Source organism: Lissotriton vulgaris, chromosome 5, assembly GCF_964263255.1.
Source record: "Lissotriton vulgaris chromosome 5, aLisVul1.2, whole genome shotgun sequence".
Lineage (NCBI taxonomy): Eukaryota > Metazoa > Chordata > Amphibia > Caudata > Salamandridae > Lissotriton > Lissotriton vulgaris.
In genome coordinates this window covers 348602991-348675079 of record NC_141693.1, presented here as the reverse complement: position 1 = coordinate 348675079, position 72089 = coordinate 348602991, and the positions used below count along the sequence as shown (strand labels likewise).

Below are 72089 nucleotides of genomic sequence, written 5' to 3'. Positions count from 1 at the left end.
TAATGGCTACACGGAAGACTGACAAATTTGATCTCAAACTTCTCAGCACGTTAAACCGACACTGATGGCAGTGTGGGATTTAATGTAAAATGCACTACTGAGGGCATTTTAGAGATGCCCCCTGAAACCTAACCGACAATCCACGTCTTGTCTGAGAGGCTGCCTCGGCTGCCACACAGCAGATATGTTGCTGGATCCCTGGGTGGATAGCCTTCCTACACAATTGAGTCTTAAATATAATCTGGCACTGTCCCCACTACAGGTACAAGCATAGTGCGAGATTTCACACTCAAAAGAGAATGTAATACTGTTAAATTAACTTGCAGGCAGACAGATTGCCTTCCTTAAATTGCACAATCTGCTTACTACTGGGTTGGTCATCATGTTAATTTAAACTGGCTCTGTGGAACAAGGGGAGAGGATGTGGCCTAACCACTAGGGCGGTCGACCACAAATCTGGGGAACTGGGTTCGAGTCTCACAACGACGCTTAACATCCTGTGATCCTGGGCAAATCACTTAAATTACTGGTGCTCACGTAAAGGCTCTGATACCCAATACCTTAAGGTCAAGTTTCCGCTATATAAAACTCGGAAGAAGAAAAAAAAAGCTTGTAGCTGTGTGCCCAAATGCTGTTAGGTAGTCCCAGCTGTCAATTGTCCTTCTCAGCATCTTGAAGGTGCCTTTTGTCTGGCTCTAAATTGTAGAACGGACAATTAACACTCATTAACACCCTCTGAAGAGCGTTTTAATCACTGCCAATGCTAGGAGCAGAGGGCAATAAGGCTTAAATAAGGCTTAAATATTCATGCACAAAAAGATATTTCTTGTTGTGGCGTGCTCTTTGTAAATGGACATTGTTATAATTTTTAGTTTCATTCTTATTCTAATTGTTTTTATTCTTTTACCGCCTTTTCAGACTTTTTCGGCATAGTTCTTTTTTAGTGCAATTGTACTACTTATTTCATTTCACATTGCCATTACGTATATACTCCTTTCTTCCGGTTCTGGGTCTTTACAAATGTACACGTTCTCACAGAAGACTGAAGCTGAATCAATATTGCATAGTTTCCATTTGGATATTTTTATACAGGAACTCCTGTTATTCATCATTGTTTTCATTGTCTTTGGCTTAAATATATGTGATTTATGTTGACGTCTGTTTTTGTACATGCTCCAAATGCTATTTGAAAAAAACAATGACCCAGTGGGCGAATGTGCGTTCAGGAAGGATGCATGTTGTTTTTAAACTGAGCTATATTTGGGTCGTTTCCTGTCGTGGCGACTTCCATCTCACACGACCAACCGACACTTGACACTGGTGCAAAGTATGGATGGCCTGCCAATCCCAGTGCAGACGCAGTGTCACCCTGTGACCAGTAGGTGGCGCATTCATCAGTAGGTCGTGGCAGGGTTTGAGGCCTTGCTTGTGGGAGCTTCATCTATCGGTACATTTGAGGAGGTCCTCTCGGGCTTCACCAGAATGGTCTCTGGGTACCTTTTTGGTTGGCGAGGGCGTGAAAGTTTCCGTTTATCAGCGGTATTATCGATGAGCATACATTCATGAATAGTTATTGTTATATGAGCCATTAGAAGGGTGTTTCCGATGAAGGGGCGACTGGATATTCAATATGGCGGCGTTGACAGACTCAAAGCATCAACATCCATACTCTGCAAGGCACATGCTTCCCCCATCTTGCCAGTGGTTGCAGGTGGTTGGCACCGACATCCATTTGTTTTGGAATTGGACTTATTTTTCATAATCAGATGTTGACCTGAGCATGATCTGAGAAAGGCAGAAAAGGGAGATTGGAGGAGGAGGAGAAAGATAAGAAAACAGAGGCAAAGTGAGAAGGCAGATAGTGAAACAAAACTGCCTGGGTAGGAAAAACAAACAGGAAGTGTAGGGTTGTGGAAAAAAGAAGTTTGCGGTGGCCTCAAGAGGAGGGAGCTTCGGTTTTCACAACCCCAGCATTCAGTAATGCGGGTAGTGGGCTCTTAATTTTAGGCATGTGCACTTTTTGTTTAACAATTTTCTTTTTCCATAAAACACCACATTGGTAGATCTGGAAGCACAGCACATATGGCCAAGGGTGGCAGGGCGGCGCCCATCTCGCCCATGAGCACCAGCCGCCCCTGAATGGACTGCAAACTTACCTGCAAAGCAGACTTCAAAGTTACTAATTGAAGCAAGCGAAAGTAATATCTGCCGAGCTGCACAAGAAAACATTGAAGGGGGCTGCATGGTACCTGGGCAACCAATCTCTACGAGGCTGGGACAATGACAATCCCAAATTATTTGCCGCAACCCTTGTTTAAGGGTCTAAAACCTCAGTTAATGGAAATCAGATTTGGCCTGAGCCCCCTCAAAGCCTACCGGTTCAGTAGAAGGAGGGGTGATAAGGACACAGTGCAGACTGTGTGCAACAGGAGTGGAATCCCTGATACACATAATCTGAATTTGCAAACCATTAATGCCCTACCCAAAATATTGGTTGTAGCCCATATAAAGAGGCTTGAACATGCAAAGCTGCTTAAAAGGGGAAAACCCAGCTATCAGCCCGCTTTCTGAAATTCTTAGAAATGGCATGCTCAGCTTTGCAGGTCCTGGCAGAGTATTTTAGTCTTGTGAGCCTGAGATTCGATGATGCCCAAGGCAACCCTGCCCCCCCCCTACTGTGGCCCACATTATGATACAAACTAATGCCACACATGATCAGTTGGACATTTCTACAGTGGAGATAGAACCATCAGGAGAACAAGACCGAGCCAGTGGTGGTTCCGACAAAAGGATATCAACTGGTCCGGTGTAGCATGTTCCAAAGGTCACACAAGACATCCTATGACAAACATTGAGAAGCACTTACTTTTTTTAATCTTTGCTCCGGGCTGCATCCAATTTTTGGCAGGAAGGCATCAGGTTGGTTAGCATATTTCTCGAAACTGCTACATGAGAAACCTGAAGTTAAATACTGAAGAGAGGTGTGGTGCAGCGGCCAGGGCAGCTGACTTCAGAGCACAGGGCTCATGGTTCGATCTCCGGCTCCGGCGGCAGATCAGCTTAACACCATTTGACTCTGGGCAATAGCTCACTTAATTTCCAGGATGGCCCCCAGCTCCTTGAGACCAGTAAAGATGAATAGTTGGCGCTTCACAAATACCGGATTTAAGAGTACTCCATCCACCATGATGCCCAGAGGTATTAGCTAGGCTTGCACTGCACTTTAAAACATCATATGAAGCACTCTATACTGAGGGACACCTAGAACTCCACAAAAAGAGCAGGGTCAATGAAGAATAAAACAATAAACATTAGTGCAGGGAGGAGTGTGGTCCATAGGCACTACTCAGCTCAACTGACGTTGTAAAAGCTGTTTCTCAAGGCAGTCCTCTACCGATTTCAGATGAGGGCTAAATAAGGGTTTTAGGTGCTGTATCAATATCTCTGAATTAATTGAGCTGGCAGAGGGGTCTACAGAGGCAAGGTCAGCAGCAGCAACAAGAGCAGAAATCAGATGTCTAGAAGGGATGTTCCAAGCAAGATGAAACAGGCACCACTCATTGTCAAGCACCAACCGCAGCAGTATCCGCAGAGGTCTGTGTCCAAAGATGTGCTAGATAAGCTAGAGGTAAGCCCCAGCTATAGTTCCTATTGCTGCAGCTGGACAGCAGCCCACTGCCAAAATATATCAGTCTTTAAAATGTTTAAATCCAACCAATCAGGATGGAGGAAAGTTTCCCTCCTCTTGGGGTTTCTGAGTAAGACACTTCTTGCACTCTTCCCATAATGCATCTTGCTGGCCACGGTTTAAATGCAAGTGGACAGGTGCTACCCCCAGAGGCCTGCTCAAACTGTCAGGTCGGGTACCTTCAAGATAGAAACTCAAGCAACTCCAGACTGGTTTCAACCTGATTAGCGCTCTGTAGTGAGGTATAGTTTGCATCCGATGGCTCAGTAAGCAAGGGACATCTTGGCATAGCTGTTGTACTTAGGGCATCTACTGCAAAAAGCCAATAAAGTGACAGAAGGATAAGATGTCTACTGCAAAACCCATGTTTTCTGACTACTGTGCCTTTCTTGTCAAAGTCCCACCTTATTCAAATCAGCCTTGGCCCGGTTCCAATAGGAGCTGCCTAGCCTGAACTTCAAGGCCAGGTCCCCCCCATATGTGAACAAGCACCCACAGACTGGTTTCTACCTTTATTAGGGCCCATCATTAGGATATAGCTTGAGTGAGCACGAACTCACGTATGGGCATACTTGTCGCAGTTCAGAAAGGACTGGCTTGTGTTCCAACTAAAGCCGGACCAGGGCTGATTTGCATATTGCTCGGTCTAATTTGAGGTGGCATACGGGGCAAAAAAAGATGAACTGGGATGAAGGCCCAAGTAATTATCAGTTACTGAGATTAATCCAGGCATTCCATCCATCACTTGTTTATATTCTTCATCAAACAAAGCAACATTCTAAAACGCTTGATGTTGCTGCTTTTTAGTGATGCCGGATAAAGAGAACTGATTGTTTTCTCCAATGGAAGGCCCCTTTAGCACCAGGACACCCGGTCCGTGGGTAGAACATGTTGAATTCATTCGTTTACTTGGTCAATGGGAATATCCTCAAAAATCATCCTGTCACCTTTAAGAGTCGGCATCTAATCCTTCCTGAACTCCCAGACATGGATTCATATTTCCTCATCACATAAGCCTATGGCTATGATACACTGCTCTGCATGTGAATAACCAAAAAATAAGTGTTAACAATTCCAGTACATCTCGCTTTAAAGTGCTGCATTCTGTACTCTCTTAGGCACACTGCACTGCTCATGCTGCACTCCTATGGGCAGAGTCTTTTACCGCTGGTCTACAGGGAATAGGAGCGAGAACCAAGAAAGAGCAGCTACCAACCCTGCTTCGATGGAACACGGACAAAACCAAAGATATGTGAGAAGAGGAACAAAGCATGTGAGAAGGCACATATGGCTGAAGCCGAGAGCTGTGATACACTGGACAAGTATCGCGTACATCATGTGAAGTGTCTTAAACAAGATATGTTTACACGTTGGAAATCTGAAGAGGAAGTCCGACTGGAACATTTAATCTTTTGACTGTAAATGACTGTTTGATGTGAATTATTAATTTTTCAACAAAAATAAGTGTGTTTAAAGTCCTTTTTGTGCCTCGAATTGGTCAAAATTGAAGCTTCTGAGTAAGAAAATCTCTGTAAAAATGGCAATTTTGGTCACGAACAGACACTGAGTAAATTAAATAACAGAATGATAATTCAATTATGCAAAATCCGAAGCTAACTGATAGGATATTTAAGTAAGCCTAGAAAGACTGCATTCCTGTAATAAAATAAGGTGAAATAGCTGCTTGGAACCTCAACGGTCTCCTTCCAACCCAGACACAAAGAAGAAGAATCCTTAAACTTTTCAAAAGGGAGTAACAAGCACTAGTGATCTTCTTGAAATACGAGCAGAAGGTAAGATCATTATTGATAGTAACACCAACTCTTTAGGTTATGGTAGGGAATGGGCCAAGATCCATTGACTACCAAATAGAAGTCCTGGTCTAAGGATGATTCCATAGAACTAGCACCTCTGTTTTATCTGCATTCAACTTCAAAAAGTTATTGGTCATCAAATATGGGACTTAAGTAAGACCGTCCCTAAGTTTAAGTGTAAAGCAAAAATACTACCACACAGAGTAATTAAAAAAAGTAAAGTCAAAAGAATGAATTAAGGCTAATAAAGGAGTGAAATAAAAGTTAGAGAGCTACCAATAGTTTGCAATATCCCTTAATAAATCAAGGTGCAGCAAAATATTACAAATGTAAACAATGAAAACAAGACCTCAATAGCACCATTTGAACTAGAGATTGCTGCCATAAGGTGTCTTAGTGTTAAACAGTGTATAGACCATCCTTATGGTTTTTGTCAAGGAGTTCACAAGCTCTTCCTATTGTAGTTGTCACAGAGCTCTCCACATTCAACCCTTTCTTCTTGTATTTGTAAGACAGCTCACAACATAAACCTTCTTTCTAGTACATTTGTTAGAGTTCACAATATAGAACTTGAATCTCTAGGGTTTGGGGTAGAGTAGTTTAAGGCATGCTCATGGAAATGTTGTGAGGTAGTGTAGTGTAGTTTCTATTTTCCCAATAGGCCCTGCGCATTGGAATAACATAAACAGTAGTATCAACGTAGAAGTGCGGATCTTCCAGGTCTCCACTGACTATGCTAAACTTAATTGGGTTTGTTACCAACTAGCTCCGAGGTCACTGGAAACTTTCTTGACTGAATAGGAAGTGATCAGCTTCCCTGGTACAGACAAGAAGGGATTCAGTTTTCCAACAACCGCATAAACATGACAACTTTGCTCCTTAGAATAAGAGTCAATCTCTAGAGTCGTGTGAAACAATAGAAAGTTATTCTACTCAGTCAGTTTTGTGCAAATTACTTTCACCAATATGGAGAGAATAGAGAGACGGGCGTTTTCAATAAAAAGGTATTATTTATTGAACAGTCTTTCTTCTCATGCAAGAGAAATGAATTGCCACAATTGCAAGACTAGTTATTATAAAAAGTGCGTACAGTAAAATGAGGATTGCGAAATAATACTGTAAAAGCATTGATATGGTTTCTTAGCCATACAATGGTTTAAAATGAATAAAACATATATACATTTATATATACATTAGGCTAATGTACTCAACTGGTGCTTCTAACTATGCCTACCCCAGTGTACCTGACCTAAGCCTAATACTTGGGAGGGAGTAAGTAAGTAGCAGTTTTAGTTAAGTTGGTTTTGCCAAGGTTTGCTTCAAGAATTCTCTCTAAGGGTTTAGTCAACACTATACCTCTGCAATAGAATGTTGGAGGTCTTGTATCTCCTTCCAGGACTCGATATCCCAGCCACTCGCAAGAGTAGGCTGGAAACGCCGGAGCTGGATTTTCTCGGCAGGAGAAAAGACAGCGTCTCTCTCAGCGCGTCGAGGAGGAGGAGGGGCAGCGTCCGTGGGTAGCTTGCATTTGCTGGGCTCTGCAGGAGACAGCTGTTCTGCTCCTATGTTCACCACACCATCGTTCGCTGATGCCGTTGAGGCAGCGGTAGCTTCAGTATCAGCGAGGCAGCGATTGTATCGAGGCAGCGTTTGCTTAAGGCAACGTTGGTACTATTTATACCTGAAAGGTGCCTTGTTTGACAAAAGTTTTTGGACATAAGACGTCAATAAAGATGTCACTAGGAAGTGATCATCTCTCAGTGCTCATTAGAGTTCTATTACTAATCAAAACATAGCAAGCGGGGTTTTCCCAGGTGGCTGAGTTTTATCTTGTTGAAGAACTCGGAGTGTAATCTAGGAATCTTAGATAGTGGCTTCTGCTGTGTCATTTGCACTAATGAGCTGCAGAGGAAGCTGCAGAGGAAGAGATTCTGAAATGTGGCTCTGATCGTGTGAGGCCAGAGACGAGTTTCTGAATATTGCATTTGATCGGTTATGCCAATATAGGGGAATAAATGGATTATAGCCATATAGGGGCATAAGGTCACAGTATCGATCGGGGTCCTAGATTAGAACGCGACACCCACTCCACGAATTTTTGTCCATCAAATTACTAAAAACTATAGCAATAAGATGCATGTGTAACATTACCCACCCCAAAATACATATTCAGATTTGAAATGGCGTATTTGAAATACATGAAAATATTGGTACTGTACGTCTTTGAGCATAGAAATCATTCAAAATTATAGCATATGTAATCAATGAACGATTTTGCGAAAAAATGACACATGAAATATCTCTTAATACAGAAAAGAAGGCGAGATAATTTCATCACATATAAATGCATTTGTTGTAAAATGAGCTAGAGGCTGGTGTAAAGTTATTATGTCTCTAGATATACCTAAAAATAGAAGCTTCTGTTCTTTATGAATAGGTCTACTTTAAGCAAAGAATTTCGTGCTGGAAAAAGGTAAATATTTTTTAAAAAGTGTTCAATTCAAAAAAATTCTTGGTGGACGGGGGAATAGAGTTCCAACGCTTTTCAGCAGTTTTTGTTGATCAAAACTGAAGGCCGAATTCAGAGTTCATGGGAACGCTGTGTGTCGGAATGCTTTTCAAAAGTTATTGTTTCTGTTCAGGGGAGAACATCATATCAGACAGGCTCTCAAAAAATTGGTCTACAAAATCAGGTGACAGTTCGACCAAGTTTGATAGTGCTGTAACTTGGCAGGTGTGAGAATGATTGCTATCATCAAAGTCTGGATCAGCAATGCTCACAGAAGGTCGTACCTGGGTGATGTTGCTCTTGTTTCTCGCTCCACTGTCACCACCTAGTCGTAGCACAGGAGTCTCAACGAATGCCATCATCAGGATTGGTAGCCGCTGGGGACAACACAATGCGTGAGCCGTTATCGGACTTAGCAAAGTATCGATATCCATTGGTACTGCTGATGGAAGTGCAAGACAGATGTCCAACACGCACTCATCTCCGCATAGCATACATCGAAGCACAGGTAAGATGCAGGATTGCCATATAGGTCTGAATGAAAGGAACCAGGTCATGTTTAGATCTCTCAGCCTGGCCACTCCAAGGACTCTAGTTATTTTGTCCCGGTAGCGGATTGCTAGGATTGTTTCTTCCATCCTTGTAGGAGTCATGTCTGAGCTTTGGCTTGCCATATCGGAGCAGGAGGGTCAAAAATAAAATGCCTGCTACAAGTCCCAAAATCAGGGGTATGCCGCCAAAGACTGAATGGACAAAATTGGGAACGATTCCCAGAATTGCTTGAAATGGTGTTAGCAGTCCCCTAAAAATCGTCTTAAATATGCCTGGGATGCCTATGGCACTAGACATGTTAAGGATTTGGCTAAGCATTTCTGTGAAATGCACGGGGCAATTTGTTGATAAAAGGTCATGTATCTCCGTAGCCGTCCTTGCAACTAGGAGATCATACGTCTCTTTTGATGACGTGATGGGCACTGTTGTCTGCAAAAGCACAGACTTCATTCTGCTTAAAGTATCAATTCGTATAGAAGAGAAATTCAAACGAGGCCAAATGGGAGTCTCAGTGTCTCCAGGGCCGCTCGTAAACAATGCTTGCATTCAGCATTTGACCATGGAAGTTACGCTTACGAGATAGGCTTTCCCTGGCAAAAGGTCATAACAGCTGTGATCCGTTATTAGAATGTAACTCCCATTTGCGAGTTGCATAAAGAAAGGCTCTATCTGCGTTGCAGGTGTGACATGTTGGTGGCATGAAAGGTTGTTAGAATTACCTTCACAGGCTCCGTGTAAATTAATACTCTGGCACAAAAGTATACCGCTTAGTGAATGTTTACAGTTTTCACCACTAAGAAATACATTTTTGTTGCTGTCACTATAGCATGTGTGTGTGTATGGTAATTTCCATGTTGACTTAATGTACCCTTTACCCAATCGTTCATACTGGCCAGTAGGTATGTATTCAAGGCAATTTTTAAATCGGAAAGTTGTTATCGGAATTGTGATAATCCTGTGTATTATCCATTCAATGACAGGACTTTCTGACATTGTCAATGGTAATCTCTCAAGTTTTTCGATGCTCAGGATTGTATAGTCTGCTCCTTTCTGTGCCAAGCTGATTTGTTTATCAGTATGGTTAAAGATGGAAAACAATGACGTTGTGTTGATTAAACGCCAAGGCACATAGCCTGAACGAAGATTTTGCAGCGTCCAGCCTAACTGTACAATAGAACGCAATTGTGACTGGCCATGCTGTAACATTAGAAAGTCTTTGTCTATTATATCAATGGCAGATGATACAATGCTGTCCAGTGAATATATTCTGGAGGACAGAGTCATTAACCCATTGTCCACTACAGAAAGTGATTTTTCCAAATTAATACGATCAATTTCTCGTATTTTTTCAGCTGTTTCAATTTGTGTGACTTTCCAAGCCTCGTTGTATACCGCATGTATACTGGTCGCTATGAAACGTTTTTGACGCTGTTTGCGTGGTCCCATAATAAAATCGCGCAAATCAGCACCATCTTTAAGTAAAGATAAGTGTTGCTTAATTTCAGCCAGTGTGGATGATTCTAGCCATTCAAGGCACAGCTTCCCTACACTGTATGTTGTTACTATCCCTGGATGTTGTCTCTGGGAGTATCTAGGGTCTTGTCTGGTCATTGTTAACCCCTGTGTTTTATTCAGGAATCTATCTTGACAGTTGTTTGTGTCAGTAGGCCAGATTAACCACTTTTTCCAATCAGGATGTGTTCTATGTAAATGTAAAATTTTAGATACGTCTATTTCAATATCTGTTGTTGCATTATCAGGTATTGGCTTTGGAATAGACGGTTTGTTGAGGTCTTTGATCTTAGCTAGGCCAAGACAGGTTGTTTGTTGAATTGTTTCATTTAAAAACATAATTTGTTCTGGGATCATGCAGGCTCGAAATAGTGCTTCTAGGCCTTGTACCTGCCAATCTTTTGTACCCCAGATGGTTTTTGTTTCAATGTTATTTTTCCAATAATCAAAACCAAATGTCATCATTTTTTCATAAAATGCTTCTGAATATATCAATTTAGTATTTGTCAGCATAGTTTTCAATCCTATTTTATCTAACAGTTTGTAATAAAACGTTTCTGCATCACTGGTGTTAAACCCTGAGAAGTACTTGAATTTCTCATAGAATGTTTTAGAACTGCTTTTCTGTGGTGTAGCACAATGTTCCCATTGGTTATACTTAAAAACATTTCTAGGTTGTGCAGATTTATGCAACTAATGATCACCATAGTGTATGTAGCAGAACATCTGTTCATAACTAGACGAACCTTGTAAATAATCATGATCTGTGAATCTAGCTGACATTACTAAATCAGACATCATATTATTAATACTTTCAAAGTCCCAATCATCAGAGAATGTACTAGGTTTTACAAAGTCACTTAAGGAAACCTTGAATTGATGAGGATACTTTAGGATCTCGACCGGACCATATATTTCATAGTCAGTTTTCTCCCATACTACCCCGCCGGGTATTGGAATGGCTGTGACATTTACTGTTGACAGTTCTCTTTTCTTCACGTGGGAGGATCTGTGTGGTTTGAGGACTAAGTTGATGTTCTGACTTGCTGTGTCCATTGTATTATATTTTCCCTCAATGAATTTTCCCAAACAAAGTACCATGATGAGCCAAAGCAGGAGGAAAAATACACCTAGACCAAACCAGAACTCTAACCATGGAGAAACAAGGTAAATTTCCTTGAGCTGATGAAAGAGTTCTGTTGCTTTTTCTTTAAAAGTCTTTTTTGTTTCTGGCATCACTTCGGGGTCGTTTTGATCTTCAGAAAAGTTATCGAAATTGATGAAGTAGCCAGAGGCAGTTCTGTCAATTGTTGGGATTGTTCTTTCAATTTGTCTTTCGGTAGCACATTCTGATGCCACATCATTGTAGACTGGTGTTTCTTGACGAACTGTTTCAATCTGTGTCTCAAGAGGCACGAGTTCCATGGCATTATTGCATAGTCCTTGTCTGTGCACTGCAGGCTGATCGAATGTGATTAGTCTTTCAGTTTGAACCTCTTGGATTGTTGCAAGTTTGGGTATTCTGTTGTTTCTCGGGAGTCCACTGGGCCTACTGTAGATTGTAGGCCACATGCTTGTGGTTTTACCAGGTCGATTGATACAACTCTGTTCTCCTTTTTACCAGCAAGGGGCGGTAGTACTACTGATCTTGTTCCGTTGATTACTAAGACAGGTACTGCTTTTCTGTAAGAAGGCCCAAATTCCTTCTTCACTGCTATTTTTTCTCTGACTAGATCCCCAATCTTTGGAATCCAGACAGGCCTTGCTGGGGCTGGTGGTGCCTCGTCAGTGGTAGCTGGCTGTTGCTTTAACTTTATGTTGCTTAAGGATTTTCTTGTTTCATTCAGTCCTGTAAAACAGCCAAACGATCTTTGATGTCAAAGTCTGTTTTCTTATCTTCTACCACTGATACCTGACTATCTAAGTCCTGAATTCGCATTCTAGTTCCGAACAATAGTTCGTATGGGCTGAAACCTTTTAGAGAATTTCTTGGCAAGTTGTTTAGACTTAACTGGACACTTATTAAATGTTTGAACCACCCAGCACCCGAACCTAATACCTTCGCTGTTATAGATTGCTTTATGTCCCATTTTTTTCTTTCTACCACACTGTTCCCTTCGGGGTGTGATGGACAAGAATACCGCAACCCAACTCCCATGTTGGTCATGGCCTCCTTATAAGCTCGAGAGCTAAAATCAGGACCTTGGTCAGAATGGAACATGGCAATTGCGTATGTGCCGATAAAGACTCGCAGATCTTTTATAACCGTTCTGGCGTCAGCCGAGCGCTGGGGCCACATTTTTAAGTGAGTTTAGCCTTAATGATATACAATGGGACGCGTTTCTCTTGTTTGATTGCGCGAATAGATCGCCTTATGCTTTCTATTAGGGTTCCTGACACCACACTGGCCGGTTCTCCACTGCGATCTCTGTTGCAGTCTCACAATTTTTTGCAAAATCATGAATTCCTTCACTCATTTCCGGCCACCAGTACTCTGATTGCAATTCTCTCAGAGAGTCCCTGATTGTTTGGTGTCTCAGACCCAACCCCATATGTGCTTCCTGTAATAGGAAACCCCTCCGGTTCGTGTTTGGAATTACCCTATCCCCCACTCCAGGGATTCGAGCAAAAGGAACGGAGTTTGTATCGATTACATATGCATAATTGAGTGGATAGTTCACGGGTAGTGCTGCACAGTCGCCTTTTACGGACGTTTTCACTGCCAGCATGGTTTCCCCGTCTATGTATTTTTCTGAACGCTTTTTTGTGGCTACGGAAGCCGGTTTAGTTGCTTCCGCTGTGGCTGTAACAGCCAATGAATTCCCTGCAACGTGAATGCCATCACGTTGATGACTCAGAGTGTGTATCACGTGAGTCTTTTGTAGTTCTTTCTGTAAAAGAGCTACCTGTTTCCAAAGCATCTTATGCTTGATTGTGGCACCTGTGTCATCTTTGTAATCATTTTGAATCCAGCTCTGTAACTTATTATTGTAAGAGTTGACGCAAAAATGCGACTCGCACACGATTAGTGTCGGGAATTCACGTTTTGCATTTTCGAGCACCATCTTTAAAGATCTGATTTCAGCTCTCTGAGCCGAACAGTTTCTTACTGATTCAGTTTTTGTTATTTTCGGTCTGAATTTACCGCACAGCCAGCGACCTTTAACAATCGCACAGGCTGCATCGTAGGACTTGTTCTCTACGTTGAAATGCTGTACAAATCTATCTGTATAGATTATACAGGCGTACTGTGGGAGAGGCAGAAGTTCGATTGGCAGAGGATATTCTTCTTCATAAGTCAAATCATTCAGTTTTTCGAATTGCGGGGCGAAGTAGTATTTCACATCTTCCGCTCCAAGAGAATTTACACTGTATCCATTTCGGATCCAGTGACACTGTAGGCAGGTTTACTGGGCTGAATAGCGCCTCGAAGGCGGAATCTGCTGTGAGGATATTGATCCTTTTGCCATGTGCTAGTTCTCGTTCATTCGCTAATGCAGTTTCTACTGCTTTCACAGTATTTTCTGTTGGACTGAATGTTTTTTCCGCTTGTGTGTACAAGTGAGATTTAATTGAAATTGGTACCTTTTCTCCCTCATTAGAGGTCAGGTACGTGAATCCGCATCTTCCTGGGATGACTTGGATTACAAGATTGCGTGTGTTATCACATGTATCTAATTTAGTTTTTGCTAACATGTCTGTTTGCAGTGATCTCAAAATTTCTGTGTGTTTTTGAGTCCAGTTGATTGGTTTAAAATCAGGTTTAATTAGTTCGTAGAGAGGTTTAACCCTCTCCGCATAATTTAGAATGTAAGTTCTACCGAAATTCAGGAAGCCTAGAATCGATTGTAAGTTCTTCCGCGTTTTCGGTGCTTGGAGTACAGCGCACTTCTCTAAGAAGTTGTCCGCTAGGCTTTTTCCTTCACTTGATAATTCGTATCCTAAAAATAATACTGTCAGATGGGCAATTCAGGACTTTTTAAAGTTGAATTTGTAACCCTCTGCTGCGAACCCAAGTATAATGGTGTTCACTCTTTTCAAGTGAGTCTCCAAGTCGTCGTCTGTGAGATAGATATCATCTACGTAAGATAATGCCTCATCATCATATATTTGTAGTAACTCTGTTACCCTAGCTGAGAATAGTCCTGGGCTGTTCTTGAATCCCTGTGGGAACCTACAGAAATTTTTCTGAGACCCCATTACTGAGAAAGCGGTCAAGTATCTGCTTTCTGGTGCAATATTTTGACAAAAGAAACGATTAGATATGTCTAATGTCATTTTATATTTTTTCCTAACTATGTTATTCATTAGTGCAGCACTATGCAAATTTTGTACTGCAAATGTTTTGCAACATGCGGTAAGGTGTCTGTAGTCCAAAACTAGACGATATGAATTGTCTGGTTTGGAGACAGGAAACAAAGGATTGTTCATTTAAGAGGTGCATGTTTCAATCACCCCCTGATATTCAAGTTGATCTAAAATCTCCCTGACTTGTTTTTTAGCTTCTTGCTTAATGGGATACTGCCTTTGTGCAGTCGGTTGACTTTTTAAATGGATTTTGTGAGGAGGAGAGTCCTCATCCCATCCTACATGATTTTTATATAATGCTGGTGCCTGGGCTACTGCCCATTTCCTTGCATAAGTATATTTTTTGTGAATCGGAATGTGATTCGAGAAGGCAGGCATAATCATTTCTTCGCCACAAGGGCACTCCGTGACAAACTCTGGGGGCCAATCTTTTTCAGCTAACAGAATGTCATAGCCTTTTGAGAGTTTATCCCAAAATAGACCCCTTATTTTCCTAGTCTTATCACCCTCTATACGCAATGTTATTTCGTATATCTTATGGGGCTCGCTAACTCTGGTGTCGGCAGTTTCTACTTGAATGTATTCATTCGTGTCCACTGTCTCCTGATGACTCATCAGGATCTTGCGGGCTATACTGATTTCTGCTGCACTGTCTAGCATTGTCTGTGCCCACTCCCCGTTTTTCAACTGTGTCCTCAGTATTCTCGGCATGTTCGATTACTCTAATACTGGCTACCTTCTTTTTTGGAAATTGTAACTTTATACTTTGAGCAGGTTCCTTGTCTTTGGACTTGGTGTGCTCTCCTGGGTCTGACCGTCCTCTTCTTTCCGATTTCTGCGAAAAAGATCGAGAGGGACGTGTATCAATACTTTGATATCTATCAGGCTTCTTCAAATTATCCCTATTTCTAAGGTTATATCTTTTTTCAGAGGGCTCCCTCTGGGGAGACTGGTGTTCTCGAGTCGGAGTTCTTTCCCTCCGTCGAGGAGACCTTCCTCTGGATTGGAAAACTTTTTCCTTGGGAGTGGATTGTTTATTTCCATCCCAGCTCTTTTTAGGAGTGTTTGAATTATTTTTGATAAATAATTTTACTAACTCTCTATATGCCTTTGTTAATTCTCTTATTTTAACTAAGAGTTCTTCACTTGACATTTTATCAATGTCCGGATGTGGTGTGTAGCTGGCTAGAACCGGCCACGTTGCTCCTGGTCTACCTAGTGGACCGAGCCTGGTAATATGATCATTATGTTTTAGGGCGCCTTTAAACCAGAGCAGATGCTCTTGGAATTTTAATGGGATTTCAATCTCCTCGAAAGGAGCGTACTCTTCCGGTGGATCCCCTATTTTGTAATAGTGGAACTCGTGTGTTGCGGTGTTTGCCGCTGGAAATTTTATCCATGAATAGAATACCTCTGTCTGCCGATATACGTGAGCCTCTATCACGAAGACGACTGTGCCACCTTGTGTGGTCAGTCCATTTTCTATAAGTTTTGACGTTATAGATTTTCTTAAATGTGCCGGGATGAATGTCGCACCCGGTTCAGTAGTCCCGTCGGGACCCTGCTGAGTCGCATTTACTGTGGCATCAGTTCCGTTCTCTAAGTCTGACATTTTTTTGTCAGGAGAATTTGCAGAGCAGGTCTCCAAGGAGACAAAGATTAGGTGCATAATATTTTGGAACACTGTATCCTTCAACGTTGAATAAACCAGAGCTTTACATAGGAATCTCTTCCTACTAAGGTCGGGCGGATTTTAACCTTTCACCCACTCTAGACGTCTATTGGAGTATTTACGGGAGAAAGGGGTCTGTGTGAAAAATGCACGACTGAGTTACTCTAACGTCTTGCGTTAGTTTATCGCCTTACCAAACGTTGGGCGCCATGTAGTGTAGTTCCTATTTTCCCAATAGGCCCTGCGCATTGGAATAACATAAACAGTAGTATCGACATAGAAGTGCGGATCTTCCAGGTCTCCACTGACTATGCTAAACTTAATTGGGTTTGTTACCAACTAGCTCAGAGGTCACTGGAAACTTTCTTGACTGAATAGGAAGTGATCAGCTTCCCTGGTACAGACAAGAAGGGATTCAGTTTTCCAACAACCGCATAAACATGACAACTTTGCTCCTTAGAATAAGAGTCAATCTCTAGAGTCGTGTGAAACAATAGACAGTTATTTTACTCAGTCAGTTTTGTGCAGATTACTTTCAACAATATGCAGAGAATAGAGAGACAGGCGTTTTCAATAAAAAGGTATTATTTATTGAACAGTCTTTCTTCTCATGCAAGAGAAATGAATTGCCACAATTGCAAGACTAGTTATTATAAAAAGTGCGTACAGTAAAATGAGGATTGCGAAATAATACTGTAAAAGCATTGATATGGTTTCTTAGCCATACAATGATTTAAAATGAATAAAACATATATACATTTATATATACATTAAGCTAACGTACTCAACTGGTGCTTCTAACTATGCCTACCCCAGTGTACCTGACCTAAGCCTAATACTTGGGAGGGAGTAAGTAAGTAGCAGTTTTAGTTAAGTTGGTTTTGCCAAGGTTTGCTTCAAGAATTCTCTCTAAGGGTTTAGTCAACACCATACCTCTGGAATAGAATGTTGAAGGTCTTGTATCTCCTTCCAGGACTCGATATCCCAGTCACTCGCAAGAGTAGGCTGGAAACGCCGGAGCTGGATTTTCTCGGCAGGAGAAAAGACAGTGTCTCTCTCAGCGCGTCGAGGAGGAGGAGGGGCAGCTTGCATTTGCTGGGCTCTGCAGGGGACAGCTGTTCTGCTCCTATGTTCACCACACCATCGTTCGCTGATGCCGTTGAGGCAGCGGTAGCTTCAGTATCAGCGAGGCAGCGATAGTATCGAGGCAGCGTTTGCTTAAGGCAACGTTGGTACTATTTATACCTGAAAGGTGCCTTGTTTGACGTAAGTTTTTGGACATAAGACGTCAATAAAGATGTCACTAGGAAGTGATCGTCTCTCAGTGCTCATTAGAGTTCTATTACTAATCAAAACATAGCAAGCGGGGCTTTCCCAGGTTGCTGAGTTTTATCTTGTTGAAGAACTCGGAGTGTAATCTAGGAATCTTAGATAGTGGCTTCTGCTGTGTCATTTGCACTAATGAGCTGCAGAGGAAGCTGCAGAGGAAGAGATTCTGAAATGTGGCTCTGATCGTGTGAGGGCAGAGACGAGTTTCTGAATATTGCATTTGATCGGTTATGCCAATATAGGGGAATAAATGGATTATAGCCGTATAGGGGCATAAGGTCACAGTATCGATCGGGGTCCTAGATTAGAACGCGACAGAAGAATCTCAGAACTGAGCAACACACAAAAATAACACACACTAAATCAACGTCCTACCAATCTTTAAAAAGGAAAAGTACTTTAATGCACACACAACTAAATACTATGCTTAAACCAACAAATATTTATAATATTTAAGGTGAAATTACAAATTGGACACCTGCTGTATGGGCCTTGTGAATTAGCCAGTGTTTAAATCATGTATCCTAAAGAAATATCACAGTGGGCAACAAAACTTGTAAATGTAGTCTGCACCCATTATCTATGAGGTACAAGGATTCAAAGTGTGACCAGCAGACTCTAATCCATGGGTACTCACAAACTTTCTCTCGGGGGCCAAATTTACAGTGTGGTTTGTGTCCGAGGGCCGCACCGGTGGGGGCGGGGTCAGCGGGGAAGGGGCGGGGCTAGAGCAACAAAAAAACTGTGACCATGAGGTTGATCATAGGTTCCTGCAGCAGATGCCTTCGTCCACTGAGCCACCAGACCCGGCATACACACACATCTCTCTCTCTCTCTCTCTCCCTCTATTTTCCCTCTGACTCTCCCTCTCCCTCTGACTCTCTCACTCCCTCTCACTCTCACACTCCCTCACTCCCTCTCTCTCTCTCTCTCTCTCTCTCACTCCCTCTCACTCTCTCTCACTCTCTCACTCCCTCTGTCTCCCTCTCTCCCTCTGTCTCCATCCCTCTGTCTCCATCTCTCCCTCTGTCTCCATCTCTCCCTCTGTCTCCATCTCTCCCTCTGTCTCCATCTCTCCCTCTGTCTCCATCTCTCCCTCTGTCTCACTCACTCTTACTCTCTCACTCCCTCCCTCTGTCTCCCTCTCTCGCTCTGTCTCCATCTCTCCATCTCTCCCTCTGTCTCCATCTCTCCATCTCTCCCTCTGTCTCCATCTCTCCATCTCTCCCTCTGTCTCCATCTCTCCCTCTGTCTCTGTCTCCATCTCCCCGTCTCTCCCCCTGTCTCACTCACTCTTACTCTCTCGCTCCCTCCCTATGTCTCCCTCCCTCTGTCTCCCTCCCTCCCTCCCCCTCCCTCGCTCTCCCTCGCCCTCCCTTTCCCTCCCTCCCTTTCCCTCCCTCTGTTTGCCTTCCTTTCCCTCCCTCTGTCTGCCTTCCTTTCCCTCCCTCCCTCGCTCTCCTTCCCTCCCTCGCTCTCCTTCCCTCCCTCGCTCTCCGTCCCTCCCTCGCTCTCCCTTTCCCTCCCTCACTTTCCCTCTCCCTCTCTTTCCCTCCCTCTCGCTCTCCCTCCCCCTCCCTTTTCCTCCCTCTGTCTCCCTCCCTCTGTCTGCCTTCCTTTCCCTCCCTCCCTCGCTTTCCCTCTCTCCCTCGCTTTCCCTCCCTACCTCCCTTTCCCTCCCACCCTAGCTCTCCTTCCCTCCCTCGCTCTCCCTCCCTCCCTCTCCTTCGCTCCCTCGCTCTCCTTCCCTCCCTCGCTCTCCCTCCCTTGCTCTCCTTCCCTCCCTCTCCCTCGCTCTCCCTCCCTCGCTCTCCTTCCCTCCCTCGCTCTCCTTCCCTCGCTCTTCCTCTCTCCCTCGCTTTCCCTCTCTATCTCCCTCCCTTTTTTAGGTTTTGCCTGGCGAAAGCTGCGCTCTGCGCAGCTTTTTCGCGCAGGCGAAAACCTAATGAGAACTGTAGTGTGGTTTGGGATCGGCCCTCGTCATTCATTGGCTGGCTCCATAAATGGAGCCTAGCCATTGGACGAGGGGCCTGTCCGTCAATGCCGGACCAGATTTGGGGGCGTTCCCGAGATTCTTTGGCTTTTGCCGATGTCACGCGACGTCAGCCAAAAGCCGGGAACGCCCCCGAATCTGGTCCGGCATTGCCGGGACCTGCCTTTTTTTTTTGCTGACGTGTCGGGTTTCCTTGTCTGTGGCGGAACGAATTGCAGGTAAGCGATGGTGTCTTTTGTAATATATAAATGACTGTCCCTTTTGAATGCCCCAGCCGAAATGTTTGTTGACTTAATTTTTTTTTCCGTTCTTTGCAGGTATTTGCCGGCGGCACGGTGGGGGTAACTATTTCCGGTCGGGATCCTTGGCTCGCTGTCTGTCTCCGTCTCCGTGGTACAAGGGATTTCAGGTACGCGATTTACATTTTTATGTAATTGTAATTTCTTTTATATGTGTTCAGCCTATTTTGTTTTATATATTTAGCGCCTGTTCTCTCTAGTGTTTCCGTGTCGGGTCTCCTCCGTGGGTCTCCTCCGTGGCGTGACGACTTGCAGGTAAGCGATGGTGTGTTTTGTAACAAATAAATGACTGTCCCTTTGGAATGCCCGGGAGTTTTTTAACTTTGAATTAATTTATCTAACTTTCTTTGCAGGTATTTGTCGGCGGCGCGGCGTGGTAACGATTTCCGGTCGCCATTTTGTCTTGGGATTCTTGGCTCGCTCGCTGTCTGTCTCCGTGGTACGAGGGATTTCAGGTACGCGATTTACATTTTTATGTAATTGTAATTTCTTTTATATGTGTTCAGCCTATTTTGTTTATATTCTAATGTATTTATTTTTTTGGCCTGTTCTCTCTAGTGTTTTCGTGTCGGGTACGCGATTTAAATTTTCATGTAATAGTTATTTGTTTTACAAGTGTTTAGCCTATTTGTTTTATATATTTTGCGCCTGTTCTCTCTAGTGTTTCCGTGTCGGGTCTCCTCCGTGGCGTGACGACTTGCAGGTAAGCGATGGTGTGTTTTGTAACAAATAAATGACTGTCCCTTTTGAATGCCCGGGAGTTTTTTAACTTTGAAAAGGAATTTTTGAATTAATTTATCTAACTTTCTTTGCAGGTATTTGTCGGCGGCGCGGCGTGGTAACGATTTCCGGTCGCCATTTTGTCTTGGGATTCTTGGCTCGCTCCCTGTCTGTCTCCGTGGTACGAGGGATTTCAGGTACGCGATTTACATTTTTATGTAATTGTAATTTCTTTTATATGTGTTCAGCCTATTTTGTTTATTTTCTAATGTATTTATTTTTTTGGCCTGTTCTCTCTAGTGTTTTCGTGTCGAGTACGCGATTTAAATTTTCATGTAATAGTTATTTGTTTTACAAGTGTTTAGCCTATTTGTTTTATATATTTTGCGCCTGTTCTCTCTAGTGTTTCCGTGTCGGGTCTCCTCCGTGGCGTGACGACTTGCAGGTAAGCGATGGTGTGTTTTGTAACAAATAAATGACTGTCCCTTTTGAATGCCTGGGAGTTTTTTAACTTTGAAAATGAATTTTTGAATTCATTTATCTAACTTTCTTTGCAGGTATTTGTCGGCGGCGCGGCGTGGTAACGATTTCCGGTCGCCATTTTGTCTTGGGATTCTTGGCTCGCTCGCTGTCTGTCTCCGTGGTACGAGGGATTTCAGGTACGCGATTTACATTTTTATGTAATTGTAATTTCTTTTATATGTGTTCAGCCTATTTTGTTTATATTCTAATGTATTTATTTTTTTGGCCTGTTCTCTCTAGTGTTTTCGTGTCGGGTCTCCTCCGTGGCGGGACAACTTTCAGGTAAGCGATGTTGTGTTTTGTAACAAATAAATGACTGTCCCTTTTGAATGCCCGGGAGTTTTTTAACTTTGAAAAGGAATTTTTGAATTAATTTATCTAACTTTCTTTGCAGGTATTTGTCGGCGGCGCGGCGTGGTAACGATTTCCGGTCGCCATTTTGTCTTGGGATTCTTGGCTCGCTCGCTGTCTGTCTCCGTGGTACGAGGGATTTCAGGTACGCGATTTTAATTTTTATGTAATTGTAATAATTTTACAAGTGTTCAGCCTATTTTGTTTATATTCTAATGTTTCTTTTTTGGGCCTGTTCTCTCTAGTGTTTCCGTGTCGGGTCTCCTCCGTGGCATGACGACTTGCAGGTAAGCGATGGTGTGTTTTGTAACAAATAAATGACTGTCCCTTTTGAATGCCTGGGAGTTTTTTAACTTTGAAAATGAATTTTTGAATTAATTTATCTAACTTTCTTTGCAGGTATTTGTCGGCGGCGCGGCGTGGTAACGATTTCCGGTCGCCATTTTGTCTTGGGATTCTTGGCTCGCTCGCTGTCTGTCTCCGTAGTACGAGGGATTTCAGGTACGCGATTTACATTTTTATGTAATTGTAATTTCTTTTATATGTGTTCAGCCTATTTTGTTTATATTCTAATGTATTTATTTTTTGGGACTGTTCTCTCTAGTGTTTTCGTGTCGGGTCTCCTCCGTGGCGTGACGACTTTCAGGTAAGCGATGTTGTGTTTTGTAACAAATAAATGACTGTCCCTTTTGAATGCCCGGGAGTTTTTTAACTTTGAAAATGAATTTTTGAATTAATTTATCTAACTTTTTTTGCAGGTATTTGTCGGCGGCGCGGCGTGGTAACGATTTCCGGTCGCCATTTTGTCTTGGGATTCTTGGCTCGCTCGCTGTCTGTCTCCGTGGTACGAGGGATTTCAGGTACGCGATTTACATTTTTATGTAATTGTAATTTCTTTTATATGTGTTCAGCCTATTTTGTTTATATTCTAATGTATTTATTTTTTTGGCCTGTTCTCTCTAGTGTTTTTGTGTCGGGTCTCCTTCGTGGCGTGACGACTTGCAGGTAAGTGATGGTGTCTTTTGTAACAAATAAATGACTGTCCCTATTGAATGCCCGGGAGTTTTTTAACTTTGAAAAGGAATTTTTGGATTTATTTATCTAACTTTCTTTGCAGGTATTTGTCGGCGGCGCGGCGTGGTAACGGTTTCCGGTCGCCATTTTGTCTTGGGATTCTTGGCTCGCTCGCTGTCTGTCTCCGTGGTACGAGGGATTTCAGGTACGCGATTTACATTTTTATGTAATTGTAATAATTTTACAAGTGTTCAGCCTATTTTGTTTATATTCTAATGTTTCTTTTTTGAGCCTGTTCTCTCTAGTGTTTCCGTGTCGGGTCTCCTCCGTGGCATGACGACTTGCAGGTAAGCGATGGTGTGTTTTGTAACAAATAAATGACTGTCCCTTTTGAATGCCTGGGAGTTTTTTAACTTTGAAAATGAATTTTTGAATTAATTTATCTAACTTTCTTTGCAGGTATTTGTCGGCGGCGCGGCGTGGTAACGATTTCCGGTCGCCATTTTGTCTTGGGATTCTTGGCTCGCTCGCTGTCTGTCTCCGTGGTACGAGGGATTTCAGGTACGCGATTTACATTTTTATGTAATTGTAATTTCTTTTATATGTGTTCAGCCTATTTTGTTTATATTTTAATGTATTTATTTTTTTGGACTGTTCTCTCTAGTGTTTTCGTGTCGGGTCTCCTCCGTGGCGTGACGACTTTCAGGTAAGCGATGTTGTGTTTTGTAACAAATAAATGACTGTCCCTTTTGAATGCCCGGGAGTTTTTTAACTTTGAAAAGGAATTTTTGAATTAATTTATCTAATTTTCTTTGCAGGTATTTGTCGGCGGCGCGGAGTGGTAACGATTTCCGGTCGCCATTTTGTCTTGGGATTCTTGGCTCGCTCGCTGTCTGTCTCCGTGGTACGAGGGATTTCAGGTACGCAATTTACATTTTTATGTAATTGTAATTTCTTTTATATGTGTTCAGCCTATTTTGTTTATCTTCTAATGTATTTATTTTTTTGGCCTGTTCTCTCTAGTGTTTTTGTGTCGGGTCTCCTTCGTGGCGTGACGACTTGCAGGTAAGCGATGGTGTCTTTTGTAACAAATAAATGACTGTCCCTTTTGAATGCCTGGGAGTTTTTTAACTTTGAAAAGGAATTTTTGAATTAATTTATCTAACTTTCTTTGCAGGTATTTGTCGGCGGCGCGGCGTGGTAACGATTTCCGGTCGCCATTTTGTCTTGGGATTCTTGGCTCGCTCGCTGTCTGTCTCGGTGGTACGAGGGATTTCAGGTACGCGATTTACATTTTTATGTAATTGTAATTTCTTTTACATGTGTTCAGCCTATTTTGTTTATATTCTAATGTATTTATTTTTTTGGCCTGTTCTCTCTAGTGTTTTTGTGTCGGGTCTCCTCCGTGGCGTGACGACTTTCAGGTAAGCGATGTTGTGTTTTGTAACAAATAAATGACTGTCCCTTTTGAATGCCCGGGAGTTTTTTAACTTTGAAAAGGGATTTTTGAGTTTATTTATCTTCCTTTCTTTGCAGGAACTGGGCGGCGGCGGCGTGGTAACGATTTCCGGTCGGCATTTTGTCTTGGGATCCTTGGCTGTCTGTCTCCGTCTCCGTGGTACAAGGGATTTCAGGTACGCGATTTAAATTGTAATGTAATTGGTATTTCTTTTACAGGTGTTCAGGCTTTTTTGTTTATATTCTTTTAATATGTTTCTTTTTTGGGCTGTTCTCTCTAGTGTTTCCGTGTAGCCTGCCGTGACGTGTCGGGTTTCCTTCTCCGTGGCCGAACGACTTTCAGGTAAGCGCTGTGGTCATGTATTAGTGCGACTCGGTGTAGATAGATTGGAATGTAATTTGTATTTTTCTTACAGGTGTTGTAGATTGTAACGTAACAGGTGTTCAGGCTATTTGGTTTATGTTCTTCTAATGTTTATTTTTTTGGGCTGTTCTGTCTAGTGTTTCCGTGTCGGGTCTCCTCCATGGCGTGACGACTTTCAGGTAAGCGATGTTGTGTTTTGTAACTAAAAAATTACTGTCACTTTTGAATGCCTGGAGTTTTTTTTAAGTTTGAAAAGTAATTTCTGACTTCATTTATCTTCCTTTATTTGCAGGAATCTGGCGGCGGCGCGGTGGGGGTAACTATTTCCGGTCGCCATTTTGTTTTGTCATCTTTGACTCGCTGTCTCCGTCTCCGTGGTGCAAGGACTTTCAGGTAGGTGATTTTGTTTTTTTTCCAAAGTAATAAGTGTGGCTCATGTATTTTTGTTCGCCATTTTGTCTGGTGATCTTGGTGTGACTTATTCAGGTAAGTGCGACTCGTCGTAGATACTTTGTAATGTAATTAGTGTTTTGTTACAGGTAACTTCATGCTCCTTTGTTTATAATCTTAGAATATATTTTTGTTTTGCAGCTCTCTCGTGTTTCCTTTATATGTTCGGACGTGGCCTCCGTGCGATTTGCTCGTGGGTAAAGGATTTTTTGACTTCATTTATCTTCCTTTCTTTGCAGGAATTTGGCGGCGGCGGCGTGGTAACTATTTCCGGTCGCCATTTTGTCTTGGGATCCTTGGCTGGCTGTCTCCGTCTCCGTGGGACAAGGGATTTCAGATACGCGATTTATATTGTAATGTAATTGGTATTTCTTTTACAGGTGTTCAGGCTATTTTGTTTATATTCTTCTAATATGTTGCTTTTTTTGTGCTGTTCTCTCTAGTGTTTCCGTCTCGGGCGGGGTGGGGCAACTATTTCCGGTCGCCATTTTGTTTTGGCATCTTTGGCTCGCTGTCTCCGTGGTGCAAGGACTTTCATGTAGGCTATTTTGTGTTTCTTTCAAAGTAATAAGTGTGGCTGATGTATTTTTGTTCGCCATTTTGTCTTGTGATCTTGGCGTGACTTATTCAGGTAAGTGCGACTCGTCGTAGATACTTTGTAATGTAATTAGTGTTTTGTTACAGGTAACTTCATGCTCCTTTGTTTATAATCTTGGAATATATTTTTGTTTTGCAGCTCTCTCGTGTTTCCTTTATATGTTCGGACGTGGCCTCCGTGCGCTTTGTTCGTGGTGCAAGTAAGCTATTTAACCTGTTCGATATTAATCTCTCTTTTCTGCTTCTTTTTTAGGTACTTTCGTTTCGCCTCAGCTGCTTGGTGCCTTTGCTCGTGTCTTTTGTGATCTTTGGCTCGCTGTCTCCATGGTGCAAGGCCTTTCATGTAAGCGATTGTATCGATTTTGTCTTTTGTAAAATAAAACAGTTTTGTTTCTTTGAATGCTCTATATTTTTTAATACATCTATTTTGTTTTCGTTGCAGGTATTTGACGGATGGGTGGCACTCGTATTTCTATTATGCTTCCTTTAATAGCTATTTTATATCGTGTGCTTTCTGTGTAGGGAATTTTTGCAAACAGCTATCGTGTTTTTCTACTTTAACAAAATGATATTCAACAGCACTTTTTTTTATTTGCAGGCGGCGTGGCCCCAACTTGTCTACCACCATGCTTTGATATTCAAGATAGGCAAAAGTCGCACGTAGCCACTAAGTACTCTAACGAGTCACAACATCCACGACCTTTTCATTCGGCCAGACAGCCTCCTATCGGCAATTTACATATGTCGAGACAGCAACATCCTAAACAACATCTCACCTACATGTTCTTAACAACAAAGTTTTCAAGTCTTTTGTTATTTAATGAACTAACTGCGTTTTCTTGTCTTCCACAGTATGTAAAGGACTACAGCCACGGAAAGAAACATTTCTTCGAGCGAGCTCAGAAGGTATACTTCGAGACAGCGGACTGGAGCCTCTCTAGAATGTAAGATGGAGAGAGTGGGCAAAATAAAGAGAAATAAAGAAGGAATACAAGATAGCGACATAAGGAGGAGAGAAAGAAAGGAGAGAGATGGAAAGGGTATGCAAGAAGAAGAGAGGGGCAAAAGGTAAGAGAGCAAGAGGGAGAGAGATAAAGATAGAAGGAATAGGAAAAGAGAGGGCAGGAGAGATAAGAATGATAGAAAAGGAGGGAGAGAGCAAGCAGAAGGGAGAAAGGACGCAGGAAATAGAGAGATAAAGAATGAATTCAAGAGAGATAGCGAGATATAGGAAGTAGAGAAAAAAGGAGAGAGATGGAAGGGGTATGCAAGAATTAGAGAGGGGCAAAAGGTAAAGGGAGCAAGAGGGAGAGAGAGATAAAGATATAAGGAATAGGTAAAGAGAAGGCATGAGAGATAAGCATAATAGATAAGTAGGGAGAGAGCAAGCCGAGACGCAAGATAGAAAGAGCATGAGAGAGAAGGTAAGGAGGAGTAAAAGTGAGAGCACAATAGAGTGAGGGAGTAAAAGAAAGTGCATGATAGAAGGAAAGAGAAGATGGGAATACAGGAGAGAGAGTGTAGAAGAGAAGGGATGCAAAAGAGGGAGAGGAGAAGAAAGAAGGAAAGTAGGAGAAAGTGAGGGAAGAATAGAGCAGGAGTAAATAAAATAGAAAGACTGCTGGCAAAATCATGAAGGAGATGCAGAGTAAATGCAAGAGAGAGGAAAGGCAAGAATGCAAAATTGAAAGGGAAGGCAAGAGAGGGAGATGTATGTATGTTGCATGTGCTGTCTCAGTATCTAAGCATTTGCTGCAGGATGGGGAGGAAGATATAGGGTGTGTGCAGGGACCTGTAAACAAAGTCTTAGTTATAAGTTTTCCTTTAGCTTTGACCTCTCTCCTGATTACGACCTCACCAGTGCAGCTTTCATCTCCAAACTAAATTAAATGTTGTTTATGAGGCAAACTTTGTGTATAACCATCCAGCAAAGAATGCCCAGTACAGACAGGAAGTACTACCCAAAAAAATGTATAAAGTGAAATAAGTTTTAAGTATGAACGTACCGTGTTGAAAGAACGAATTTGAAAGATGTGTCTTCGATGGGGCAGTTGCACCAAATGGCAAAACAAGCAGTGATTTTCTTCATCTACCCTCTCTCACCTTCTTTCTTCCGTCACAATCTGTTTCCTCCCGTTCTCTTTATCGCTCTCCTATATATCTCTCTCCTTTCTGCTCTCTCTTCCCTCTCCCTCCTGCCCCCTATTCCATCTCTCTTTCCTTCTTGCTCCCACTCGATCATGCTTCTCTCTTTATCTCCCTCCTTTCTGCTCTTTTCTCTTTGCCATCAATCTCCCTCTTGCCCCCTCTTCCAACTGCTCCCTTCTTACTTATTTCTTGCTCATGCCCTCCCTCCCACCCTCCCTTTACCTCCTGCCTTTTCTCTCTCTCTCTCCCTTGCTCTCCCTTTTGCCCTCTCTCTTACTTTCACTTTCTATCTCCTTCCCTATCTTGTTCTCCCTTTCCATCTTGCACTCCTTCTCTTTCTTGCCCTCTGACTCCATTCTGCACTCTCTTCTCTCTTCTCTCTCCTTTCTGCTCTCTTCCTTCTCCCTCCTGCCCCCTATTCCATCTGCTCTCTCTCCTTCCTTCTTCCTCCCTCTCTATCATGATTCTTTTTTTATCTCCCTGCTGCTATTTTCCCTTTGCCATCACTCTCCCTCTTGCCCCCTCTTCCAACTGCTCCCTTCTTAATTCTTTCTTGCTCATGCACACCCTCCCTTTAACTCCTGCCTTCTCTCTCTTTCTTGCTCTTCCTTTTGCACTCTGTGAGTTTCACTCTCTATCTCCTTCCCTATCTTGTTCTGCCTTTCCATCTTGCACTCCTTCTATTTTTTGCCCTCTGACTCCATTCTGCAGTCTTTTCCCCCTTTCTACGTTCTCTCTCATGATCTCCATTTATCTTGCATCCTCTCTACTTCCTTATCTATCATACTTCTATCTCCTGCACTCTCTTTCTCTCTCTTTTCACCTCCTCTCTGCGTCCTCCGTTCTTTCTTTTGCACTCTCTCTTCCTTTTTTTAATTACTTCTTTATCGCTCTTTCTTCTCTATATATCTCTCCTTTCTGCTCTCTTCCTTCTTCCTCCTGCCCCCTATTCCATCTGCTCTCTCCTTTCTTCTTGCTCCTTTTCTATCTATCATGCTTCTCTGTCCTGCACTCTCCTTTTTCTTTTATCTTTTCCTCTTTCTAATACTCTCCGTGTTCCTCTTCCTCCCTATCTATCATTCTTCTCTCTATCTCCTTTATGCTTTCTTTTCTCTCTACCGTCCCTCTCTCCTGCACCCTCTTCCATCTGCTCTCTCTCCCTCCCTCCTTCTTGCTCATGCCCTACTTCTTACTCTTCCTTTACCTTCTGCCTTCCTCCTCTTTCTTGTTCTTACTCCTGCGTCTTATCTCCTTCCTGCCTTCACTCTCCATCTCTGTCCTCATCTTGTCTTCTCTTTCTATCTTGCACTCTTTGGCTCACTGTCTCAGTCTCCATGGTGCAAGGACCCCCATAGAGAGAGATGTAGAAGGAGGGCAGTAAGAAGAGAGCAGTTGGAAGAGGGGGCAAGAGGAAGAGTGATGGCAAAGGGAAAAAAAAGCAGAAAGGAGAGGGAGATAAAGAATAATGATAGATAAGGCAAGAGAGAGAGAGGATGCAGAGAGTGAGCAAGAGAAAAAACAGATAAAAGAGAAAGTTAAAAGGATAAAAGAGGGAGCAAGTGCAAGAGAGAAGAATAGTACATAGGGAGGAAGAGAAAGGGAAGACAAAAAGAAAAGTAAGGGTAGAATGAAGTCAAAAATTCCTTTTCAAACTTAAAAAAAATTCCGGGCATTCAAAAGAGACAGTCATTTATTTGTTACAAAACACAACATCGCTTACCTGAAAGTAGTTACGCCAAGGAGGAGACCCGACACGGAAACACTAGAGAGAACAGCCCAAAAAAGCAACATATTAGAAGAATATAAACAAAATAGCCGAACACCTGAAAGAGAAATACAAATTACATTACAATTTGAATCGCGTACCTGAAATCCCTTGTACCACGGAGACAGCGAGCCATGGATCCCAGGACAAAATGCCGACCGGAAATAGTTACTATCTTGCACTCTTTGTTTTCTATCTTCTCGCTCCATTGTACCCTTACTTTTCTTTTTGTCTTCCCTCTCTCTTCCTCCCTATCTACTATTCTTCTCTCTTGCACTTTCTCCCTCTTTTATCCCTTTAACTTTCTCTCTTTTCTATCTTTTATCTGTTTTTTCCTCTTGCTCACTCTCTGCATCCACTCTTTCTCTCCTTCCTTATCTATCATTATTCTCTTTATCTCCCTCTCCGCTTTTTTTCCCCTTTGCCATCACTCTTCCTCTTGCCCACTCTTCCAACTGCTCTCTTCTTTACTGCCCTCCATCTACATCTCTCTCTATGGGGGTCCTTGCACCATGGACATGAGACAGCGAGCCAAAGATCCTAAGACAAAATTGCAACCGGAAATACTTGGCCCACCCTGCTGTCAAATACCTGCAACAAAAGACAAAATAAATTTAGTCAAATTCGGAGCATTCAAAGTGACAGTATTATTAGCTTTACAAAAGACAAAATTGCTTACCTGAAAGTCCTTACACCACTGAGACGGGCCTCTTGCTCCTGCACCTTCTTCCATCCATTCCTCCTTCTTGCTCATGCCCTACATCCTACCCTCCCTTTTTCTCTCTCTCTCGTGTAAGCATGGGCGAATTTTGCGAATCTCGCGTTCGCGAATTTTGCGGATTTGCGAACTCGCAATCCGCAAAATCCGCGAATTCTTGCGAATTTGCGGATTTTTTTTTTTTGTGTTCGCAAGGATTTCTGCCAGTTCGCGAGGGTTTCGTACCAGTTCGCAATTGCGAACTTACATTTCGTCGCGCAACGGTCGCGAATTATGTTGTTTCTACGTCTGGTTCATCATCACAGGTTCCCAGCACCCTCTGTTTCACCACTGCAACCGTCTGTTACATCAATGCCACCCTCTGGTTCATCATTACTGTAGATTATGGGGGGAAAAGCAAGCACACCAGCCCGGCTTCAACTGAGATGAATTAATTTGGGGTTAGTTTATTAATGTGTCACTGTTTTAAAATTCCAGTCTGGCACCTGCTTCCTTATCTGTAATTTTGCTTTCTGTTGCAGTGCATTTTTTTTCCCCAGGACCTTCTTTGTGGCCTACTTGTAGCTATTGTATGAGCCTGCTGTGAGGGTCAGAGCAGGGTCATACAATTGTTGCAACTAGCAACTGAATTCTGGAGGGGCCCCAGTCAGGAAGCACTACCGGGAATTGTTACTAATGATGAGTTTGAACTCTTGCCCCTGCCGAGTGCTTTCAGTTTTGAAAAACTCGTTTTTCTGCAATTTCGCGGGGTTCGCGGGGTGCGAACACGCGCGAGATCGGATTCGGAAGCCGCAAATTCGTGCGAATATGCAATTTGTTTTTTTTGCGGCGTGTTAGTTGGCAAGGTTTTGTGCGTTTTTGCGAGCCGCTCGTAGCGCAAGACGCGAAGTTACCCTCGCGGTCGTTCAAGGGCGCAGCCATCTTGTTTGCCTGACGTATTTCCGTTTCCGGGCGCGAAGTGTAATCTCGCAAAGTCCGCGGCTTGCCAGTATAGTCTCGCGCGTGTTCGCAAGGAAAATCTCGCGCGAACTTACCCGCGCGGTCGTGAACGGGCGCGGCCATCTTGTTTCTCATTCATTGCTATGGTTCTGGGCATGGTCTTTGTATCCTCTGTCAATCTCTGCCATCCTTTGCTTGTTTGAAGTTTTTTTTGATCTATTTTACTTATTATCTATCCCTCTATTTTTCTAGCCCTATATTTTTGTGTTTACTGCTACTTTTGGTTAATTTTAAACTACTTTTGTAAACTCTTTTCTTTTCTTCTCTTCCCTATTCTATTTTCTTTATTCCTTTCCGCCCAGACCATGGTGAGGGGAGCCGGGAAGCATCCCGAGAAGGGGAAGGGTCCCGCACCCCGTGTCCGGCTCCCGTGCGGGCGTTTGAGGGGGGAGCTAGTGATGCCACGGGAGATCTTTACCCCGGAGGAGGTGGCCCAACTCATTTTTTATGTTCAGCGCCGCCTCCCCAGGACCATCATGGGAGGCGGCAAGATCAGTGCCGAGTACGGGGCCCGGGAGCGCCGGAAGCGGTGGGAGAAGGTGTGCCAGGCCATTTACCACCACTCTCGGGTCTGGCGCACCTACAACCAGGCCACCCACCGCTGGACGGATGTCCTGACCCGTGAGCGAGATCTGCTCGACCTCCTTGGCCTTGAGATCCCCGGGCTTGGTGAGTAGTAGTAGCTATGTCTTTACTACTATGTTTTCTCCTGCTGTGTTATTATATTGCAAATTTTTGTTTTTTACCAAGAGCAATAATGCTGCTCATTACATTGTAGGTAAATTTTATTTCAAAATCTTCTGTGCATTTCAGGTACACTGCTCTCCTTCTCAGTAGTGTTGCTACTATGCTTATTTGTTTTAGATTTTGTGTTCATTTCATTGGCCTGTGAAATTATGTATGAGTGTAGTTGAAAGAACTGCGTAATGCTACACACTAAGGTTCAGATTTTTAATTACCGGCGCATCCCTGCAAAGTTGCAGGGATGCGCCAGTAATTGTGCGTCACGCCACCATCACCCATGGTGCGCCGTATTTACAATGCGGCGCGCCATGGGCCCAAAACGTCACCAAAGCGTTACGCATCTGTGCCGTAAAGGCGGCGCATTGCTGGAGTTGCGTCGCAACGATGGTGCAGCTCCATCAATGCTCTGGGGTGCCCTATCTCCCCAATGCTGCGTCAAGCCGTACGTCTGCTTCAAGCAGGCGCAGGGTTTGAGTCACGCATCATTGTCCTCAAAGTGACTGATTGAAATCTTGTAGATTTCCCTCAGCCACTTTTAGGATGCGTTCCTGCGCAGGAACGCCCTCCCTTGCGCCGGAACACCCCTATTGGCGCAGGGCTTTACAACGTGATGCATCTCCCAGATGCGTCACGTTGTTAATATACGCCGCACCATTGCGCCTCTTTTGTGCTGTCGCTGCGTCACAAAAGTCACGCAACAATGGAGCAAAAGAGCCGCAAGGGCCTTCTAAATCAGCCCCTACAGACTCAAGTCCAGTCCTTCCTTTGTACACATGGCGATAAGAAGAAATAGTGGTGGTGGATTAATAGTTTGAGTATTTTAATGACTGGTGAATGTAGTAGGAAACTTTAGTGTTGTCGCTGATCTTCAATCACGATGGACTTTGGCTGTCACTTTGCGTGCTGCGGACTGCTGCCTGCCAATCCTAGGCAAATCTTTTTAGTACTTTGTTTAGTGAGTTACATAGGGTAGTTTCCAATTCGACGGTCCGCAAATCAAGCAATACTAAAGTAATGACGTAGTCGACCACATGAGATTGGTCAATAATATATCCCGTGGAGTCGTTCCCTATTTGCTATTTCGCAAAAATATTTTGTTACTTTGTTAGTTCTTTTTTAAATGTTTGATTTGGTTGAGAAATATCATCCATGTTTTCTGTTTTTCTTTCTTTCATGTTGTACATCAGCTTCCCCCAGGGGCAAGAGGAGGACACAGGAGGAGGAGGAGGAGGGTGCTGTTGTCGATGCAGGCCAGGACCGGGCAGTCGAGGGCTCCTTTGCTGGCCCCAGTAAGTTTTAATTTTAATATAGAGTACTTATTTTTTCCTAGCGTTCCTCATTCGATTTTTTCTAAATCGTCTTTGATCTTCTTGTAGACAGGATCTAAATTCTTATCCTGCCTCGACTATGACTCCGTGTGGTATTACTAGATTATTCTTATTAGTCTGTCTGTGTAGCTAACTAAGATTGCACATTTGGCATTTCCATTGGACTCCCATTCTAGTCAGCAATAGCTCTATGCACTGAGTGTAGTCCTCTGGGATTGTCCATAATGTCTTTTCAAGTATTCTAAATGTTTATGCTTTGACCATTGCCAACAATAAAAAGGTGAATGACCACCACCAAGAAAGAATAAGATACTACTTTACTTTTGGTTTGGATAGGAGGACAATCCATTCTACTACTGTTGCAGGGACAAATCTGCACAAACAGAACTATGGACACTAAATAATGCATCGCTTAGCTTATCAATTATAATAGGTGCTGTAACTGTTAGACTTTCCACATACCTCAGTGATAACAGACTTTGTAGTTGAACCCCCAATCTCCTTACTGACTAGATAGTGTGGCAGTGTCATTTAGCTCCCAAAGTCACCGATGGCAGAGGCACGGACTCATGCTTGCAAAAATTCGAAAACCTTTAGCTCATCCACTCTAGTCTGGAGGACCAAAAACCACAGAGTCTATTTAAGTTTAAAAGCTTTATTAAAAGTAAACACATTTATTAAATTCAAGTTTGTCATAAAAGTGAACGTGTAACTGAAAATGGAAAAGTGCTTAGTGCTGACGATTAATTGGACACATTTCTTGTGGTCGAGCCGAGCTCTCACCTGGTTTGAACTTGATCCTGCTCGTGTTCTTAGAAGTCAAGGTTCTGTCTGTTAGGAGAAAAAGTGGTGCGTGTTAAAAAGTAAAAAGCAAACATTCATCAGTTGTGCCAAAAAGTGCAGCAAGACAACAGCCTTCCCTGGAAAAAGGGACATTTTTACTCTAGAGTACACAGTCAAAAATTATTAAATTGTACACTTTTTTTCACATTTCTTTCTTCCTCCTAGACCAAATATTATATAGTAGTGAGTGGTGTATTCTAACATTATTAAATGTACTTTGTAGGTGGAACATCTGGAGACGGGGCCAGCGCGGAGGTGGTGGTGGCATTGGACGAGGAGGACAACTCTGGGGAGGAGGCGGTGCAAGTGCCGGACAAGGACATGCCTGTGAGGGTTCACACGGTGGTGGCGGGCAGAGGTAAGCTATACATTCCTTAGTCATTGAGATTGAAGACTGCAGAGTGTGCTTTCTGCACGGGTGTATTATAAAAAAAGCAGGTAGTAGCCTCCTCTAAATGTACTTCGACTTAGCTGTGAAGTTTTTGGCGAGAAGAATCCCAATCAGATCTGAGGTGAACTTGATGGATGGGATGAACGAAAAGCGAAAGAAGGGTGTAAGTAAGTGTGGAAGCACGAGAAATGTAATGATGACTGGCAAAGAAGAATGATATGTGTTTGCTTGGTCCCCGAGGTGGCTGGGAAGGTAAGAAAATGGTATGGTGCATGGCTGGGTGAATGATGAAGCAAGGATGGGTGGAAGGAGAACAGCCTGGGTGGGTGAGACAGAAACTGTATGTGTGCAATATACTTTGAATGGATGGATGCCTGGATCATTCATGGTACTATCTGACTCTTAGATAGCATATGTGAATCTAGAGAGAGTAGACGGTCACTGGATGAACTAAGTGTTACTTTGAAGAGCATGTAACACCGCACCCGCACGTCCGTTCCAGTGTAGGAAAGGCAAGGAAAAGAAGTTGTAACGTTGTCCAAAGACTACCATGAATAGTAGCAGTAGTTTGTATTGCAACTGCAAGCACAGCATATATACAGTTATTACGGTGGACACTCCCTACCTCCCTTAATAACTTTAGTTTAGTAGTAGTACGTCATTCATGTGTGGGGGTATCACTGTTCACTCAATAATAAGCAAAGCACCTAAAGTCATCCCATATGTCATCAAATACATCCCATGTGAAGTGATAGATAATCAGATAATTTAGCTTCTTCATTTTCCTTTTCTAATACTCATTTGCACTGTAGGGTGAAAGCTAAATTAATTAAGCAGTAGCCCTTTTAACAGAGTATTCTCAGTGCCACCCGTAATAGAAAAGTAAGAGCTTCACCACCTGCATGTACTGGACCGGTACAGTAACGCAAGTCTGTCTCACTCACCATGGTGTGCGTCTGTTTTTCTCGGGTGCAAGTTCACTGCGCTGGCATTATGCCGGCTTGCATAAGATAACGTACCAATTTTCCTAAACAAGAGAGAAGAAGAAGAATAAGAGTGGTGTACTGTCATAGTCGACTGTAATAGAAGTCCATAGTGCTCGTAGAATTTGTTCCTTAAACTCCCACTAATGTTAGAGCAAGGATGAAGAAGTCGGAGGTTACATAGATACTGTCCTCAATAGTTATGCACTGTGCTTTCAATTTGCTACTTGTACTGTGACAACTTTCTGCTCAATCATTTTGTGTTAATCTTAAGGAGCATTGGTTACAGACTATGTCTTTCTTTTTTCATGTAGTTGCTCCTTCCAAATCCAAGACACCATCAAGGAGGAAGGAGCTGGCTCGAATGGCCCGGCAACGGAGGCTGGATGCCACTGTTGCTGAATATCGGCGGCTGGTGGCCCTGGAGGAGGAGGAGACGCAGTCTGGTACAACAACAACGTCCACTGGGACAGCTGCATCCTCCTCCGTGCGGGCTGCCAGCCAGCGCAGTGCTCCAGCGGTACGGAGCCGGGCTACCAAAGCCAAACGCCACCGCCCAGCAGCAAAGAAAGCAGCTGCCCCTCACAGGATTTGCAAGGCACACCGGCGCCGCTTATCCCTCAGACTGTCCTACCTGGAGCAGGAGGTCCATAACTATAAGAACGTGGTGGAGGGCCTCCGCTTCGAACTTGCCACCCTCCGCAAGGAGCATGATGCCCTGGCTGCTAATTCCAACAGCACCCTGCCATAGTGTCCCTTGCCCCTTTTTTAGAGACTTTTGGGGGGTGGGAATTGGGAGTTGTGATTTTTGGGGGCTTTTGAAGGACAATCGTTGGGGTTAGGGAGGGTCTTGCGGGAGATTCTTTTGTTAGGGCTATAAAAATATACTTTTTGAAACTTTATCTGACCATACCTGTTTTTTACTGCTTTTGAGTCTGGTGGGTGGGGGTTTAACATAACAGTAAGTTTGTTTTCCTGAATAGTCCTAGGACTTTAGTAGTACTACCGTCAATCAAATCTCTCGTCTCTCCTAATACTCCATTATACTACCTCCAACCAAATGCCTATCTTACCTGTAATTTCTGTTTGCAAGTAGGGCTAGGCCCAGGGCTGGCTCCACGGGAAACAGCAAATAAGGTTGGCAATCCTGGGCGGATAAAATTTCCTCATAGCGGTGGTACTAGTGGTGTGACACAGTGGCAGTTGCTTGCCTATGAAAAAAAAGAAAATGAAATCTGGTTTGTCCTCCTGAGCAATACAAAGGTACAATACAGAATACAGCAGGTGACAGAAGTACACTAGAACAGTGCCACATTGTAGCCTAACAAATGTTAAAGTATAACTAATTCGGTTGAAGTTCTTTGACATTAGCCATGGGTCTTTGTCAAGCAGAGTAAGAATATATCCTCGGATTTCTTCACCAGCCTGTTGCTATCACCTTATCCTCCCCAGCAAGTGTGTGGATTTATTGCTGTAATTTAGTCACACATCAATCAAAACCACACAGCCCGGGGGAAGAGGGTTAGGGTTTGAAAAATTGATGGGTACGGGGGTTTTTGGGAAAGGTTTTGGGAGACAAGAAAAAGTAGCACAGCATGGACAAACAATTGTGAACATAAACAAATCTTTGGGTACAAACCTATCCATCAATCTTTGAAAGTGCATACACTACTGCATGCATGTCAGTTAAAAGTAAGTAGTACTTTCGACAACTGTGGAAGAAAGAATGCGACAGTACAGGGCGTGGGTGGAAATATTGATAACTATATTCAACATAAGGTCTCTGTAGCCAGATACCTGAGAGCCTTGCTGGTCACTATAAATCCATTCACAACAACACTCAATGGGGTTGGTCTGGAAGGTATAGTAGATAGAAAAGGAGAAATTGCTTTTTTCTAGGTGTCCCCTCACTCACCAGGGTTGCCCCTTGGTGACATGCTTCATCATTGGGGCCATCCCAGTCCTCTACGGGCTGGGGCGTGCTGCGACTTGCGAATTACGTAGGAGCACTTACAAATGACTATGTGTGGTGCAGATGTGATAGTGGAGTGGACTAAGTGATGTGTTAAGGGATCAATTTAGAAGCAGAGAGAGATCCAAGAAATGCAGTCACAGTCAGAGAAAAAGGCAAGGGATACTGTATCTATGTGGTTGTAGTGGTCCTGTTGGAAGTGGTAAGTAAGTTGCCTGCAGAAAAAAAATCCTCCTTTTAGCGGCACTCCTCCATTGCAGCCGACGCTTCGTCCATCGATGTTGGTCACCAGAAGACACCCTGTAAAAAAAAGCACAGCATAGACAAACAATGGAACATAAACAATTCTTTGGGTACAAACCTATCCATCAATCTTTGAAAGTGCATGCACTACTGCATGCATGTCAGTGAAAAGTAAGTAGTACATTCGACAACTGTGGAAGAAAGAATGCGACAGTACAGGGCCTGTGTGGAATTATTGATAACGATATTCAACATAAGGTCTCTGTACTTAGCCAGATACCCGAGAGCCTTGCTGGTCACTATAAATCCATTCACAACAACACTCAGTGGGGTTGGTCTGGAAGGTATAGTAGATAGAAAAGGAGAAATTGCTTGTTTTCTAGGTGTCCCCTCACTCACCAGGGTTGCCCCTTGGTGACATGCTTCATCATTGGGGCCATCCCAGTCCTCTACGGGCTGGGGCGTGCTGCGACTTGCGAATTACGTAGGAGCACTTACAAATGACTATGTGTGGTGCAGATGTGATAGTGGAGTGGACTAAGTGATGTGTTAAGGGATCAATTTAGAAGCAGAGAGAGATCCAAGAAATGCAGTCACAGTCAGAGAAAAAGGCAAGGGATACTGTATCTATGTGGTTGTAGTGGTCCTGTTGGAAGTGGTAAGTAAGTTGCCTGCAGAAAAAAAATCCTCCTTTTAGCGGCACTCCTCCATTGCAGCCGACGCTTCGTCCATCGATGTTGGTCACCAGAAGACACCCTGTAAAAAAAAGCACAGCATAGACAAACAATGGAACATAAACAATTCTTTGGGTACAAACCTATCCATCAATCTTTGAAAGTGCATGCACTACTGCATGCATGTCAGTGAAAAGTAAGTAGTACATTCGACAACTGTGGAAGAAAGAATGCGACAGTACAGGGCCTGTGTGGAATTATTGATAACGATATTCAACATAAGGTCTCTGTACTTAGCCAGATACCCGAGAGCCTTGCTGGTCACTATAAATCCATTCACAACAACACTCAGTGGGGTTGGTCTGGAAGGTATAGTAGATAGAAAAGGAGAAATTGCTTGTTTTCTAGGTGTCCCCTCACTCACCAGGGTTGCCCCTTGGTGACATGCTTCATCATTGGGGCCATCCCAGTCCTCTACGGCCTGGGGCGTGCTGCGACTTGCGAATTACGTAGGAGCACTTACAAATGACTATGTGTGGTGCAGATGTGATAGTGGAGTGGACTAAGTGATGTGTTAAGGGATCAATTTAGAAGCAGAGAGAGATCCAAGAAAGGCAGTCACAGTCAGAGAAAAAGGCAAGGGATACTGTATCTATGTGGTTGTAGTGGTCCTGTTGGAAGTGGTAAGTAAGTTGCCTGCAGAAAAAAAATCCTCCTATTAGCGGCACTCCTCCATTGCAGCCGACGCTTCGTCCATCGATGTTGGTCACCAGAAGACACCCTGTCCACTGCCTGCCTGATGCTGAATTGTGGCTCGCTACTGTGAAGCCTGACTCCATCCTTTTTTCCCCATTGCAGAGACTGAAACCCGGCCTGTAATTATTCAACGAAAAACAGGAAGTGATATAATATTACAACACCACTGATAAATAAATATAAGGTATGTAGGCTGTGGAGTGCAAAAAGTCACAATTTGATTTTCCTAGTAGACAGTACAATATTTTTGAAAGTGCGTACTCTGAGTCACCTTTTGAAGGATAAATAAGTATGGGCAAATTAATGTAGCGGATCTTGCCCCTCAAGCTAGGTGTACTGTAAACTGTGTTTTAGAACAAAATTAGATCTTCCTAGCAGTGCTCCCACCCAGACCCTTACTAAAGCCAGTCGCAAAAATGTAGAAGACCCCCAATCAAATCTCAAAAAACGAGGCCCAGCAATAAACTGGTGACAAAACTTACTTTGAAAGTAAAAGTAGGCCGAAGTACCCCCTTCCTAATTACCCCTTACCCACCGTGGATTGCATTCAAACCACTTGCAAGCAACCAAGCAAAAGTAGCCATAGCCAGCATCGCTCCAAGACTCGAAATCCCCCCCACTCAAACACATGCAATAGAAATACTGCTAACCCTAACGAACCCTAAGTTAAGAATAGTGGCAAAGGCTTTCTTTAACTATGCCAAATCCCCCCTTTCCCACCATGGATTTTCTTCAAATGACTTGCAACCAAAATTACACATTCTCACGAGTGCTCTAAGACCCCAGAACTCAGTTGCAAAAATCTAGAACACCCCGAAACACATGCAATCCTGCTGCTAGGGCTAACCCTAACGAACCCTAAGTTACAAAAAGGGCCAAAAGGCTTTTCCGCGAGGATTTTGTCCCAACCACTTCTACCCGGTATTAGACCTTCCCAGGAATGCCCCAAGACACGCCAACCCACCCGCCAAGAAGCATAACACCCCCAAACAGGCCAAAAGCATAATCTCATACTTGCAATATTTCTCGGCCTTCGGTCCAAACGCGCTGCGTAGCTAGGCCATAAGTCGGGGTTGCCACGACGGATTTCCTGAAAAGCAAATGCAATCAAGATTAGAGTGTCCCAGCAGTGCTCCCAGACCACGAAAGTCACCCACAAACACCAGGAAGCCCCCCAAACAGGCCCCCGAAAACGCTACATTGAGCAAAATGTCAGAAATAGCCACAAAAAAAATCGGCCTGGATTTTGTCCCAACCACTTCCACCCGGTATTAGACCTTCCCAGGAATGCCCCAAGACACGCCAACCCACCCGCCAAGAAGCATAACACCCCCAAACAGGCCAAAAGCAAAATCTCATACTTGCAATATTTCTCGGCCTTCGGTCCAAACGCGCTGCGTAGCTAGGCCATAAGTCGGGGTTGCCACGACGGATTTCCTGAAAAGCAAATGCAATCAAGATTAGAGTGTCCCAGCAGTGCTCCCAGACCACGAAAGTCACCCACAAACACCAGGAAGCCCCCCAAACAGGCCCCCGAAAACGCTACATTGAGCAAAATGTCAGAAATAGCCCAAAAAAAAAATTGGCCTGGATTTTGTCCCAACCACTTCCACCCGGTATTAGACCTTCCCAGGAATGCCCCAAGACACGCCAACCCACCCGCCAAGAAGCATAACACCCCCAAACAGGCCAAAAGCAAAATCTTATACTTGCAATATTTCTCGGCCTTCGGTCCAAACGCGCTGCGTAGCTAGGCCATAAGTCGGGGTTGCCACGACGGATTTCCTGAAAAGCAAATGCAATCAAGATTAGAGTGTCCCAGCAGTGCTCCCAGACCACGAAAGTCACCCACAAACACCAGGAAGCCCCCCAAACAGGACCCCGAAAACGCTACATTGAGCAAAATGTCAGAAATAGCCAAAAAAAAAATCGGCCTGGATTTTGTCCCAACCACTTCCACCCGGTATTAGACCTTCCCAGGAATGCCCCAAGACACGCCAACCCACCCGCCAAGAAGCATAACACCCCCAAACAGGCCAAAAGCAAAATCTCATACTTGCAATATTTCTCGGCCTTCGGTCCAAACGCACTGCGTAGCTAGGCCATAATTCGGGGTTGCCACGACGGATTTCCTGAAAAGCAAATGCAATCAAGATTAGAGTGTCCCAGCAGTGCTCCCAGACCACGAAACTCACCCACAAACAGACGGAACCCCCCCTAAGAGCACCTCAAAGGCAAGCAAGTCATCAAAAACACAAAAAATTTTCCGCCTGGGATTTGGTCCAAAACACTTTTATCCGGTATTAGAGCTTCCCAGCAATGGCCCCAGAGCCGTCAACCCAGGAGAAAACGAGTAGAAGACCCCCAAACAGCCAAAGAGCAAAAGTACAAAAATGGGGACTTAGTAAATTTTTCACAAATTTCAAAAATCACTCCGCGCGTGCTCTGCAGCTAGGCCCTAACTCCCCTCTGCCACCATGGATGTGCTTCAAACCTCTTGCAAAGTAAAGTATATATAGCCAGCAGTGCGCCCAGACCCCGAAACCCACCCACAAACACCAGGAAGCCCCCCAAACAGGCCCCCGAAAACGCTACATTGAGCAAAATGTCAGAAATAGCCAAAAAAAAAATCGGCCTGGATTTTGTCCCAACCACTTCCACCCGGTATTAGACCTTCCCAGGAATGCCCCAAGACACGCCAACCCACCCGCCAAGAAGCATAACACCCCCAAACAGGCCAAAAGCAAAATCTCATACTTGCAATATTTCTCAGCCTTCGGTCCAAACGTACTGCGTAGCTAGGCCATAAGTCGGGGTTGCCACGACGGATTTCCTGAAAAGCAAATGCAATCAAGATTAGAGTGTCCCAGCAGTGCTCCCAGACCACAAAACTCACCCACAAACAGACGGAACCCCCCCTAAGAGCACCTCAAAGGCAAGCAAGTCATCAAAAACACAAAAAATTTTCCGCCTGGGATTTGGTCCAAAACACTTTTATCCGGTATTAGAGCTTCCCAGCAATGGCCCCAGAGCCGTCAACCCAGGAGAAAACGAGTAGAAGACCCCCAAACAGCCAAAGAGCAAAAGTACAAAAATGGGGACTTAGTAAATTTTTCACAAATTTCACAAATCACTCCGCGCGCGCTCTGCAGCTAGGCCCTAACTCCCCTCTGCCACCATGGATTTGCTTCAAACCTCTTGCAAAGTAAAGTATATATAGCCAGCAGTGCGCCCAGACCCCAAAACCCACCCACAAACACCCGGAAGCCCCCCAAACAGGCCCCCGAAAACGCTACATTGAGCAAAATGTCAGAAATAGCCCAAAAAAAAATCGGCCTGGATTTTGTCCCAACCACTTCCACCCGGTATTAGACCTTCCCAGGAATGCCCCAAGACACGCCAACCCACCCGCCAAGAAGCATAACACCCCCAAACAGGCCAAAAGCAAAATCTCATACTTGCAATATTTCTCGGCCTTCGGTCCAAACGCACTGCGTAGCTAGGCCATAAGTCGGGGTTGCCACGACGGATTTCCTGAAAAGCAAATGCAATCAAGATTAGAGTGTCCCAGCAGTGCTCCCAGACCACGAAACTCACCCACAAACAGACGGAACCCCCCCTAAGAGCACCTCAAAGGCAAGCAAGTCATCAAAAACACAAAAAATTTTCCGCCTGGGATTTGGTCCAAAACACTTTTATCCGGTATTAGAGCTTCCCAACAATGGTCCCAGAGCCGTCAACTCACCTGCAAAGAGGTACAACAACACCCCCACAAGTGCTGAGTCTTTCTTCATTGGGCGTAAACCAGCCCTCTGGTTTGATGGAAATAGGAGTCTGGAGGAGGAGGATAGAGGAGCATGTTCTTCTGAACTTGTGAACCTGAGGAATGCAGACTGGGGCAACTTCAAATCAATTAGCAAACCAGCGAAGACAGTTCTGCTGATGGGCTTGATTTTGTGATTATCTGATTAAAGTTTGAAATATATTAACTGTGCACAACAAAGAAAGACAGACACACAGGAATAAAAGTGAATAGGGACGAAAAAGAAAGTTATTGATTCGTTGTCTCATTTTCAGGGCTCGGTATCACGGTCCAGGAATGAGAATAAGGCTTCGTCATCATACTCTGTGAATTCAGGCAGGGTGAGCTCAGTGTCACCTGACAGAGTAGAAATTCCCTCATCTATGTTGCAGGCCACCTCCTCTTCATCCGGCACGCTCTCTCGTACTCTGAAATCTGGTGGTATGAGGTGCTGATTCATCTTGATCATTGTTAACCTCTCCACATTTTTGGGTGAGAGGCGGCTCCGTTTGGGAGTTACAATGCCACCAGCAGCACTGAAAACCCGTTCAGAAGACACGCTTGCGAGTGGGCAAGACAAGTAGTTTAAAGCCAGGTTGGTGAGCTGTGGCCACAATTCTTTTTTCCCATGCCAATACGCCAATGGGTCAGAATTAACATAGACCTCTGTTGAGTCATTCAGATAGTCCTTCACCATCGACTCAAGGTCCTCATCCAAGGTTCCTCCACTTTGCTTAGCTCTTGCTGTGCCTCTGACCTTTTGAGAACCAAACCCACGCAGAGCTAGCCAATCCTCTTCAGCCTCCAATGTTTCTGTTGTGTTTCGTGCAGATGATCCGGTTGCCGGTGTCTTTAACGGCTGAGAGGTCACTTGTGCCACAGCCACAGGTGCAGAAGTGGATTGTTTTGACTGGGGATGGCCTGCTGATGTACTGCCATTTCCTTCAATTTCCAGCCGTTCTGTTTCAAACCTCTTGGCTGACAAGGCTAGCCAACGTTTGTACTTTGGAACATGTTCATCATCAAAAGGAAAGAATGCTTGGCCTGCCAGCGCCTTTTTGTAGCGTGGATCCAGAATAGTAGCACAAATGTAATGCTGTTCTGAGTGGATCTTTTTAAGACGTTCATCACCTTGTAGGAGCTCTAATAATTGCTCAGCCAGAAGCAAAGAGTCTTGGTTTTTGTCATCTTTTTCAAACACAGAACACACCTCCTTCAGTTGGTCCTCCAGCATGTACAACAATGGGATAGCTTTTCCCAAATTAGAGTCCTCCTTGCTGACTGCACGCGTGAAGAACTCAAAAGGACGAAGCATGCGTGTCAGGCCTTGAACTATGTTCCATTGCGGCCCACCCATCCTCAGCTCCTCTGTACCCTCTGTAAGGAAATATTGATCGAGTTCCGTATACTGCTCATACAGACGCTCAAGCATGTAGAAGGTTGAGTTCCAACGTGTTACCACCTCCTGGATGAGTGCTTTCACTGGCATTTTACGTTGATATAGCAGGCTCCTCAGCTGCTTCCGGGCCTTAAAAGAATGGCTGAAATGCTTGCACATTTTTCGGCAGTTGTCCAATACACTGTACGCTGCACTGGCTTTATTAGCCAAGAATTTTTGGACAACCAGGTTTATACAGTGCGCCAAACACGGCACTCTGAAATAGTAACCGTCCCTCATGGCCTTAACTATATTGGCGCCATTGTCCGTGGAAACATAACCAACCCGGCGTTTTAGTGGGGACAGCCAGTTAAGGACCTTTGTGTTAAAGACATCCAAAATGTTTTCTGCTGTGTGACGTTTCTCCAAACCAAACATGGCTAGTGTTGCATGTTTCCGAGCAGCTTTAAAAACAATGTTCGTGTCAACACCTGTGTTTAGCTTTGCTTTAGCCCCTGAAAAAGAGACCCAGTGTGCAGTGATGCACATGTAATCCGCGCCTGCGCCACTGGTCCACATGTCTGTTGTCAGATGTATAGTGTGAACAGCACTCTTCTGCAAAGCTGCCCCAATCACCTTCAGAACATCTTCATGTAGTGCTGGAACCGCAACTCGGGCAAAATAGAACCGGCTAGGAACCTTCCATTTAGGGCAGAGCGCTGCCACTAATTCTAGAAAACCAACCCCTTCTACAAAAGAAAAAGGGAGAAGGTCCAGAGCTAGCATTTTAGCCAGCTTAGTGTTATACAGACGCGTCATTGGGTGGTTGCGTTCATATTGCGCTTCTGTAAACAACATATTTTTAATGTTGCCCTGGACCAAGGATTTACGGGATGATGATGATATCTTCGACCCAGTTACGCTCGCTGATGAACTTTTCCGCATTGATGTCTCACTCTCTCCCACACTCACATGGGGTGTGCTGCTGACAGGGGTACTGGGTGTAAGTGAAGTGTTTGAATCGTCTTCTTCCTCCTCGTCATCATCAGATGAAAAATCAACGTTTTCATTGCGTGCAATTCGGGCTTCCTTGATCGCGTGTAGGTGCGCAAACCATTGGACATCGTGCGTTCTCCTAAGATGACCTCTCTGGCCTCCGGTACCATAGTTGGTACCAAACTTACCACGACTAACTCGAAGCTTACAAATGCTACAAATGGCTACGTTTTCCATTTTTGGGCAAACACTAAAGAAGTCCCAAACTGGAGACTTGAAATGTCTTTGGGGGCCGGAGGAGGCGGCGATACTGGTGGTGGTGGTCCTGCTGCTAATGCCAGATGAAGTGGAGGATGTGGATTGCCGAACTTCAGTACGTTTTGCACTTTCACCACCACGAATTGAGGTCGAGGACGAGGTGGGTACCTTCTTGCGAGGAAGAAATATGGAAGCGGTAGGTTTTGGTGTACTACTTAACTCCAAATCTAATGATTCCATTTCCATTGCCTCCTCGCCGACATCATCATCACGCTCAGCAGCTTCTCAGGATAGGGTCAAAATGTCTCTTTGCTGCATGCCCGGTGGGGCTGCAGTGACCTTTGTGATGACTGGCTCGTCGTCATCGTGAGAGGCTTCATCACCAGCAGTATCTGTCACTTCTTGTTGAGCCTCATCACACTCCATAGGTTTGAGTTTTTGGACGACCTTCCTTTTACGCTTAGGTACCGGTGTCAGGTCATGGTGTGCCTCACTGTCAGACCGCAGTTGTGGTTCCCAAGCTGGATCTGTATCATCAGAAGGAGGTGGGCTTGAAGAAGATGTAGACACCCCCGTTGATCTTTTCCTTGCTAGGGATGTGGAAGACAATGAATGATCATCAGGAGGAGTGGCTTCCAATGATACCTCGGCTTCATTGTCGATTTCCTGATGTGCCCCTACTTCGGGAGGAACAACTATTGTGGGCACTTGTGAACCTCCATGCACCTTTGCTTGCGCATCTCCTTTTGCTGCCTCTCCTTCCACATGTACTTGGGCGTGTACTTGCACATGGTGTTGTTGTTGCGGCTGTGGTTGTTTAACACTTGTCAGATGAGTTACAACAACCTGTGTTGATTCAGGGACATTGCTGCTACTTTCTTGCGATGAGCCAACATCACTGGTCGATGGTGATTGGAGAAGTACACTGACTGCCTCTGAAGCACTCAAGGGCTTTGACTTAAGTTGGCGTGGTGGTGGAGGCACTGAACCCAATGGAGCAGGGGTGCTGCTCCCAGCTTGGTCCCCAGCAGAACCTGCTGCTGCAGGCGTACTTTTTTTTTCTCCCAAAAAACGTGGCGGGTGGCACACCAGCCTCCTTGGTAACTTGCTTCTTCTGCTCCTTACTAGCAACTTTCTTGCTAGAGGAGCTACGGAGAACTTTCTTTGGGGCCATCTTCTTCAGAGCAGGTCAGACAGCAGGCCGCAGTTGCATGAATTGTAGAGTTGTCTGAGGCCAGACGTGACGTCGCGTGACGTTATGCTGCACACACACACCGCTGCAGGACTTCTTCCTGGCACTGGTGGTTCTCTTGAGTCTTGTGCACCTAAAAAAAATGGAAGACAGAGGAACATCAGTTCAGTTATACAGCACAAAAAAATCGAAAAACACTGCAAAATCAGCACAATCCCAATCCATCCATGCCCTCCATAATGTTTAAATTCAAGACAACCCACAGAAAGACTAGGCCCATGCAAGACTCACTACCCCTGGGCATAAATAAAGGTTGAAAAGTAGGCAAAATGGTTGGAGGCCTAACAACAAAGCCTGCATTAAAAATGGCCACTTGCCTGCCAGCACATGGCCAGTGCCTGTAGCTGCACTCAAAATGGCCACCAGCCACATGGCCTGTCCCTCCCCATGAACACCCCCAAAAATCAAAAAACACTGCAAAATCAGCAAAATCCCATTCCATCCATGCCCTCCATGATGTTTAAGTTCAAGACAGCCCACAGAAAGACTAGGCCCATGCTAGACTCAAATACCCCTGGTGAAAAGGCCACAAGTGCAGGCCCAAAAAACGGAAATCACTGACAAATCAGCACAATCCCATTCCATCCATGGCCTCCATGATGTTTAAATTCAAGACAACCCACAGAAAGACTAGGCCCATGCAAGACTCACTACCCCTGGGCATAAATAAAGGTTGAAAAGTAGGCAAAATGGTTGGAGGCCTAACAACAAAGCCTGCATTAAAAATGGCCACTTGCCTGCCAGCACATGGCCAGTGCCTGTAGCTGCACTCAAAATGGCCACCAGCCACATGGCATGTCCCTCCCCATGAACACCCCCAAAAATCGAAAAACACTGCAAAATCAGCACAATCCCATTCCATCCATGCCCTCCATGATGTTTAAGTTCAAGACAGCCCACAGAAAGACTAGGCCCATGCTAGACTCAAATACCCCTGGTGAAAAGGCCACAAGTACAGGCCCAAAAAACGAAAATCACTGAAAAATCAGCACAATCCCATTCCATCCATGGCCTCCATGATGTTTAAATTCAAGACAACCCACAGAAAGACTAGGCCCATGCAAGACTCACTATCCCTGGGCATAAATAAAGGTTGAAAAGTAGGCAAAATGGTTGGAGGCCTAACAACAAAGCCTGCATTCAAAATGGCCACTTGCCTGCCAGCACATGGCCAGTGCCTGTAGCTGCACTCAAAATGGCCACCAGCCACATGGCATGTCCCTCCCCATGAACACCCCCAAAAATCGAAAAACACTGCAAAATCAGCACAATCCCATTCCATCCATGGCCTCCATGATGTTTAAATTCAAGACAACCCACAGAAAGACTAGGCCCTTGCAAGACTCACTACCCCTGGGCATAAATAAAGGTTGAAAAGTAGGCAAAATGGTTGGAGGCCTAACAACAAAGCCTGCATTCAAAATGGCCACTTGCCTGCCAGCACATGGCCAGTGCCTGTAGCTGCACTCAAAATGGCCACCAGCCACATGGCATGTCCCTCCCCATGAACACCCCCAAAAATCGAAAAACACTGCAAAATCAGCACAATCCCATTCCATCCATGCCCTCCATGATGTTTAAGTTCAAGACAGCCCACAGAAAGACTAGGCCCATGCTAGACTCAAATACCCCTGGTGAAAAGGCCACAAGTACAGGCCCAAAAAACGAAAATCACTGAAAAATCAGCACAATCCTATTCCATCCATGGCCTCCATGATGTTTAAATTCAAGACAACCCACAGAAAGACTAGGCCCATGCAAGACTCACTACCCCTGGGCATAAATAAAGGTTGAAAAGTAGGCAAAATGGTTGGAGGCCTAACAACAAAGCCTGCATTAAAAATGGCCACTTGCCTGCCAGCACATGGCCAGTGCCTGTAGCTGCACTCAAAATGGCCACCAGCCACATGGCATGTCCCTCCCCATGAACACCCCCAAAAATCGAAAAACACTGCAAAATCAGCACAATCCCATTCCATCCATGCCCTCCATGATGTTTAAGTTCAAGACAGCCCACAGAAAGACTAGGCCCATGCTAGACTCAAATACCCCTGGTGAAAAGGCCACAAGTACAGGCCCAAAAAACGAAAATCACTGAAAAATCAGCACAATCCCATTCCATCCATGGCCTCCATGATGTTTAAATTCAAGACAACCCACAGAAAGACTAGGCCCATGCAAGACTCACTATCCCTGGGCATAAATAAAGGTTGAAAAGTAGGCAAAATGGTTGGAGGCCTAACAACAAAGCCTGCATTCAAAATGGCCACTTGCCTGCCAGCACATGGCCAGTGCCTGTAGCTGCACTCAAAATGGCCACCAGCCACATGGCATGTCCCTCCCCATGAACACCCCCAAAAATCGAAAAACACTGCAAAATCAGCACAATCCCATTCCATCCATGGCCTCCATGATGTTTAAATTCAAGACAACCCACAGAAAGACTAGGCCCTTGCAAGACTCACTACCCCTGGGCATAAATAAAGGTTGAAAAGTAGGCAAAATGGTTGGAGGCCTAACAACAAAGCCTGCATTCAAAATGGCCACTTGCCTGCCAGCACATGGCCAGTGCCTGTAGCTGCACTCAAAATGGCCACCAGCCACATGGCATGTCCCTCCCCATGAACACCCCCAAAAATCGAAAAACACTGCAAAATCAGCACAATCCCATTCCATCCATGCCCTCCATGATGTTTAAGTTCAAGACAGCCCACAGAAAGACTAGGCCCATGCTAGACTCAAATACCCCTGGTGAAAAGGCCACAAGTACAGGCCCAAAAAACGAAAATCACTGAAAAATCAGCACAATCCTATTCCATCCATGGCCTCCATGATGTTTAAATTCAAGACAACCCACAGAAAGACTAGGCCCATGCAAGACTCACTACCCCTGGGCATAAATAAAGGTTGAAAAGTAGGAAAAATGGTTGGAGGCCTAACAACAAAGCCTGCATTCAAAATGGCCACTTGCCTGCCAGCACATGGCCAGTGCCTGTAGCTGCACTCAAAATGGCCACCAGCCACATGGCATGTCCCTCCCCATGAACACCGCCAAAAATCGAAAAACACTGCAAAATCAGCACAATCCCATTCCATCCATGCCCTCCATGATGTTTAAGTTCAAGACAGCCCACAGAAAGACTAGGCCCATGCTAGACTCAAATACCCCTGGTGAAAAGGTCACAAGTACAGGCCCAAAAAACGAAAATCACTGAAAAATCAGCACAATCCCATTCCATCCATGGCCTCCATGATGTTTAAATTCAAGACAACCCACAGAAAGACTAGGGCCATGCAAGACTCACTACCCCTGGGCATAAATAAAGGTTGAAAAGTAGGCAAAATGGTTGGAGGCCTAACAACAAAGCCTGCATTCAAAATGGCCACTTGCCTGCCAGCACATGGCCAGTGCCTGTAGCTGCACTCAAAATGGCCACCAGCCACATGGCATGTCCCTCCCCATGAACACCCCCAAAAATCGAAAAACACTGCAAAATCAGCACAATCCCATTCCATCCATGCCCTCCATGATGTTTAAGTTCAAGACAGCCCACAGAAAGACTAGGCCCATGCTAGACTCAAATACCCCTGGTGAAAAGGCCACAAGTACAGGCCCAAAAAACGAAAATCACTGAAAAATCAGCACAATCCCATTCCATCCATGGCCTCCATGATGTTTAAATTCAAGACAACCCACAGAAAGACTAGGCCCATGCAAGACTCACTACCCCTGGGCATAAATAAAGGTTGAAAAGTAGGAAAAATGGTTGGAGGCCTAACAACAAAGCCTGCATTCAAAATGGCCACTTGCCTGCCAGCACATGGCCAGTGCCTGTAGCTGCACTCAAAATGGCCACCAGCCACATGGCATGTCCCTCCCCATGAACACCGCCAAAAATCGAAAAACACTGCAAAATCAGCACAATCCCATTCCATCCATGCCCTCCATGATGTTTAAGTTCAAGACAGCCCACAGAAAGACTAGGCCCATGCTAGACTCAAATACCCCTGGTGAAAAGGTCACAAGTACAGGCCCAAAAAACGAAAATCACTGAAAAATCAGCACAATCCCATTCCATCCATGGCCTCCATGATGTTTAAATTCAAGACAACCCACAGAAAGACTAGGGTCATGCAAGACTCACTACCCCTGGGCATAAATAAAGGTTGAAAAGTAGGCAAAATGGTTGGAGGCCTAACAACAAAGCCTGCATTCAAAATGGCCACTTGCCTGCCAGCACATGGCCAGTGCCTGTAGCTGCACTCAAAATGGCCACCAGCCACATGGCATGTCCCTCCCCATGAACACCCCCAAAAATCGAAAAACACTGCAAAATCAGCACAATCCCATTCCATCCATGGCCTCCATGATGTTTAAATTCAAGACAACCCACAGAAAGACTAGGCCCATGCAAGACTCACTACCCCTGGGCATAAATAAAGGTTGAAAAGTAGGCAAAATGGTTGGAGGCCTAACAACAAAGCCTGCATTCAAAATGGCCACTTGCCTGCCAGCACATGGCCAGTGCCTGTAGCTGCACTCAAAATGGCCACCAGCCACATGGCATGTCCCTCCCCATGAACACCCCCAAAAATCGAAAAACACTGCAAAATCAGCACAATCCCATTCCATCCATGCCTTCCATGATGTTTAAGTTCAAGACAGCCCACAGAAAGACTAGGCCCATGCTAGACTCAAATACCCCTGGTGAAAAGGCCACAAGTACAGGCCCAAAAAACGAAAATCACTGAAAAATCAGCACAATCCCATTCCATCCGTGCCCTCCATGATGTTTAAATTCAAGACAACCTACAGAAAGACTAGGCCCATGCTAGACTCAAATACCCCTGGTGAAAAGGCCACAAGTACAGCCCCAAAAAACGAAAATCACTGAAAAATCAGCACAATCCCAATCCATCCATGGCCTCCATGATGTTTAAGTTCAAGACAACCCACAGAAAGACTCAGTCAACCCACCACTGAGTACCCCTGGGCAAAAGGCCCCAAAACAGCCCAAAAATCGAAAATTCCAAAATTTTAATTGCAGCAACTGTAATGCCCCAAACAAACTTACTTGTAAAATTTCTAATCCAACAGTGATCCAAAGAAAGTCAAAAAGGCCTCAAATCCAAATATCCAGCAGCATCCACAAAAAGTAATCCTTCCAGCTCCAGACCCAAATGAAAAGTGACCAGGAGATGGACAAAGCACTGGGAGGAGCCTGCTGAACAGGAACAGGAAGTTGAAGACTGTGGGGCACTTCCTTCCTCCCACCCCCCTGCCCCCCTCCCCAAAATGGACTCCTCGCTAAAAAAGTGCAGGCAAATGTCAAACTAAGGAGTTATTCAGATAAAAATCATCATTTCTAGAAGGTTTATGCCGCTTGCTGGTGGATTTCTTGTGCAGAATTGCAAATTTTATATTTTCGCTCGCCGCATCTCAAATCTCGCAATTGCGAAGTACAGCGAGACGTGATCTCGCCGTACTCGCGTTGACAAACTATCGCTGGCAAGCCGCGATGACGTAATCGCGCTCGCCAATTCCCGCGGGATCACACAGCAAGATCCAAAATGGCGCAGCACTCGCAAACTATCGAGAAAAACAACTCGGCAAACGATGATAAACGCCGCGCGCCGCAAAAATTGTATCACCAACGCCGCGCGCCGCCAAAAAAATCCGCTGCGTGCGAATTTGCGGATTTTGCGGGAAATTCGCAAATCTCGCGGATTGCGAATTTCCCAAAAATCCGCAAAATCCGCGAGCGTAACGGATTTTCCGCCCATGCTTACTCTCGTGTCCTCTCTACTTCCTGCCTTCACTCTCTATCTACGTCTCCATCTTGTCTTCACTTTCTATCCTGCACTCTTTACTTGCTATCTTCTCACTCCATTCTGCACTTACTTTTCTTCTTGCTTTCCATCTCTTTTGATCTCTCTCATGCGTCTTCTCTCTTCATCAACACTTTCTAGCTACTTTGTGTGCTTTACACACATTTTTCCACTTCACTTCCCAAAGTTAGTGTTAGCATCCCTATAAGGCTATATAGATATATAGATGGTGTTAACTATAGTGTTTATTTAGGAACACTATGCCACAACTATGGAGCACCCTGGACAAACGCAATGACCTATATTTACAACTAATTGTGTGAAAGTTGTATATGTTTGTCTGTTATTTCTTTTACAGGTGCACAAACACTCCGCAATTAGGAATATTTTTGGAATGAGCAATTGCTCTTCCCCCTTTTTTTTATGCACTAAATCATTTTTTTGATATTTTCACTTTCACGCCCCCAGGTCGGGTGGACGATTAGAGAGTCCATACCGCCGGGGTATAATTCTGTCATTATAAATGCCTAAGTAAATTTAAACAACTGTAAAGGATGAAACATGTTGACTGACTAATTAGTATTTTGAATTAACAAATCCATTACCTTGGGCATTAAATTCAGACACATAACTCTTTCATTTGTGTACTAAGGATCAAGAATTATAGAATTGTACATACACAATAGGCACTTTTAATTATAAAACTCACAACATGCCCTTTTCACACAACCAGCTCCGCAGTCTTCTGGCGTCGTAGCACACCAAAGAGGCATTCGGCCTCTTTGGTGGGGCCCAATGATGAAGCATGACACTGACTAGGTCGGTGTGTGAGGGCTTTCTTTTCCACCTAAAGTGGGTGTGCAATTCCCCAGTTGCATCGCTCAGTCTCTGTGGCAATTTGAGACTTATTTAACGTCTCTTCTCTTGTTTATTTAGATTTAACAGGGGACTAAGTGTTCCTTAATCTCCCTGCCTCTCCTATTGTTCTTTTGTACTTGCTTAAAATTACAAACAATGCTTCTAATACACTCTTTACAACTTCAAATAAAATTCACATTGTGTAATTTACATTTCTATCGTTTTTTTCTACCTTCCTTTCTACACCTCTATATCCTCTCTCTTCCTTATCATACTTCTCTCTTTTCCTTATCTTTCCTACTTTATCTTTCTCTTTTCATCTTTCCCCTACTCTCAATCTTGCCTATCCACCCCTCTTTATTTCCATCTCTTCTTCCTGCCCTCCATCTCTCTCTATCTTGCTCACTTTATCCTCCTTACTACTATACTTTACTAGTTACTCTACACTACATACACTTCTAATACTCTATTTACGACTACTAAAATGCTTTATCACTCAGTCCACACACATACTACACATACAACTTCTACACATAGTCTTAAAGTATGTACTACATATACACTTTGTACACACAATTTCTACACATATGCCTTTATACATATACATTCGCCACTCTTTACACATGCACTCTTTACACATGCACTCTTTACACATGCACTCTAGTCACAATGTTTCAAAAACCTATATCAACATACAATACAATACACTATATACTATTAAATATAACTTACTGTATACACTTTTTAATACTAGTAATTAATTAAAATTAAAAAACTTTTTGCTAAATATTTTTATATACTAACAATGATTAGGAGTATCGAGCCACTTTTATTATATTAATATGTAAACTCAATATTAATGCTTGTTTTCATTCTTCCTTAGATTGCCAATTGATTGAATAAGATCAGACGTTCATAATTGTTTGACACAACATCATCAGTGAAAACATCATCACGGTAAAAGTATCTATTTTGCTTCTGTATTCACTTGTAAGTATAGAAATAGCAAGGAAAAAAATAAGACACATATATCAACACACACACACATATATATATATATATATATATATATATATATATATATATATATATATATATATATATATATATATATATACATATATATATATATATATATATATTGTATATACTTATAATTAGGAAATATCATATAGAAGATTTACATAGGTAACAATAATCTTAAGAAAAAAAAAATTAGTTAAGGAAAAAATAAAGTAAGAATCAACATAATATAGCCATTGCAAAATTTGCTTTTGTTTTTAGGTAACTGCCAAAAAAAGGTAAGGAATATATAGATATATATCACATTGGAAAAGTTCAATCGTTTACTTCTTTCACATTGCTCATTCTTGAACAAAACTTCATCAAAGTAAAACTAATTGCTTTGTTTTGCTACCAGCTCCAACTATAAAACAGGTCAAAAACAACAATAGAGTGGATTTAGATAAAAAAAAACTAGAACTAATCATATATATAATTATTTATTAAAAAAAATTATATATATATTTATATACTTACCATTGACAATTGTTTCTTTTGTAAAGACAATTGCTAATTGTTTGGAAATATATACAATTACAAGTATCTTTTTTAAATAAGTTATCAACCTGTAACTAGAAATCTATTTAAAAACAGTAAAATAACTATATATATATACATATAAATATATACAAATATATATATCAAGTGAGCAAGGCGGAGGCTTTCGCCGAAACGCGTCTGTGCAGCATGTCGGATTAAATCTTTCCTTGAGTAAAAATCACGGTGTCAGTGCCTTCCTTTCATCCGAAGGATTTGGATTGGTAATCAAAATATATATATATATATATATATATATATATATATAGATATATATATATATACACGCTAATAGTATAAATTATAGCTACTACATCACTAAAATTGTAAAAAAGATACATCTAAAGTTGCTACCTAAAATACAAAGCAAAAAAATAGTGTAAAATTAAATTAATTGCCTTGAATTATAGTTAACTACAAGACAAATATAAATTAGCTATATATATATATATATATATATATATATATATATATATATATATATATATATATATATATATATATATATATATATATATATATATATATGTATATTATATAAGAGAGAGAGAACCAAAAAAGACTCAGGTATAACAAAAAAATCTAGCAATACTGTAGCGATATCAAATTATTTAATAAATTAGCTTAGCTAAGATGCAAATACTAGCAGCAGATTATCATCAAGGTCATGACAAATTTACATGCAATTCTAGAGGTTATCAATGCTTGCCAAATAGTACATTTGCAATTATACACAACTATTACAAAGATGCACATACATGGACTAAAGAAGACTTGCATTACATTATGAAATTAGGTGATGCTTTATATATAGATATGCATTTACTTAATAGCGAACAACTTAGGCATCCAGATGAGTTACCAAATTTTATTGAACACAATACTACTATCTATTCTCTTAAACTTAAAGAACCTTATTATGGAGACATATTACAACAATGTGACCCTTCGTTTCCAAATCTCAACCAAATATTAAAAACTGCACTTGATTACAACTCCGGTGTTATACTTTGCATGGAAATTTATGTTATTTCCACTTTTAAGAAAAATGATTCGTACTTTGTATTTGACTCACATAGTCGTGATAACACTGGAATGCCTCACCCAAATGGAACATGTATTACTATACAGTTCATATTTGAAAAACTTCTAGAGTACATCACAAATCTGGCACACTATCTAAAGAAACCAAACATGAATTGTGTACCGTATGAATTAACTCCAATACAAATAAGTACGATTAAAAAAGAATCACTTCAAAAAGCAATGGTGCTTCATGAAAAAAATAAGAATGCAGTAGCACCGAAAAATCTTTATGTGTATTCTACTAAAGCTAGTGAAAAAATTTTCACACAAGCATTTGAAATGCGTATAGAAAGTGCCAAAAATTTCATTCAGAGATGTCAATCTAAAACAAACACTTTTTTGAATAAGGAACAGCCATTAGCATCTTTAGATAATACTCCTAGTACTAGTACATATTCCTGTGCAATTCTCACTACAACAGGGCCTAATAATCTATCTAAAAACAACAGCAAGCAGATCAGCACAACACAATATACTAATACACCACAAGAGACTACTCCTACTGACACATATGCAAGTATACTTAAGAAAACACTAAAGGGCAACACAGAAAGACAACATATTAATAGCACACACATAAATGTACAACAGACAATACCAGCAAGTAATTTAAATACCAACACATATTCTAGTAATGTAATTATTAGCACACACATAAATGTACAACAAACAATATACACAAGTAATTTACATACAAACACATATTCAAGTGATTACTATAATACATATAAACTTATTACTGGAAGTAATGACAGTTTACTTCATGATAATATACACAATAGCACATTGCACAACAAGGAAAGTAGCACAAATAATACCAATATAGATTCAAATATTTTAACACAAACACCACAAGAAATTCCCTTTTTACATAACACACATCCACAGGAAAAAAATACACATAGTGATAAAAGTATTCACTATACACATTCTCTTCAAAATAGTATATTTGCTATTCTAAAGAACTACTGTAAACCAGCATATATTTGGGATAGTGTAGACTTGCACTGTATTATGAATCTTGGAGATGCTTTGTACACTGAAATGCACTCTGTTGATGAACAAGATTGTATGCAACCTCTAAAGTTACCAAATTACATAGTTAGCAATGACATAATCTATTCTACAAAGCTCAAAAAATGCTTTAGCGAAGAACTAACAAAATCAGCACAAACTTTACATAGTAAATTTATATCTGCATTAACTTCTACAATTAATTCACAAACTGGTGTATTGATCTCTATAGGTAGATATATAATTTCAGTCTTCAAAACTATACATACATACTCTCTATTTGATTCACATAGCCAAAATGAAAATGCAATACAACATCCTAATGGAACATGTATTGCTATCCAAATTGACTCTATTAATCTTATTATAGAATACATCCTAACGTTAGGCAATAGAGAACAAATTACTAATTCTGAGAGTATTATTTTAGATTTAACTACAGTGAACATAACAACAATTAGCAAAAAAGGATTACAGCAAACACAATGGAATCATAAACAAGGAAATGTAAAGTCTAGAAAAAGCATATATGTTCATACGACACATATATCTATAAATGCATTAGGGGAAATTCCTTCAAATAACTTACAAGTAGAAAATACAATAATAAACACACAAAACAGCAATAGTCAAGACAATAGACTGCATGTAACAGAACACAGTTATTTAGCTTCACACATAGCTCTTAACAATACTGAGATAATAAACACATTAACAGCTGATGTTGAATCACTAATTCAAACAACCAATATAGAAATTCTAGAAATAAACAGTAATAGAAAAAGAAAACGGACACAAAACAAAGAGAATGAACCTAATCATAGAGATATAGCAGGTCAAACAACAAATGATATAATTAGGATATTTCAGGAAGAAATACGATATGGACCTGAGTGCACTTGCACTATTTGCAATCAACTATGGCATAAGCAAAGTCTTCAAAAAACAAACAGTATTAGTAAGAGAGCTAAATTCATAGAATGTAACATTAGCAAATACAGAACAGATGAGATATGCAGAACATGTTACACATATATATGTAAAGACAAAATACCTCCATGTTCAGTATATAATGGGATGACATTTCCTGATATCCCAGCAGTCTTACACTTGCATAACTTAGAAGAAAGATTAGTATCACCAAGAATACCTTTTTTACAAATTAGAACATTACCACGTGGATTCCAAAAATCTCTATCAGGTGCAGTAGTAAATGTACCTGCAGACGTTATGACAACAGTAACTGTTTTACCAAGGCAAATTAATGATAACATGACAATTCCAATAAAATTAAAAAGAAAATTAAGTTATAAATCTTATACCCATTATGAAAATGTTAGACCAAACAAAGTAAAACGTGCAGCTTTATATTTAGCCACTACTAGCACTTTGTTTCAAGAATATGGAATCACTATTAATAAAGATTGGGATTATACAACACAAGATATACATTCTTGTGATGAGACTTCAGATACAAGTTATATGTCAGATTCCTCAGACAACATTCCAGCAGGAAATTTAGATACTATGTTAGATAATGAAACTATTATTACAGAAACAAATAATATTTTAAGTTTAGCACCTGCAGAATATAACACACCAAGAGGCTTGTATGAAGACAACGATTCCGAATATTTGGCATTCCCAACTATATTTTGCGGAAAACGAAGGCCAACTAATAAAGAAAGGCATGTCCCAATACATTACAGCACAATCTGTCAATCAGAAGTAAGAAGTAATGATCTAAGAGTAGCAAAGTGTGTTACTAATCTTTTCTTTAAATTAAAAACATTACACATTAAACAATTACAGAGCAAAATATTTATATCTCTTAGGAAATACTTTAATAATGGAAACATTATAACTGCCAAAGACATAAAAGATAAATTAGATACAATTTTACAGTATAATGAAGGATACAAAATACTTAAAACTATCCGTAGTTCACCACCATATTGGGAGCAATGCAAAAAAGACCTCTTTGCTATGATTAGACAATTAGGATTACCAACATTTTTTTTAACTTTATCTGCTGCAGAAACGAAATGGTATCACTTAATTAACATATTATTACGTACAGAAAAAAGACCAGAATGCACAAAAGAAGAATTTAAAAATATGTCATGGGAAACAAAATGCCAATTAATACAGCAAAATCCCATTACATGTCAAGACATTTTGACTTCCAAGTTAGGAAATTATTTAATTCTATTTTATTGCATGAAAGTAATCCGATTGGCAAAATTATTGATTACTTTTATAGAGTGGAATTCCAACAACGGGGATCACCACATATACATGCTATAATATGGATAGAAAATGCTCCACTATATGAAACTTCTGATAGAAATGAAGTCACTACTTTCATAAATAAGTATGTTACATGTGCAAAAACACAAGAACCAGATATAGAGTCTTTACTACCTCTACAAAGACACGGCCATACCAAAAACTGCCGTATCAAACATAAAAGAACATGCAAATATCATTATCCCAGATATCCAATGCCTGAAACTTTTATACTAGAACCAATAGAGCTAGACAAAACAAATAACGAGCTCTTACAGCAAATTGAACTAATACATCTAACTATAAACAGCCAAGAATTTTCAAATTATACTTTTGAACAGTTTTTACATTCAATGAACATAGATCTAAAACAATATACTTTATGTATACAATCTATTATAGAAAAAAATACTATTTTCTTGAAAAGGACACCAGCTGAATGCTTTATAAATAACTACAATCCAACTATTTTGAAAGCATGGCAAGCAAACATAGATATACAATACATCTTAGATGCATATGCATGTGCTGTGTATATTGTTTCATACATTAGTAAATCACAGCGAGGAATGAGCAAATTAATTGCCCAAGCTGCTAAAGAAGTACATGCCAATCCAAGTATTAAAGAACAACTTAAGCATATAGGTAACAAATTCTTAAACTGTACAGAAATAAGTGCCCAAGAAGCAGCATATCTAATACTACAAATTCCTTTACGGAAAAGTTCAAGATCTTTTGTATTTATCAATACAAGTCCTAATGAAAAGCGTACATACTTATTAAAAGACATCGGAACTATCAATTCTTTACCAGATGAGTCTTGTAAAATACAATATGATAATATTATAGTGAGGTACAGCAAACGCCCTGTAAAATTAGAAACATGTACATTAGCTGACTATGCATCTATGTATAATGAAAAGAAAAAATGTAAAGGAAAAGAAGAAACAGGCCATGACAATTTCCTTATTGAAAATAACTTTCATAGCTCAGATGACGAAGAACTTGAGATAAATTTAGTACACGAAACAAACTACATAAAAAGAAAAAAAGCAAGAGTAATTCGCTATTGCAGATTTAACATCAAAAATGACTCCGAAAATTACTATAGAGAATTGCTCATGCTTTTTTACCCATGGCGAAATGAACATAATATAATTAATAACAAGGAAACTTATTATGAACGCTATCTAGAACTTAAAGATGCAGTTGATTCTAACCATAATAAATATAATAAACATAATAAACAACTAACAACTAATAGCAATGAAACTAGTATATTAGATACATTGCTACCACCAATAGATACAGAAGAAGATAACACCATATTCCATGAAGTGCAAAATAATGAAAACCCATTGTATGACCTATCATTTGATTTAGGGATTAGAAGTACAAGTAGAGAAGAAGCACTAAGCAATAACATAATGCCAAAAGAACAAAATGATAGTATAATGCAAAATCTAACAGCAGAACAACTTAACTTTATATATCATCATTTGCATTGGGTTAAGAAACCCCATGCTACACATTTTGTACAGGTGGTGCAGGAGTAGGCAAAAGTTTCCTTATAACAGCACTTTACCAAACATTAGTACGTTATTACAATACAAAAGCAGGAGAAACCCCAGATAACATATATGTATTGCTTACAGCTCCAACTGGCAAAGCAGCACATAACATTCAAGGCAAAACACTACATAGTACTTTTAAAATACCTATTTCACAAACACTAACTCATAGACAGCTAACTCATGAGAATAGAAGCACACTACAAGGTCAGCTAATGCATCTTAAATTGCTAATAATTGATGAAATATCAATGGTAGGGGCTAATGTATTCAACTTTATACATAATAGATTGCAAGAGATAAAAATGTCTGATCTCCCTTTTGGCGGAATATCTATTTTAGCAATTGGAGACTTTTACCAATTGAAGCCAGTTTTTGACCCATACATATTTGACAACCCAAAACATTCATATAGGCCAGTAAGTACTAATTTATGGCAGACACATTTCAAGTTATTTGAGTTGACTAAAATAATGAGACAACAAAATGACTTGCCATTTGCTGAACTACTAAACAGATTAAGAGAAGGGAAACAAACAAATGAAGATATTATACAGATAAAACACGAGAAATAGAGCCACCTGAAAACATTAGCAAAACGATCCCTTACATTATGGGAACTAACAATGAAGTCAATAGCATAAATAATGCAGTTTTATTAGAACATATAACCCATTACCCAGTTTACACAGCTACAGCAATAGATACAGTTGCAGCAGACTTAAGTGAAGCAGTAAAAAAAAAATACTCCAACAGTTGCCCACAGATCCTACTAAAACAATGAGCCTGCCATCAATATTACATATTGCATTACAATTAAGATATGATTTAACTAACAATATAAATGTCAATGATGGTTTAACAAATGGTGCAACAGGTATAGTACAATTTGTAGAAACTATCAATAACAGCCCAAATGTAATTTGGATTAATTTTGATAAAGAAACAGTAGGCAAATTAACAAGACAAGAAAACAAACACATATATCACAGTAATATTTTGCCTCATTGGACACCCATTCATGCTATTACACAGCATTTCCAATATACACAGAAATTTATAACTATTATACGCAAACAATTCCCATTGCGACAATCATCTGCAAGAACTATACATAGAACACAAGGAGAAACAATTGAGCCCATTTACATTCACTTTAACAACAGTAAAGTACATCATCTGCATTATGTAGCTTTAAGCAGAGCTAAATCTTTAGACAACATATACATTAGAAACTTTCAGCAAGACAAAATAGCTGTACATCCAAAAGTACATGAAGAAATGACACCTTTAAGAACACACATGCAATTACAAATATCAGTACCACAATTAGATAGCCATAGACAACAGTGTAATATAATTGTCCATAACATACGGTCCTTGCAAAGAAATTACACTGCTATTAAATCAGACAAAAATATCATGAACAGTGATATTATATGCCTCACTGAAATAAACACAACTAGAAAAGCAGGTAAGAATACGTTCTTAATAGAACAATATCACCTAGTATTATTTGATAAATTTCACAACCAGCACACAAAGCATGGTATTGCCATTTATTACAAAAAAAACATGCTTTTATCGCCAATATATGAAACACAACACGAAATTGACTTTTTATTTTTCACTCAGCATCTTAATGATTCTGAATACTTATTTATTATACTGTACAAACCACCACATGTACTTTTGCAGACATTATTACAAGTTTTAAGTAGCATAATTAACTTGTATCCAAATTCGAAATATGTCATCATGGGAGACTTCAATATAGATTTAACACAAATGTCACCAAACAGAACTTTGCTATTAGAATATATGCTGCAGCAATTTCAATGCCAGCAAAAAATACAACAATACACAACAGACTACAATTCAACACTAGATCACATCTATACTAATGACAACATCATGCACTACGGTACATTAGAATCATATTATAGTGATCACAAAGCATTATGGGTGGCAGTTTAAAATGCAACCACTTCATTAACATGCTATTTTATTACAGGTAATAGCAAAAGGGGAAAAATTTATGTTCAGAATGTGTACTAACATTTTCTCTCGTTTCAGATGATTTCCATACAAGACCTCAAAAAAATGAAACATGAAGACAACAAACCGTACCAAAAAACAATCCGAGCCAACGTTATAAAATGTTCGACAAAAACAAACTATACAAATGCTAAACAAGAGAACAAAGTCATGTATCATCTAGCTCTAGCTGATGAAAGTAGTTGCATTAAAGCAACGTGCTACAATGAGCCATTTTACCAGCAAACTAAAGAGGGACAAGCTATTATGATTCGCAATTTCTTAGCCAAAAACAATGTGATTATCATCACGAAACAAACTAAACTATCATGCATGATCCCCTTAACTATACCTCAAGAAATAATACAGGAGGCAGAATATATCCTACAACCCCCTGCTCCACCAATATCACCTATAAAAACAGTTAAAGCAGCTTCACTACGCTCATTAATGAGCATTTCTGGGACAATTGCAGAGGTAAGCTTATAAAAAGAAAGAAACTTATCACACACACCCTTTTACACACACACTATATACCAAACACTCTTGCACACAATACTTACCGCTTTGACAGACTCTCACTCTTTGACAGACTCTCTCTCTTTGACAGACTCTCTCTCTTTGACAGACTCTCTCTCTTTGACAGACTCTCTCTCTTTGATAGACTCTCTCTCTTTGACAGACTCTCTCTTTGACAGACTCTCTCTTTGACAAACTCTCTCTCTTTGACAGACTCTCTCTCTTTGACAGACTCTCTCTCTTTGACAGACTCTCTCTCTTTGACAGACTCTCTTTGACAGACTCTCTCTCTTTGACAGACTCTCTCTCTTTGACAGACTCTCTCTCTTTGACAGACTCTCTCTCTCTTTGACAGACTCTCTTCTTTGACAGACTCTCTCGCTCTTTGACAGACTCTCTCTCTCTTTGACAGACTCTCTCTCTTTAACAGACTCTCTCTCTCTTTGACAGACTCTCTCTCTCTTTGACAGACTCTCTCTCTCTTTGACAGACTCTCTCTCTCTTTGACAGACTCTCTCTCTGTTTGACAGACTCTCTCTCTCTTTGACAGACTCTCATAAAAAAACACTTTCGTACACACTCTTGAGCACACTCTTTCGCACACTCACACACTTTCACACACACTCTTTAACACACACATTCTGCTACAACACGCTCACACCCACTCTTTAACACCCACACTCTTACACACCAACACTGTAACAATTCAATTCAATTTTATTAAATATGTTTTGGAACTCCGTGGAGATCCACATATTATACAATTACAAAACACAGTATAAAATTTTGATCATAAAAGCAACTCATGCAAACAGTAATTATACAAAAGCAATTTACCAATATACTAATAAAGTTCTAAGAAACATTTAAAGAAATTAAAAATTTTGTTGCAAAAGATTCCATTTGGGGGACTAAGAATAGCATCCAACGCTGTAACATAATAAACAAATTTCTATTACCAATTTTTTGTCTTACAGGAAGAAGAAACAAAAACAATTATTATTGCTGGCCAAGATACAAAACTGAAATCAATAACTGTGAAAGATACAACGGACTCAGTGAAAATAACTCTTTGGAGAGATGCCACAGACTTCCCCATAGAAATTGGATCCTACATAAAGATGACGCACCTGACAGTGCATGAATTTAACAGCAATAAAATGTTAAACACAACAAGAAATACACAATTTCAAGTAAGTACAAATTATTAAACTATTAATAACTTGCTCTACTACTCAATCTATACTATTTACTTTTTAAAACACTATCAAACTCTATATTCACTAATTACAATTCCCTCAAACTCTCTCTTCTAATACTTTCTATCTAAATCGATTAAGCTATAATACATATTCTACTAATCACTACTATAAAACTCATTAATACTCTCCACTAATAAATCTACTACTCAATCTTAACTACTCTCTCTTTATTACTCACACCATAAAAAAACACTTACAGAAAAATAACATTCACTATTTCAAAATAACTTACTAATAATGCCCAACTATCACTTACAAATATGACTTTAATACTAACACTTAAGTACACAATTTTTTGTCGTTTTCAAATTCTCTTTATACTACTACGCCAATAACTTCAATACTCCCAAAAATAATTGACAATGCACTAAAAAAATCATACACACTCTACTAATAACTCAAACTCAACTCACACTGCACTATTAACTATAATCACTATTTACAATACTATTCTAAAACACAAAACTAGTACCTACTACTCACTATTTATTAATACGTATTTTTACTAAAGTAGCTATAACATTACAAAACAGTCTCTAATCCTCTATTATACACACTATATTATACCTTTTCACTATCTTTACTCACATCTATCCTTTCTTAAACTATCTTCACTACTTATTAACATTATTTAAGCCTGCATATAACAAGAAATTTTTCCGTAGGTCAACACAAGAAAAAAAAAAAGGACTTCAAAAAAATGAAATTAACTAACTTCTTTTTCCTTCACAGAAAATACAACCACCAGAAGAAGAAATAAATATGACTATATATGGGCTAGAAACTGCGAATCAGGAACACTGTACACTAAATGTACATATTGATAACGCCGAAAATTTACAATCTGTGGAAATAAATAACAATATTCTACTGGACTTCTTCAATATACCAGCCGACATTGACGACATTCAAGAAGCTCTAATGCCTAACTTGCCAAAAAATGTTAATGTCATTTTTCAAAACGGATACATACTAAAAATACATGAGTTGTAAAAAAGGACACAATACTTTACTGTAAATAGAAGTACAAAAAGAAGATATTCAAATTATGTTTCAGTAAAAAGGCTAAAAATACAGTATTTTAATTAAAGTTTAATTTGCTTTCATACAATAATACTAAATATATTTACTTAAATAAAATTTTTAAAGCTTTTTATCTTGTCTTTGCATTATTATTTACAAAGTACATAAGATATGTTACTGGGCAATTTTACTTTAAAAAGACTACAACAAATGCAATCATTCTATGTTCTATAGCAAATTGAGCAAAATGCCTAAAATGTTACTGTGCACAATTTTTTTTTTTTACAGAAGCTACACCACATGCACTCATTCTATGTTCTGTAGCAAATTCATCTATCTTATACCTTGTGAAAGAATGGTAACATAAAAACATATCCCACGTTCATTGGAAATGCTACTCCCGTGATAATGCTCATACGCCCACACTTTCATCCATCCACCCATCATTCATCCCACCACCTTTTCATACATCATTCATACATGCAACATTTTCTCCATCCATACATCCATCTAACATTTCATTCTCCCAACTATACATCCTTCCACACACCCTTTCATCAACCATCATTCATCCACTTACCTTTTCACACATCCATCCATGCAACTTTTTATTTAGCCTTTCATCCTCCCATTCATACATCCTTCATCCATCCACGCTATCATCTATACATCAATACGCCCACCCTTTCATCCATCCACCCATCATTCATCACATCCACCCATCATTCACCCCACCACCTTTTCACACATACATACATCATTCATCCATGCAATTTTTATCCATCCATACATCCAGCCATGTTTTCTTCCATCCGTCCTTCATCCGTCCACCCTTTTATCCTTTCATGCATCCTTTCATCCACACTTTTATTCATCCATCCTTCATCCATCCACACTTGCATCTTTCCATCCATACATCCATCCTTTTCTCATCCACCCTTCAATCCATACACCCATCATACAGCCACCTACATTTTCACACATCCATCCATCATTCATGCAACATTTTTATTAATACATCCATCTACCATTTCATTCTACTAACAATACATCCATCCACACTTTCAGCTTTCCATCCATACATCCATCTTTACACATCCACCCTTCTATCCATTCACTCATCATTTGTCCAACCACCTTTTCAACGATCCATCAATCATTCATCCATGCAACATTTTCTACATCCATCTTAAAATGTAATTCCCCAATCTATACACACATCAACGCATCCATCCAGCCACACATTATTTATCCACCTACATTTTCACACATACATCATACATCCATGCAACATTTTAACTATCCATCCTTTCATTCTTCCATCCATCCATCCTACATGCTTCATCCATCCAACGTTTCATCTATACATCAATACACACACACTTTCATCCATCCACCCATCATTCATCACACCACCTTTTCACACATCCATACATCATTCATCCATTCAACATTTTATACATCCATACATCCACCTTTTCTTACATCCGTCCTTCTTCCGTCCACCCTTTCATCCTTCCACGCATCCTTTCATCCATTCACACTTTCAACAATACATCCTGCATCCATCCAACCTTTCATCCTTCCATCCATACATCCATCCTTTACACATCCACACACCTTTTCACACATCCATCATTCATCCATGCAACATTTTATACATCAATCTTCAGATTCTTCAGAAGTTATGGGATTTTTCAAACTAGTAAAGTCACTGTGCAATATTGTTCCTATGCATGGTTCTGTGTCATCCTCAAGTGCCTTATTGATGTTTTACAACAAAACATGCAATCGCTTTCTAAGACCTTGACCTCATTGTATATGTTGTTTAAAGAAGTTTCTAAGCAGCTGCCTGCATCCATCTAACAGTGCCTTGTCCAAAATATATTTTCATAAGTTGAAAAAAAGGACACAATACTTTACTGTAAATGGAAGTAAAAAGAGAAAATATTCAAATTAGGTTTCATAAAAAATGCAAAAAAAAGTATTTTCATTAAATTTTAATTTGCTTTCATACAATAATAGTAAATATATTTACTTAAATAACATTTTGAAACATTATTATCTTGTCTTTGCATTATTATTTACAAACTCCATAAAATATGTTACTGAAAGAAACTACAACAAATGCACTCATTCTATGTTCTATAGCAAATTGAGCAAAATGCCGAAAATGTTACTGTGCACAATATACTTTTTTTAAAGAAGCTAGACCACATGCACTCATTCTATGTTCTGTAGCAAATTCATCTGTCTTATACCTTGTGAAAGAATGGTACAATAAAAACATATCCCACATTCATTAGAACTGCTACTCCCGTGATAATGCTCATACGCCCACACTTTCATCCATCCACCCATCATTCATCCCACCACCTTTTCATACATCATTCATCCATGCAATATTTTATCCATCCATACATCCAGCCACGTTTTATTCCATCCGTCCACCCTTTTATCCTACCATGCATCCTTTCATCCACACTTTCAGTCATCCATCCTTCATCCATCCACACTTGCATCTTTCCATCCATACTTTACTCAGCCACACTTCGATCCATCCACCCATCATACAGCCACCTACATTTTCACACATCCATTCATCATTCATGCAACATTTTTATTAATACATCCATCTAACATTTCATTCTACTAACAATACATTCACTCACTTTCAGCTTTACATCCATACATCCATCCTTTACACATCCACCCTTCTATCAATCCACTTATCATTCGTCCACCCACCTTTTCAACAATACATCATTCATCCATGCAACATTTTCTACATCCATCTTAAAATTTCAGTCTCCAATGTATATACACATCAACGCATCCATCCAGCAACACATCATTTATCCACCTACATTTTCACACATACATCATACATCCATGCAACATTTTAACTATCCATACTTTCATTCTACCATCCATCCTTCATCCATCCAACGTTTCATCTATACATCCATCCACACACACTTTCATCCACCCACCCATCATTCATCACAACACATTTTCACACATCCATACATCATTCATCCATGCAACATTTTATCCATCCATACATCCACCTTTTCTTACATCCGTCCTTCCGTCCACCCTTTTATCCTTCCATGCATCCTTTCATCCACACTTTTATTCATCCATCCTTCATCCATCCACACTTCCACCTTTCCATACATCCATCCTTTACTCATCCACCCTTCGATCCATACACCCATCATACAGCCACCTAAATTTCCACACATCCATCCATCATTCATGCAACATTTTTATTAATACATTCATCTACCATTTCATTCTACTAACAATACATCCATCCACACTTTCAGCTTTCCATCCATACATCCATCATTTACACATCCACCCTTCTATACATTCACTCATCATTCGTCCAACAACTTTTTCAACGATCCATCAATCATTTATTTATTTATTTATTTATTTATTTATTTATTTATTTATTGGTACTTGTAAAGCGCAACTTATACCCTGAGGTGTCTTGGCGCTAAATAACTTACCGACTGAGTGAAGCTGCACTGCTTTAATGATAGTTCTATGCCTGAGGTAAATAAAAGTTTATTTGTTAAACAGCCATGTTTTTAATTTCTTGCGAAATTGGAATAGCGTGGGGCAGGTCCTAATGTCTTGGGGTAGGGTATTCCACAGTTTGGAAGCCGCCACTACAAACCGTCGGTCTCCCCACATCACAGTTTTGGTTCTCGGTACCATAAGTTGGTTACTGTTGGTAGAGCGCAATTGACGTGTGGGTTGATATGGTTGTAGCTGGTCTTTAAGGAACTGTGGACCCTGTTTGTTTAGGACTTTATATACGATACACTGGGATTTGAATCTGGCTCTGTTCTGAATCGTCAACCAGTGTAGTCTGGGAATGGCATTAGATAAAGGAGCAAATTTTGGAATCCCCAGAATGAGACGTGCTGCTGCATTCTGTATAGTCTGCAGTTTTTTTAGGACTCTTGCTTGGGCATTGATAAAAAGCCCATTACAATAGTCCAATGATGTCAGAACTAATGAGCTGACCAGAGTTTTGATGGCTTTGGTTGGAAGATAGGGGCTTATCTTTCGGATCATGCGCAGTTTGTAGTGGGCAGTTGATGCCACTTTGCTGGCGTGGTCCATAAAGTTAAGATGATTATCAAAGATTATTCCTAAATTCCTTACTTTGGTCACTGGTTTTGGGGGGGCGCCAAATGTTTGTGGCCACCATGAATTAGGCCATTCTGGAGAGAGTTGCCCGAAAATCATAACTTCGGTTTTTTCCGAGTTAAGTTTTAGGCAATTTGCTGTCATCCAATCCCCCAGTTCTGTCAGTCCTCTCTGGAATGATTTAGCCACTTCCTCACCATCACCCCTTATAGCCAGCACTAGTTGTGTGTCATCCGCGTAGGAGGTAAGGCTCATCCCGTGTGCCTTGATGACATTGGCCAGGTCCGACACATATATGTTAAAGAGTGTCGGACTCAGGGATGAGCCTTGAGGAACCCCGCACGGTTGTGACAATTTGGCAGATTGATAAGGGCCCAAAGAGACAGCCTGCGTTCTCTCCGAGAGAAAGGAGGCGAGGAGATCTCTTGCCGTGGAGGAGATGCCTGTTTTTCCAACACGGCCGACCAGAGTATCATGGTCGACCGTATCGAAAGCTGCTGAGAGATCCAGCAGTACCAGCACCGCTGTACCGCCTTGGTCTCTTATTGTTCGGATGTCTTCAGTTGCTTTGATAAGGGCAGTTTCAGTCCCATGGTATTTCCTAAATCCATACTGAGTATCATCTAGCTTCTTGTGGGTTTCTATGTACTCAGTTAATTGTTGGTTCATGGCCTTTTCCACCACTTTGGCCATGAACGGAAGACTAGCAATGGGTCGGTAATTTTTTAGTTCTGACTTATCAGCTCCTGGTTTTTTCAGCAGTGGTTTGAGCAATGTCGTTTTTAGACTGACGGGGTATATCCCCGAAAGCAGAATGGTATTACAGACTTGCGTCAAGACTGGTATAATCGAATCCATCACCGGTAAGAGAGCCGATAATGGGCATGGATCTAACTTGGATCCAGCTTTGATTGTCGCTACGATTTGTAGTATTTGGTCTTCTGTAAGCGGTTGAAACTCAGTAAAGAGTGAGGTCACTGTGGGTGATACGTTTTCCTGACTAGTATGGTTTTCGTTGGAATGCGTAATTTTTGTCAGAAATGGTTGGTAAATATCATCGACCTTCTTAAAAAAGAAATCGGCAATGGCGTCACACATGTCTTGTGTTTGGGGTGGGGACAGGTCTGGGGTATTACCCGAGAGCATTTTAGTTATGTCGTACAGTTTTTTGCTCGAGTTCTTCGCCTGCTCTATTTGAAGTGAAAAGTACTCTTTTTTTGCCTTGGTAATCATGGCTGTCATTCATCCATGCAAAATTTTCTACATCCATCTTAAAATTTCATTCCACAATCTATACACACATCAACACATCCATCCAGCCACACATTATTTATCCACCTAGCTTTTCACACATGCATCATACATCCATGCAACTTTAACTATCCATCCTTTCATTCTTCCATCCATCCTTCATACATCCTTCATCCATCCAACGTTTCATCTATACATCAATTCACCCACACTTTCATCCATCCACCCATCATTCATCACACCACCTTTTCACACATCCATACATCATTCATCCATGCAACATTTTATACATCCATACATCCACCTTTTCTTTCATCCGTCCTTCCGTCCACCCTTTCATCCTTCCACGCATCCTTTCATCCATTCACACTTTCAACAATCCATCCTGCATCCATCCACACTTTCATCCTTCCATCCATACATCCATCCTTTACACATCCACACACCTTTTCACACATCCATCATTCATCCATGCAACATTTTATACATCAATCTTCAGATTCTTCAGAACTTATGGGGTTTTTCAAACTAGTAAAGTCACTGTGCAATATTGTGCCTATGCATGGTTTTGTGTGTCATCCTCAAGTGCCTTATTGATGTTTTACAACAATACATGCAATCGCATTCTAAGACCTTCACATCATTGTATATGTTGTTTAAAGAAAAGTGGCTTGTACAAGATATATTTTCATAAGTTGAAAAAAAGGACACAATACTTTACTGTAAATGGAAGTAAAAAAAAAAAATTAAATTACGTTTCATAAAAAATGTAAAAGTATTTTCAGTAAAGTTTAATTTGCTTTCATACAATAATAATAAATATATTTACTTAAATAAAAAATTTAAACCTTATCTTGTCTTTGCATTATTATTTACAAACTACATAAAATATGTTACTGTGCAAATTTAGTTTAAAAAAATACAACAAATGCACTCATTCTATGTTCTATAGCAAATTGAGCAAAATGCCTAAAATATGTTACTGTGCAATACTTTTTTTTTTTAAAAGAAGCTATACCACATGCACTCATTCTATATTCTGTAGCAAATTCATCTGTCTTATACCTTCAGAAACAATGGTAAAAAAATATCCTACGTTCATTAGAAGTGCTACTCCAGTAATAATACTCACAACAAGATACAAATTGTGAATAAGATACATCATTCATCCTACCACAT

At 41.4% G+C, this 72089-nt stretch overlaps 1 protein-coding gene across 1 annotated transcript; it reads left to right on the top strand.

Moving 5' to 3' along the window:
• The first annotated feature begins 62267 nt into the window (after positions 1 to 62267).
• LOC147710873 (uncharacterized) lies at positions 62268 to 65581 on the top strand. The gene is made up of 3 exons (XM_086920068.1): positions 62268 to 63162; positions 64182 to 64397; positions 65199 to 65581. The coding sequence occupies exons 1-3, from the start codon at positions 62725 to 62727 to the stop codon at positions 65457 to 65459; spliced, it is 915 nt and encodes a 304-aa protein (XP_086776194.1). The 5' UTR covers positions 62268 to 62724; the 3' UTR covers positions 65460 to 65581.
• Positions 65582 to 72089: the final 6508 nt, after the last annotated feature.

Coding starts and splice junctions, on each gene's coding strand:
- LOC147710873 (XM_086920068.1), top strand. CDS start 62,725: ATGATTTCCATACAAGACCTCAAAAAAATGAAACATGAAGACAACAAA. Junction 63,163..64,181: donor TTTCTGGGACAATTGCAGAG/GTAAGCTTATAA, acceptor TTTGTCTTACAG/GAAGAAGAAACAAAAACAAT. Junction 64,398..65,198: donor CAAGAAATACACAATTTCAA/GTAAGTACAAAT, acceptor TTTCCTTCACAG/AAAATACAACCACCAGAAGA.